Here is a 61,524-nt window from a genome sequence, read left to right as displayed (position 1 = left end):
GATCTTAGTTTCCTGACCAGGGATCAAACCTGTGTTCCCTGCATTGGAAGGCAGATTCTAAACCACTGAACCACCAGGGAAGTCCTTAAATCATCTTTTCTATTGATCACTTCTTTGTTTCCTGTCTGTCTTCCTCTTGACAGAATAAGAGTCCTCCAAGGGCAGGGACTTAGTTTATTTTGTTGAAAAATAGACAAAACCCCCTGGGAGAAAGATAATAAACCAGTACATAAGTACACTTCTAGTATGTCAGAAGGTAATACAGTTGTTCTGCAGAAAAATTAAGCAGGAAAGGAGACAAGAGCATGCATTGGGGTGTTACGCTTTAAGAAGGAGGGCAGGGAAGCACTGGGGCAGAGACCTGAAGGAGATGAGGGAGGGAGTCAGGTAGACACAGGAGGGAAGGGTAACCAGGCAGAGGGAACAGCTAGCGTAAAGGTCCAGAGGTTGGAATGGTGCCTGGTGTGTAGCTGGAGCAGGGTGAACAAGGGGGTGAGTGAGAGGAGATGAGGACAGAGGAGTGACAGAGGCTAGTTCTGTAGGGTGGCACAGGCCACAGGTGGGAGTTTAGATTTTATCTGAGTGTACTAGGGAGCCATGGGAGGGTTTGGAGCGAGGGAGGGACAGGATCTGATTTGTGATTTTAAAGGATTCAATGCATGCCGCGTGGAGAGCGGATCACGGGGTGGGGGGCAGAAGCAGGGGGGCCCCAGAGGGACTGGTATCTGGGCAGGTCTGCCTGACACAACCTGGGTGCCTGTGTTCCAGGTGAACGGGTCCCGACCCTGGCTGGGGGCACTCTCCGGGCCTTCTCCACGTCCTCGGCCATCACAGTCAGGCGGCCCCTGGCCCCTCTGTGGCCTTTCACGTGCTCTCTGGGTGACAGCGCCTGAGAACTACACTGGCAACCTCTGTGGCCTGGCTGGGGACGTTCACACGGATACTCATGTTGGCTTCCGTGGCTCCAACAGCACGTGGCTCTCTGATGCCCACGGCTCAGCCACAGGCCTGCCACCCTCTGTTCCCGCAAGACACAGACCTGACAAGGCAGCCCTATTCCAGGCCTTCTGCAGATTGCTGGGGCCCGGACAGGCCCTATGGGACCTGCAGTGAGGACATGGAACCTCGGATCCACTTGGAGAACTGCGTCCACGACCTCTATGCCACAGGAGGATCGCGGGAGACCTTGTGTGCCGTTCTGGGGAGCTATGCCCAGGAATGCCAGCGACGAGGCCTCCCCGTGCAGCCCTGGAGGCACCTGGTGGCCTGTGGTGAGTGGGTGTTGCCAGGGGAGGGTCCTTCTCAGCCTGTTCTCACCAGCTGGCCCAATACCACCTCCAGGAAATCCTCCTAAGTCTGTGCCACCCAAGTAAAGTCACTGCACACCCTGCTGGATAACTGCCCCCTTGAGGACTCTCCCTCTTTAAAATGCTTCATTAAAAATGATAGCTGGGGGACTCCCCTGGCGGTCCAGTTGTTAAGACTCCACGTTCCCAATGCAGGGGGCATGGGTTTAATCCCTGGTTGGGGAACTAAGATCCCGCAAGGGGTGCGGCACAGCCAACAATAACAACAAAAAAATGACAGCTGACATTGAGTGACATCGAATCAGCCAGGATAGTCTAGGTTCCGCTGCAGTAACCAACCAACCTGACATTTCCATTCCCAAACATGACCAAGGGTTAGTCTCTCTCCTACAAATTCCGCAGTATTGTCCGGGACACGATTCAAGTTCATTTCCAGCCCGTGATGCCACGCCGGTAACACGTGCACCCCCTGCTCTTCTATCCTCACCTTGGAAGTCATAGCACTTTGGCCAGAACTCATCGTGGTCCCACCCACCTGCAAGGGTGGTGGTGGGACGGGGAAGCACGTGGGCATTCAGTGGCCATAAGTGACTCTTACCATATGCATTAGCTCATTCAGTCCCCATCACAACCTGCCGAGGGAAGGGCTATTATTACCTCTGTTTTATGGATGAGGAAACTGAGGCACAGGGAGGTTGCATAACTTGGGCAAGGTCACTCAGAGAGTCAGCAAGATGCATGCTGCTTTGATTCCTGCTGCCCTTAGGAGGAAGTGCAAGCCTTTGGCTAAGCACCTGGGCCCTCACGTGGACTGACTTGCCCACCCTTCTGACCCCTGTCTGCTGCCCTTCACCTGTCTTTACATTTCCTGATGTGTGTCTATACCCTCCAGGTGGTTTCTTGCTGCTTCTTCAGGGCTCAGAAACCCAAATGCCAGCGGAGCCAGGCAGACAAATGGCTGATGCGGATGTAATAATGAGGGGAGACTGCTGTACAGCACAGGGAGCTCTACTCAGTGCTCTGTGGTGACCTAAATGGGAAGGAAATCCAAAAAAGAGGGGATATAGGTATACATGTCGCTGATTCGCTTCTCTATACAGCAGAAACTAACACAACACTGTAAAGCAACTATACCCCAATTAAAAAAACATAATGACGGGAGGCCAGGCAAATGTGGGAGTCTGTCCTTCCTATGGGGTTGGCGCTGCTCTCCCCAGATGATTCTTGCTAAGTGGGAGTCCAGGCTCAGTGGAACCCAATAGCCTTCAAATCCCAGCTCTGACACTCAGTAGTCGTATGACCTTGGGCAAGTCACTTAACCTCTCTTGGTCTCAGTTTCCTTATCTATGAAAGGGGGTGATGAAAGTCCCTGTCTCCTGGGGTTGCTGTGAGGTGTAAACAAGATGCTATATGAAAAGCAAGCTCCTGGTATCTGCTCAATTATGGGTAGTTCTTTTCATCAATGGGATGATAACGACCTTGCATGGTTTCTGGCTAACTCAGTTTTCTTCAGTGAATTCAGGAAGAAAATATGAATAAGTATAAAATATAATACCCTGAGGAAGCATAGAGCAGAGCCCGGTGGATAGTAAGTGTTCAGGAAATGTTATCTCACACCATCCTCATCACTATCGTCATCTCCAGCATCACCATCACCATGATCACCTCCATCATCATCATTACCACCACCATCCTCCTCTCCATCGCCACGATCAACACCATCATCAGTACCATCACCAGCGTCATCATCACTATTACATTACCTCCTGATGATACCCCCACCTTCCCCCTGCCCTTATGACCTGCCCTTGGCCCCCTCAACCCTCCCTCTGCTCCCTTGGTCCTCTTCTGGTTGGATACTTTCCAGAAGAGTAATGCTTGGCTAGTTATCAACTCTCATCTGTCTTCCTCCAGAGCTGGTCTGCCCTCCCCACAGCCACCACAAGCTCTGCGGCTCCTCGTGTCCCAGCTCCTGCGCTGAGCCCACCCTGCCCGACATCTGCCCAACAGGAGGGCTGCCAGTGTGACACAGGCTTTGTGCTCAGCGGCACTGACGGCGTGCCCCCCGTCCAGTGTGGCCTCTCCTTGGGGGCAGGTACCACCGGGGGAACACTGTGGGCATTACTGACACTGCGCGTCTTCCACCAACGCTGTGCCCTGCTCCCCCTCCTCCTGCGGGTCTGGGCAGGAGTGTGAGACCCTGAGGGGCATTTTTGGGTGCCACCCGCTCTCCGCAGGCACCTGCCAGGCCTCTGGGCACTCACACCTTCAATGGGAGGACTGCTGAGTTCCCAGGCATTTGTGCTTCTGTCTTTGCAAAGTCTTGTGGCTCCTCCAGCACATTGTTCTTTTTCAAGGTGGAGGTTGGGAGGGAGGACAGGTCCATTTCAAAGATGTCTATCCAAGTGAATGGGACCCAGGTTTGTTTACAGAGAGAGAGAGAGCATTGATCTGGCCAAGGTAAGCACTCGTTGACCCCTGGAGATGCTTGAGCTGACTGAAGCTAAAAGAAATGATTTGGCTGAAACTAAGTACTAAATCATGTGACATATACTAGGGAAAGTGTAGTAATTCTGGGTCCACAGAATTTTTCTGTATACCGGTTTGGTTGTTTTTGTTTACAAATAACAGGAAAACTTACTAAAACTAACTCAAGTCAAAATTTTAGAGTGTATAACTGAAAATTCCAGAGGGAGAGCTGGCATGACTTGATCAGGGTGCAGACTCTATTTATCAGCATTTCTCTTGGTCTGTGGTCCTCCATGGTGTTAGCTTTGTCCTCAGGCAGGCTTTTCTGGTGGTGGCAAAATGACTTCAACTTCCAGGCCTCAAATGTGCTTTCTCCACTGTCCGAAGCAAAACCCAAATCTTTTCTTCCCTCAACTACTAAACCAAAATTCCTGTGTTTCACTTTGATTGGACCCCACTGAGCCAATTGCTGTGGCCCAGGGATTGTCTTAAGCCTATCTGGTCCTAGCCTTAGGAGCTGTACGTAGGAGAGATCCCTCCAACCCTCACAGCTGCTCATTGTAGGGAGAAGGATAAAATGGGAGCCCACTCCAGTGGGCTCCTATTCCCAAACCAGTATTTCTTGTTGCAACAATCTTCAAAGAATGTAAATGCGCTGGAAAACATCCCTTCTGAGACCTGAGACTTTTGTCTGAAACCCACAGGGGTGGATGTGTTTTCCATGCCTGAGGGCTCCTCCTACAAGAGTTCCATTGTTGGCTGTTGGAAAACACACAGCTGTGCCCCTCCCACCCTACCCCCTTCCAGGAAGGGAACCAGCTTTCAGAATTAGTCATGCTGTCAGCATCCCACACAACAACCCCATTGAATCCAAAGGGCAGCCCTACCGGGTGAGTATTATTCTTATCCCCATTGTATAGATGGGGAAACTGAGGCCCGGGGAAGAAGATTTGCTAGCCCAAGGTCACTCAGTGAGAAAGAGGTGGAGCTAGGATTTGAACCTAGGTTTTCTGCCTCTGAGATCCTTCCCTCTCCACTTGTGGGTTTGGGTGCCTCTAAAGTGTGATCCACTAAAGGAAAGGGGAGGGGGGTAACTGATTCTTCTGTTATGGGTCCTGGGACATAGTAACTCTCAAGAATGGTTTTCATTCATTCACACAACACATATTTCCTGAGCACCTACTATGTGCCAGACTTTGTGCTGGGGACACAGAGGACTGTGTTCCATTGAACAGCCAAGGAAGGCCCCTCCCTCCCAGAGCTGACATTTCGGGACGTGGGAGGGAGAATAAATATAACCAATAAGCATATAATTACACAGCATGTCAGGAGGTGATATATGCTAGCGCTACAGAAAAAAATAGAGAACAGGGTGGGGCGAAGTGGTTTCCAGACTGAAGATGTGTTTTTTTTGTTTTTTTTAAATTTTATTTATTTTATTCTTAGCCGCGTTGGGTCTTTGCTGCTGCACGCAGGCTTCTCTCTAGTTGCGGCAAGCGGGGGCCACCCCCCGTTGCGGTGTGCGGGCTTCTCACTGCGGTGGCCTCTCCTGTTGCAGAGCATGGGCTCTAGGCGTGCGGGCTCAGTAGTTGTGGCTCACGGGCTTAGTTGCTCTGCAGCATGTGGGATCCTCCCAGACCAGGGCTTGAACCCGTGTCCCCTGCATTGGCAGGCGGATTCCCAACCACTGTGCCACCAGGGAAGCCCTTGAAGATGTGGTTTTAAATCAAGTAGCCAAGGAAAACCTCATCAAGAAGGTGGTATTTGAGCAAAGCCCTGAAAAAAGAAGATGAGGGAGGGACCCATGTGACATCTGTGAGAAGAGTGAGCTCGGTAGAGGGAACGGCAAGTGCAAAGGTCCTGGGGCTGGAAAGGCACCTAGTGGGTTGGAGGAACAGCGGGGAGGCCAGTGTGTCTACAGCTGAGTAAGTGAGTGAGTGATGGGGAGGAGAAGTGATGGGGGACCAGGTAGGGGAGTGACTTACAGGTTGCGGGTCATGGTGAGGACCTTGGCTTTTACCAGGAGTGAGATGCAGCCAGAGGAGGGCCCTGATCTGACTCAGGGATTCACAGGCTCCCTCTGGCTGTGTGTGGGAAGCTGACTGTAAGGGGCGGGATGGGAGCAGGGAGACCAGGGCGGAGGCTGTGTGATGGTCCAGGAGGGAGAGCATGGAGGCTGGGCCAGGGTGGGGGCAGTGGCAGGGGAGGAGTGGTTGGTTCTGGCAATATTCTCTGGTGTCTCATTCCCTCTTCTGACCTGCTGTCTGTTCTTGGGACCCACAAAATTATGCAGGGCCCTTGGTCCTACACGCTCACAGGGTGTGGAGCCAGACAACCTGCCTTGGAATCCCAACTTTGACCCTTAAATAACTGTGTGTCTTGTGGGGAGGTGACTGAGCTCCTCTGTGCCACAGTTTCCTCCACTGGGAGAACAATGCCTGCGTAGCAAGTGGTAAGTCCCACAGCCCCACACGCTGCAGGATTGTTAGTTGACAACAGAGAGAGGCAGTTAGCAATAGCAGGTAATGACTCAGGGATGTACAGGGGTGTGCAGCTGGCTCTCAGCACTGCCTTCTTGGATGCCAAGGTGCAGGGGGAAGGGAGATGGGAAGACTGAGATGTCAGGGGCCCTGGCTGCCAGAGGGCTGCCTGGTCAGTGCCTCTGCATGGCAGCGGCTGCCAGCCAAGCTCTTAGAACCGCAGACTCATCTCCCTGCCTCTCCAGCCAAGCAGGAGACTGCCAGCCCTAGCATCAGCCTCAGAGCCTCAGGGCGCCCCTACCAGGCCAGGGCCGGGCAGCCAGGAGTGGGTAAGGCACCCACGGCTAGCGGGAGGGGCAGAGTGGGCACCAAGGGGTCAGGGACTGATCCGAGAGAAGGAAAAGGAAGACACTGTGTGTGGGGGGGAAGAACACAGGCTTTTATCTAAAAGGGAAAAAATGTATATATATATTTACTGATAAATAATATTTATTTATTGTATAGTATATACATAAATACATGATATCCAAAGTTCAATTAAATTCTGTTGATTTAACATTTAGGTTACCCAATTCTGAATTTATTTTTCCTCCGTTGTTTTTTGATCTTGTGTTTTATTATTTTTGTGTAAATGTTAATTAAAAAAATTTTATTGATTCTCCCCAACTTTTATTTTGGTTTTTTTTTTAACTACAGAAAACTTACATAAACAGTACAGTGAACCCAAATACGCTTCACGGAGATTCCCCAATTCTTAATAGTTTGCCTCATTTGCTTTACCTCTCTATGTCTCTACCTATGTTCATAATTTTTTCTGAGTTCTTGCATCTCAGAAGTGTTCTCCTGCCCCTTCTGTGTGCAGGCATTTTACAAGGCTTGGTCTTTTCTGATGCTAGTTGCCAAAGACTTTTCGGGAGGGAGTCTCAAAATATCACCAGGTTTTTCTGTAATCATGCCTTTTCCCCTGACCTCAGGCAGACTCGGGATGACAGTCCTGGGGATTTTTCCTGCCTGAACCGCGCCATGATACATCCCCCAGGGATGAGTCCCCCAGGATGCGTGTGTCCACGGTCTGTGCTGTAATGGTGGCCACATAGGCAGAGGGTGGGTCTCAAATGGGAGGTGACAGGAGCAGGCCTGGGGCCAGAGCAACTGTGGGTCTCCCTCTGCTTCCCTCCCTCCCTTGAAGCTTCCTATCAGGGGAAGATGGGGCCTGGGTCACCCCGGGGAGACAGACCTGCCCCTCCAACAACTAATGCCAAAGGGGAATGTGGCCCAGTTAGGCCAGATCTTCCACGAGAAGCTGAACATGCAGCTTGTTATGTTGAAATATCCCGAGTTTAAATGTTGGCAACAGTGAATTTTTGCAACACTCTTTGAACTCAAGCAAACATGTACCATCGTTGGGTTGGCCCGGGGGCCGCCAGTTTGAGATCCTTGTCTCAGGGACTGAGACAGGCTGGGAGGAGGCTGCAGGGCTCCCCTCTCAAACCCCCAATCCCCTCTCCTGCTTCCCTATAATTCCAACTCACACTCAGGACTCCTAGCCATTAGCCCAAGCCCCCATCCCCAGTGATGAGGAAACTGGTCCAGGACTGTCAGCAAATGTGGTCCCCCTTGCCCACCTGTCCCCATTAGCACCCCCACTTCACTCCGGCAAGGCCTCTGTGATGGTGAGGGGGGGCATAAGAGCTCCTTTCTCTTATTATTTAAGAAATACTTCAGGAGCACCATTACTGCCAGGCGTTGTTCTATATATAATTCAGATGAAAATTTGGGGGAGGACCTGACATGCCAGCAGGGGAGGCAGATAATCAAAGAAGCAAAGAGGAGTTTCCTGGAATATGCTTTGAAGATAGATAAGTCAGAAGGGAATAGAAAGGGAGAGGGTGGATGTGATTTTAAATAGGGTGATCAGGGAAGGCCACGTCTTCAGCCAGGGCTTGAAGAAGGTAAGGGAATAAGACATTATGTACTGACATGTGGGAGAAGAATCCCAGACAGAGGGAACAGCTGTTGCAAAGGCCCTGAGGCAGAAACATGCCTGGAGGGCAAGAGGGGTAGCGCGGGGGCAGGGGATGGTGGTACCTGAACCTCCCCACCGCCCCACCCCGAGCTTGCCTAGTCCCTAAGATAGAGACTCACACAGGTGGCCATAGGGCCAGATCCGACCTTGGACACATTTCATTTGGTACACAAAGTGTTAGGGAAATTAAAAGTCAGTTACCAACATTTAAAAATCAGGAGATTTCATCGTAAAAATCAACCTTTCCAACTTCTCTTGGCGGGTGATGACATTGAGCAGCACAGAGTGCAGATCTCAAGGGGCCTGTTAACCTTAAGTCGCCTTGTCTGGCACCTCATGTGGCGCCTGGAAGCCAGGCAGACAGCAACATGCCCACAGCCACACCCCCAAAGTGTCAAGACAGGACCTGCCAGCTCCCTCTTTTTTCCCACAGGTGCTGAATTCTGAGGCCACAGGGAGCAGCCCCACAGAGCCGCAGGAGGCCTCATTTGTCTGCCCAGGGGTATCTCTGTCCCCGTCTTGCCCAGGAAGTAGGAGCTTGGAGCGTCACTGTGATCACGCCTTCCCAGCCTCCCAGCCCCCCAGCCCAGCCTCTCAGCCTCTACCTGGGAAGGTGAGGCCCCAGCCCCACCAGGACCCCTCTCATGGGTCGGGGTGCTTCCAGCTCCCACAGTCCAGGCTGGCCCATTTAGGGCCTATGAATTTGCCAGGATCCTGAAGAAATACAGCCTCAAGAGAAGAGCAATAAAATGACTGAGCCCTGACTAGCAAAAGCAAATGGCAAAACCCCAATTACTAAAACTTTGAATTGGTGACTACAAAACACCCCACAGCCTTGATTTTGTACTTGAATTCGGCATTCCTGAAAACTTTGTGATGTTCAGAAACTGTCTGTAGGTTTGGTTTTGCTCATTTCGCAAGAATTCCCAGGATACTGAGAAATCACAGCTAATCTCTGCTTCAGCAAATGATTTCAGGCTTCCCTGGTGGCGCAGTGATTAAGAATCTGCCTGCCAATGCAGGGGACACGGGTTCGAGCCCTGGTCCGGGAAGATCCCACATGCTGCGGAGCAGCTAAGCCCATGCGCCACAACTACTGAGGCTGTGTTCTAGAGTCCGCAAGCCACAACTACTGAGCCCGTGAGCCACAACTACTGAAGCCTGCGCGCCTAGAGCCCGTGCTCCGCAACAAGAGAAGCCACCACAATGAGAAGCCCGTGCACCGCAACGAAGAGTAGCCCCCGCTCGCTGCAACTAGAGAAAGCCTGCGTGCAGCAACAAAGACTCAACGCAGCCATAAATAAATAAATAAGTTAATTAATTAAAAAAACCCCCAAAACAAAAAACAGACAAAAAACCCCAAATGATCTCAAAAGCAAAACGAAGGAGAAATATTCCAAATGGCTTTATTATCTATATAATATGATAATATATAACACATATATTTGTATATAAACATAAACACACAACACATATACATATATAAATAACTGGACACATGTTGAATATGACTGAAGTCAAGCAGGCCTAGAAGACTCATCCCAAAAGAGATTCAACCCCCAATAGGATGCAAGCGGCTGCATGCACGCCACTCCCTGCAGACCTTCCCCGGGGTCTCAGTGTTCACACCTGTACCCATCCACACGGGAGTCTCAAGTCCTGCCCTAAGCCCCAGCCCCTGCCCAACATCCGCTTGGATGGGGCACATTCTGTTCCACCCTGGGTTAGGTATAGGCTTATAAACATCCAAATGCAAGACCATGTGATTAAAACTTCAGGGAATGAGGTTTGCAGAAGGCTCTAATTGGTGGTCCCCCCAGGCTGAAACCAGCCCTTAGATTTGTTTTGTCTGACCTGCATAATTTTTTAAAAATCTGAGCCTTTTTTTGTTTTTTGGCCGCACCACGTGGCTTATGGGATCTTAGTTCCCAACCAGGTATTGAACCTCGGCCGCAGCAGTAAAAGTGCCGAGTCCTAACCACTGGACCACCAGGGTATTCCCTGAGCCAACTTTTAATATTGGGAACTCTACATAAAGGTTCAGGTTCCTGACATCTTTTGAAAGTATAGAAGCAATTGGCTAGAACTGTGTAGAGGTTATCCTTGAAATTCTTTTAATTAAACTTTTTTTCAAAGTAGTACACTTGTAGGATTTAAAATTCAGAAGGTAGAAGAGGGTGCATGAGCTTAAGTGAGTCTCCCTTCCCAGCCATCTCCCAGCCTCTCGGTCTTCCTCTTCAGAAGCAGCCATGTGTGCCAATCTCCAAAGATACTTCATTCATTTATAAGTACATGAATATACATTATTTTTCCCCTTACAAATGGTAGCATGTGTCTCTACATCTTGCTTTTTTTCCCATAGCAAGATGTCTGGGAGGCACTTCTGTGTCTGTCCACATGAGCTTGAGCCAGTGTTTTTGGTGGCTGCCCTTTATTCATTTAAACATTTTATTTTATTTTATTTTTATTTTTGGCTGCATTGGGTCTTCATTGCTGCGCGCGGGCTTCCTCTAGTTGCGGCGAGTGGGGGTACTCCTCATTGCGGTGCGTGGGCTTCTCATTGTGGTGGCTTCTCTTGTTGCAGAGCACGGGCTCTAGGTGCATGGGCTTCAGTAGTTGTGGCATGCGGGCTCAGTAGTTGCGGCTCACGGGCTCTAGAGCTGAGGCTCGGTAGTTGTGGTACACGGGCTTAGTTGCTCGGCGACATGTGAGATCTTCCTGGACCAGGGCTCGAACCCGTGTCCCCTGCATTGGCAGGCAGATTCTTAACCACTGCGCCACCAGGGAAGTCCCGGTGGCTGCCCTTTAGACAGGACAATAGTTCTGTTTGCCCAGCTGCCACCGTACCTTATAGTCTCATGCCTGTCCTGCTTCACTCATTCATGATTCTTTCCTGGCCCCATTGGCATCTGAGTGTGCAGACTCCGGCACAGGTGAAGGATGGAAGCATCCCTCCTAGCCACCCAGCACTCTCCCCTTCTGTCTCGGATGCATGCAGTTCCTGGACTTCCCAGCAGAGGGAGACACCACCCCATCCCCAAGACCACCAGAAGGGTCTTAAAAGGAACATCGCAATCTTGAAATGTCTGGGCAAGAGATGTTATCTGACAGGACACAAAGACCCCCTCAGCTGGACTGGGATCCTCCCCCACCAGGCCTCCCCTTCTCTGTTTCTATCTCCCTCTGAACCTCCTGCTTCGACTGAGCCCCACCCTGACTGAGCCCCACTCTTGGCAGGGACTGGCCCCTCCTTGGTGGGAGTTGTAGGGAGACCCTGTGTTAGTCGAGGGCCTGGGATTGAGAAATTGCCCAAGGGACCCACATAAAGAAAGCGTGTAGCTGGGCGGGCGTTCCTTGCCCCACCCTTCCCCCTCCCTGCTGAGAAGTCGCGGGGGGGGGGTCCTTTCTCCCTGCCCCCAGCAGAGCCTTGACCTCAAAAGCCCCTCTCCCTGTCCTGCCCTCCACACTCCCCATGGTACCCTCTCCCCGGCCTGGCTCCTGCGCCCCCCTCCCACCCCCGCGATGGTGTTGGGGGTCGCCTGGAGTCCAGCTGGTGGCCAGTGCAGATCCACCCTAGGAAGGCCCTGCCCCTCCCCGTGACCCCAATCCTCCGCCAGACACTCAAAGGCGCCTTGTTCTCCATCCAGCCCCCAGACAAAAGTCCCTCTGTCTAAAAAGGCGGAATTGGGGGGAGGGGGCACCCCAACGGGGAACAAGTGGGGGCCTGCACAGACCCCAGCTGGAAGGAATGCCATGAGGAGGAGGGGCAGGAGAGGGAGGAAGGAGGGGAAGGGAGCCTTGCACAGTGCAATGGCCTTATCCGGGGTGAGAGACAGCCCCCGTCCCAACACCCACTGTGGAGACATCTGGCTCCCAGCACCCTTGGGAAGAACCCAGGCTGGGAAGGTCTGCCTGGTGCTGGGAACCAGGTCCCAGTCTCCCTAGGCCATGATGGGCACGATGGGGGAGAGGTCATGGTCTACGGCCCAACAGCTCAATCCCCACTTACCCCCCTCCCCCCCGTGCATCCCGTCCCCACCTCATGACCTTGGTCCTATCAGCATCTTCTGCTGACCCTCAAACTGTGTCAACAGCAACAAGTGGCCCGGAGGAGGACTTTAGATCTCCCGCAATGGCCACCCATCCCCCCTCCAAGGACAACACACAATCTAAGTAAAAGAGATTAGGTTATTACAACCAAAGCATGGCCTTCCCCCCACCATCCCGCCAGGCAGAAGCTCTGCCGTTAAAGACCTGAACCCCTCCTCCTTCCAGGTCCTTTTCTGAGGGGCAGGAGACTGCAGAAAGCCACCTCCCTCGATGTGCGGGGCAGAGTTCCAGCCCTCATCGCATTCTCCTTCTGCCTCGCCTAAGGCTGCTGTGACCCTAGAGACCCCAGGGAGCTCCCTGCCACTAGTGGTTGGGGGTTGGAACTGTCTCTTTAAGAGCAGGTGTGAGGTGAGAGAGCCCCTGAGCTTTAGGGAGTCAGACTAGTTCTCTACCTGCCCAGGTTTGCTTAGGGCGTGGAGGCTGCGGATAAAGGCAGGACTCAGGCTAAGCAGCCCGGCTCTCTCCCGGAACCTGAACCTCCGCGCGGCCTGTGGAGCACGCAGGTGAGGGGCTGGGGCCCCCCTCCTTCCAACCCCTTCTTGGCTCTGCCCCTCCCTCCACTGCTCTCTGCTAAAGACCCCTAGAACCTTCCCCCTTCAAGGTCCTTTGCTGGGGGAGCAGATTAGAGAAAGCCCCCCCTCCCCATCATTCTCCGCACAGGAGGCTTGGTGAGCCAGCTGGGGTGAAGGTAAGGCCCACAGATGGGATTGGGGTGTCTGTTGGACTGGGGGGTCTGGGTGGATCGGGGTTTCTGAGTAGAACAGAAGTATCTGGATCGGGTGGATGACTAGGTAGACTCAGGGCGTCCGCACATTGGGAATATGTGGGTCCTGGAGACCTCTCGGGGAGGGGGCTGGTGGCTTCCTGGGGAAGCTCTAAAATGGGGAGGTGGCGCGGAGACTTCAGGGACACGAGGGAGTCGTTTTGCTCAGGCCTGAAGGTCCTGGCCACCATCATGGAGAAATAGAGCGATAGTAGGTGGTGGATGGCGGAAAGTCCTCACACCAGCACTGGGATCTCTGGGGCCAGGACAGAGCAGAGAAGGGTGGGCGCAGCCTCCGTCTGCAGGCTTTCTCTCCAAGGCTTCACACCGAAGGCAGTCAGTTCTGGAGCTGCCCGGGGGCCTCTTCCAATAACAGCCTGAACAGGGCAGGAGGGGCAGATGCCCGGAGGCCAGCTCCCAGCAGCCCACACCATGGGACAGTAGGGTGGAAATGTCGTGCAGGGGCTGGGGTACGGCTGAGACCACCCATCAGTGCCCCTTGTGCTGGGGATGCTGGGAGATGCCTGGGGAGGGGGTGTATGGGAGTGTACGGAGCCCTCACCGGCCAGGGAGGCTTGGAGTCTCCCATGGAAAGAGGCTGAAGCGCTGAGACTCTGAGTCCCGGGTGACAGTACAGAGCATTAAGCTGAATTCGCAGGGGTGACAGGGTTGCGACAGCGACGTGGGCTAATCATAGTGCCAACTTCATCAAGCTGCGAAGATTATATGCGTGAACAAGCGCAAAGAGCTGAGAACAGAGCCTGGTGTGGGGTAAACATTCAATCAGCACCTGCTCTTATTACTAGTATTAGTGTGATCGTGGGGTGACAAACGCTCACGTGTTCGCTTTAGACTACAGGTGGTCCTTCTACAGACCTGTGCCGGGAACCACTAGGCTGTCCTGCCCACATACACACTCCAACTCTCCCCGCACCACCCCAAATTTGGGGGGCGGTCTTAAACGCCTTAGTAATGTTCCCCAAAGCTACAGGCCCTTTTCCTGCCTGAATGCTCAAAGAAATGAATGCTCAAATTAAAACTGTGAGTCTGGTATATGGGATGAACTGGGAAGCTAAGAAGGTTCCCAGGAAAGAAATTCAGGGAGGGGGTTACATGGAGGCCAGAGAGAGAGAGAGACGGGATGTGCTCTCCAGCTGTGGGCAGGAGACAGAGCAGGGAATGTCAATGGGCTTTTTACCAGGTTTAGGGAGGGTGTGTGTTTTGCTGTCTGTGAAATGGGGCCTATAACCAATGGCCTCCGGGATTCTTGGGGGATTACATGAGAGAAAACCCAGCAAGGTCATTTGGCGGTGCCCAGCACAAGGTGGATCTAAGTGTGAGCTCTTGCTATCAAGATTGGGACAATGTATGCTGTGGCAGTGGGGCAGGGGCGGGGGAGGGGACAGGGGGACACACAGGGGGACTGATACTGGGCCAGGAAGGGGGCGTCAGAGTGTTCTTCGTGCTGGGCAGGCCTACCTGGGGAAAGAGGAAGTGTTTGCTGCCAGAGGAGCTTGGTAGGGGTAGAGGCAGGACCAAGAACTGGGGTCGGGCAGAAGCAGGACGGTGGGGTGAGAGGAGTGTGGGGCGGAAGATGAGGCTGGGGCTGCCCTCTCCCTCCCCCCTCCCCCCTCCCCCCATCCTCTCTGAGTTCTCTCCTCCCCACATCCTGCCCAGAGCAACAAGAGGAGCCAGCTCAGTCCCCAGCCCTGGCCCAGCCCAAGTTCTGCGAAGTCTGGGCAGGGCGGGCAGGCTCCAAGCTGTCTATGGGAGACACTCCCAGGAACCGGGCCTCCTGCCACCTGGCTCCCAACACCCCATTTCCCACAACACCCCAAGGCCCTGAGAGAGTCCTGAGTTAGGAACAGCCTCCGCAGAGCCAGGTCTGGTTTAAATCCCACTTCCAGGCAAGGTGACCTTGAGCACCCACTTTCACCTCTGGAGCCTCAGTTTCCACATCTGTAAGATGGGAATAACAGCGGGCGGCACCTTCCTCATTTGGTTGCCAGGGCAATTCACTTAAAGCCTCAAGTCCACGTCCAGCGAGTTATTATTGCTGCTCCCCCTTCAGGTCTGCGTTCTCACCCAGCCCCCACTGCACTTTCCGGCTCCTTCTTCCTTATCTCTCAGCCCAGCGAGTTTCAAGGCCAGGCTTTCTGCCCTGGGGTGAGCTGTGTACCCTGGATAAGGAGCACAGTAGCAGGGGATTGGGAACCAGAGGCATCCCGGTGGCCCTGCTAAAGCTGGACCTTCCCCCTAGATCCCTCCAGGCCAGCTCTCCGACATGCAAGAGGTGGCCCTGAGCCTGCTCGTCCTCCTGGCAGGTGAGTGCCCGTTCCTGGACTGCCTTTCCCCTGACCCCCTCAGCTGCATGCTGACCACGCTTGCGTGTGGCTCTCTCGTGCTTTCTGCCTCCCCTGTGGGGTGGTGAGTCTCAGGACAGCATCTCCTGGAAGGTGGGAAGTGCCACACTGGTGATTTCAAGGAACATATAAAGGAGGACCTCTTACAGCAGAGGTTCACACAGCTCATCATGCATGGCCTTGATGTCTCCTTGATGATATCAAGAAGTCTCAGCCCTGGGCTACTGTGTCTTTAACACTTCTTAACACTTGATTACGAGAGGTAAAAGTTTCGAGGTTATGTGGCAAGTTACCAAGCCCCTTGTGCCTCAGTTTCCCCATCTGGACAATAGTAGCACCTACTTATAGAGTCACTGTGAGGATTAAACGAGTTACTATTTGCAAAGCACTTAGAAGAGTGCCTGGGACAGAGTAAGCACCATGTGTTTGTGCTTTAAATATAATTTAAAAATGTGAACCTCCCTTTAACAAAGAAAGAACAGAGCTTAGGCCCAGAGCTAAGGCAGCCCACTGCTTCTAGCCAGAATTCAATCCTAGTCCTTTGCTTTCATTGTATCTGTTTTTATCCATTAGATTGGGCAAGACTGCCATTCCATTCAGGGTAGTGATGTAAAGTTGCATTTTTAAATAAAGCGTACTAAGTTTATAATTAGTAAGTCACTTTAAGGGGAATGGTGAGGGATGGGTGGGATGTGCGCGTGGCAGAACCAGGAGATGAGGGCTGAGAATGCCTGGGAGCTGAAGCCACTTGTCATCTTGACAAGACCATCGTTCGTTTCTGCAAGGGGTGCGGATTAGCCAGGTGTCTGGAAACATCAGGCCAAAGGCTGGCTAGGTGGCCCAAAGCCACCCAGGTGAAAACCTATTTCAGGTGTGGGGCTGAGTCGGGGGAAACCCTCATTTCCAAGGTGGAACGTGCAGAGGAGCTAGTTTGGGGTTGGACCCCTGTGTCCGTGGGAGGTGGGGAACTGTCCATCAGGGGACCCTACGCTGAGGCCTGGAGCTCCAATGGCCCTGTCCCCAGCTTTGCCGAGGCCAGCACCCCCATCTCTCTCCTACCCTGCTTCTCCCCGCCAGGCCTGCCTGCCTTGGATGCCAACGACCCGGAAGGTGAGTCAGACCGACTCTTCCACCAGTCCCGCCCCCAAAGTCTCCCCCAGGACCCCTGCATCCCCACTCTTATCCTGGATTCATGTCCTATTTTTCTTTCCTTGCAGATAAAAACAGTCCTTTCTACTATGGTGAGAGCCTGTGCCCCTCCCTTTGCAGCCCCACTCACCCCTCAGACCGATTTCGTGCCAACGGTCCCACACAGGGTTGGGTGAGGGTCTGATGGGGGTGACCCGGGGGCGAGGATTGGGGCATTGAACAGTAAACACAGTGGATTAAGAGAACAAGACATGCCCGCCTGGTCCTTGGAACCACCCCCATGTTTTCTTCCACGTAGCCCCATGCTCCCTCCCTCCCCTCCTCAGGCCTCTGCTCAAATATGCCCCTTCAGCAGGGTCCTCCCTGGCCACTGTCCCTAAAAGAGCTGTCTTCTGACCCTCCGTCCCCCGGCCCTGCTTATTTGTCTTCAGACCGCTTCTCTCTACCTAACCCCACGTTAGATCTCTGTCGCTTGCTGTGTAGAGACTGGAAAGTGAGCGCGGGGGCTGGAGGGCCGTCTGTTCTCTCCACTGCTGCATCCCACATCAGGGGTGCCTAACGCATATCGTCAGGCGGTTGGGGGCTTGGATGAGGCGGGCACGGGCTGGCACCGAGGGCCCCCTCTGGGTTTCTCCTAGACTGGTTCAGCCTCCGTGTCGGCGGGCTCATCGTCGCAGCGGTTCTGTGCGCCATCGGCATCATCGTCCTCATGAGTGAGTGCAGGAGCTGGCGGGGGAGCGGGCAGCGCAGGGCGGTGGGTGTCCTCCCCTGACATCGCCCTCTCTCCTAACAGGTGGGAAATGCAAATGCAAGTTCAGCCGGAAGCCCCGGTAAGATGGGTTCCAGGCAGTGTGCCTGCCTCATACTGGACAGACACCTTTCAGGGGTAAAGAGCTAAATCTCGCAAAAAAAAAAAAGGCCAGGTCTCTGGGTCTTGCCCTGGAGAATTCCTGCTACTGAGATTTTCCAGGTTTATTCTTCAGAGCCATGAATCCTCAGAGGGCCTCCAATCACGAAATGCTTTGGTCCCTGGGATGGTACAACTCTGTGGGAAAACAGCTAGGAAGCTACGTCGGGGCAAGCTGAGGATCCTCTAGCCTTGAGGGCGAGGATAAACGGGGGCGAACGGAGATCTCACCACTTTTCTTTTCCTAGCCACCATCCAGGGGATGCCCCACCTCTCATCACTTCAGGTAAGACAGGGACAGAATGGGGCTGACTGGGACACAGGGTATGAGGTGTGTGTGTGTGTGTGTGTGTGTGTGTGTGTGTGTGTGTGTGTGTGTGTGTGTGTATGCCCCCTGGGGAGAAATAACCTGATCCACTCTCACAAGCTGACCCTGTCACCTCTCCCAGGCTCTGCCCATAACTGTTGAGGATGGATCAGCTGAAAGAGCACCGAGGGCCACTCTTTCCCCAAGTCCTGGCTCTGCACAGGAGCCTGAACTCCAGGATGGAATTCTCAGACCCCCTGGCCAGGGCTCCATCTCATCTCTCACTGGAGGGGGTCTTTGTTCAATTTTCACTCTAAAATGATCTTGCCTCATGCCCAAGCAGCCTCGAAACTCCCTATGTGTGCTTTGGGGTTTTGGGGGGCCAGGAGAAGGTGGATGTGCATGGGGGCCAGCATGGAAGCTGGCAGCTGAATCTCTCCACTGGGACAAGCCCACAGGCCTGCTTCTTCATGACCTGGTGGACGGCATGGGGCCTGACCTCTGCCTCCGTGGCCATGGGAGCCACATCTGCCATTTAAAATGCTGTAGTAGCCACATGGGGGACATTTTGAGAGTGAAAGGGAGCTCTAGCCAGATGGAATGCTGGGACACTCAGGTGGACAGTGGGACCATCCCAGGAAAACTAGGATGTGGGATCATCCTGTCACAACAGGAGTACCCAGATAGCTTATGATTATAATAGTGACCCTCCGACTCACCTCAGACCCCATTTTATTATAAAAGACCCTTCCTAACACTCAAATGGTCCTGTAAGACCTTTAAATCATTCCCCATGATACTCCTAATAACATATAATGGCCACATGGTGTGAGAACTTCCAACAAGCCCTAAACTCCCTTGAGACAGTCTCCAATACCCAATAAGACTTCCAAAATGTCCCCAAGAGCCATAAAAATGCCTAAAATCCTTCAAAACACCCCGAAGTATCTCCTACAATACATAAGACATGAGACCAACAATAAGCCCGTGACCTGTCCCCTAATAATGCCCTTAAATCCCTTGGACATCCCACGAGGCCCCCCATAAGCATGAGCCCACACTCCTTAGAAACCTCCTGAAAGCTCAACAAGGGCAGCCAAAATGTACCCTGGGACACCTCCCCCAGCTCCATAATACCGTTCCTGGGACACCAATCCTCCTCCCTCACCCCACCCCATGCCACAGCAGACACCCTCTCCCAGTGACCCCACAACAACCGGTAAGGCGGGTGCACAGCGCGTTTATTGAGCTCATACACTTTCTGTCCTCGTCCCTTTCACCGACCGAGGACGGGTACCTCGGACTCTGGGCAACAATTCTCAATTTCCCGCCTATTCCCTGCGCAAGCGCAACAGGGAAGACACACTGGGCTTCCGCCTCGGCAGCAGGCATGCGCACAAGCAGCAGAGGAAGTTAGCAAGCCCGGCAGGGAAAACTGCCCAGCTACTGATGACGTCATGGAGGCGGGCACTAAAAGCGATTGGCTGGATTGAGTTTAGAAGGAAAAGGAAAGCTATCCTCTCCGTAGTACTTTTACAGGGAATAGGAGGGGTGAGAGTGGGTTGAGGGGGGCGCTTCCAGACCTCATGGAGCGCTGCACATTACCCCCCCCCCATGATTTCTGTACTGGCTCTGTGCGGCGGTGCCCCAGCCTGAGCCCCCAAGTCATCCTTGGAGGGGGAGGGGTCATCTGCCCCCAGCCAAGATGTTGCTTAAGACTGGAGGAGCAGCTCTTGCCTTGAACTTGGCCTGTGGTCAGTATCTCACAGGACCAGCAGTCACCTCTGAGTAGGGCCAGGAGTCCAGGCAATGGGGCATCCAGAGGCCCAGGACTCCCCATGCCAACCCTCTGCCAGCCATGTCCAGGGTCCCTTCCAGTCTCAGGCACTGAGGTCTAACTCGTGATGCTGGTAGATCTGTGTGGGGCCCTTGAAGCAAGCAGCGAAGAGGAAGCGTCTGCCGGCCATGGTGATATGGGCAAAGGCACGGGGGGCCACCAAGGCTGGGGGCCCCAGCTCCTGCAGTGGCTCCAGGAGCCCCCTGTCAGGCTCAAGGCGGAAGACCTGGCTGAAGGCGAAGTCGCTGCCCAGGATAGCCAGCTGGTCCCTGGCGATGAGCAGTGGCTGGAAGACGTGGGCACCGCGAGAGGGAAGCTGCTGCAGCAGGCGAAACATGGAACCATCCCAGCGCATGACCTGCGGAGGGTGGCCGCTCATTAGGGCTGGGGTCCAAGAGGGCCAGGCCTGCCCGTCAGTGGTCCTCTAGGCTTTGGAGGACTTGGAATAGCTTGGGAACAGAGGCCTGTAGGTCCCCAAACTCCCACAGCTTTCTTATCTTCATAAATGTCACCACCCAGCTGTTCAGGCCACCGACTTGGAGTCATTCTGAGCCCTTCTCTCTCCCTCACACCCCACATAGAATCAGTCAGCCCTGGAATCTGTCAGTTTCACCTACGGTGGTATTTATGTCTCTCATTTATTCTGGCCGCACTCCAGCCCAGCCACAGATGGTCCCTCCTGGACCATCACACAGCCTCCTTCCTGGTCTTCCTGGTCTCCCTGCCCCTGTCCCTGTGCCCACAGTCTGCTCCCCATGCAGACACCCTGTGAACACCTGCGTCAGATCAGTGCCTTTTAGGCTCAGAGCCCTCCCCCTGGCTGTACCTCACCCCAGAGAGAGAGTGCTGGAGGGGGTGGGCCGTCAGCCCTGGGGCTTCAGGGTGTGATGGTTGTGATTAAATGTAGGTGCTGGGGTGTGTCGGAGTTTGGCGGTAGAATCTTGGGGCCATTGTCAGTGTTGGGGGATGGGGAGGGGTTTAGGGTCAGCCAGCCTCGAGGGGTCACAGTCTTGGAGTCAGTGTTGGGGTGGGGTCAGAGCTCAAAGATCGGCACATTAGGAAGGTCAGCCCGTGAGGCGGGTCAGAGTTCAGAGGTCAGTGCGCAGGGTGGGGTCAGTGCTGAAAGGCCAGCCCTGAGTGGGAGTCCGCTGCTGCAGGTCAGGCCCGGCCTGTGCTGCCCCACGGGACTGGGCTCAGCCTCACCATGGAGTCCCCGATGTAGCGTGTCAGGCACAGGAACACATCTCCGCTGGCCTGGAAGTGGCGTGTGGCATAGACGTCCTCGGCCTCGGGGATGTCCGTGCGCCTCTCGAAGCGGCCCCCAAACCAGTGGAAGAGCACGGGCCGCTGTGAGGCGGAGGCTAGCAGCAGATGGGGCCGGCCATCCAGCTCGAGGGCCTCGGCATCCGTGTCCCGGTGCCAGGCGTGCAGGCTCTGGCGCGGGTAGAAGCCGGGCCCGTCGCGGCACAGCAGCGTGGTGCTGCCCGCCTTGGAGGCGTCGGCCACCACGAAGCAGGGCTGCCCGTCCAGCCACAGGAGCTCGGCATCATTGGGCCGCAGCAGCCGCCGTGGAGCCAGGGCCTGCAGCGGGGCCAGGCGCAGGTCGGGGCCGGGCCGCGCCCACAGCTGCGAGCCTCCCCACAGGCGGGCGGCCAGCACAAAGAGGCGCGGGCCCAGCACCAGCGGCTTGCAGGACACCACCGAGGGCGCTGTGGGGAGTCGGGGAGCAGGGCGCCTGTCAGGCGAGCTGGGCAGGCTACCTGGCAGGCGGGAGGATGGGAGTGGGCTTACCAGACAGCTCTTCCTCCTGCCGGAAGCGCTGCAGGCTGTAGTCCCAGGTCAGGATCAGGCAGCGGCCGGCAAAGGGCTGTGCCAGGACGACGTGGGGCTCCCCTTGGTAGGAGAACGCCTCTACGCCCAGCGCCGACTCGCCGACCGTCTGGAACCAGGACAGCTCTGGGAGGGGGAGCAGCGGGGAGGGGAGAGTCAGGCAGGCCAGGGGCACCCCACGGGTCCTCATCACTGAGCCCCGGCTTGCACACCTCTGGGATGAGGACCACCACGGTGTTGACCTCATAGGGACATACAGTGGAATCTTTTTACCTATAGATGTATTAACTTGCAACAACATGGTGGTACTCTATTTTCTAAACTGCGTGGCATCATCAAATAGCTGCTTAGAAGTAGCATATTTATTCATTCATTTAATTTCACAAGATCCCTATGGGTTATGTTCTGTTATTACATCCACTTTATAGATGAGGAAACTGAGGCTAAGAGGCTCAGGCAGCCAGCTGTCCAGCCAAATCCATCCTTCCCATCTTCCAGGAGGTAGGATAGCAGCTGGGCACACAGCTGCCCAGCCAGAGGACACATTAGCCCAGCACTCCCCCTACGCTGCCCCCCGGCCTTGAGGTCCGGTGTGGCCATGACCAGACCAGGTTCCCAATGGAACAAGAGCAGAGTGATGGCTGTAGTGCTCGCCTTGCTTGCAGGAAGATGGCTCATCCTGGACTCGGCCCTTTCCCCTTCTCCTTGTGAACTGGCATATGGACGGGGCCACAGCTCGGTTTCAGCCGTGGAAAGCAGGATAACACCCAGGGGCTGCCCCACCCGCCTGGACTGCTCACCTCAGACCCTTCTGTTTTCTTTAATTCATGGTATTTACAGCCTCTTTGTTACAGCAACTTAGCATTTTTGGTAATGACGCACCCAGATTGCCCAGTGTGGTGGCGGTGGAGCTGGGTGGTGGACTCCAGTTTACAATACTTCACTCTACATGCCAGGCCCTACTTCTAGGGACCAGGGTTGAAGCAATGAACCAAACCCCTAAGCATACCCATCCAAAGGGGATCTTTTAAAAACGGCCATCAAATCATGTCACTCCCTGCTCAAAACCCTCCATGGCTTCCCACAGCCCTCTGATTAAAGTCCCCCCTGTTCTCTGTGGCTTTCAAAGTCCTGCAGAGTGAGGCGCCTGCACCTTCCACCTCATCTGTGTCCTTCCCTTCCTCACTCCCGCAAACCAGACGTGCCTCCCTTTGATCCTCATTCAGGACAAGCTCTGTGCTGCCTTGGGGGTCACTGTGCATGCTGGGCCCTTCCTCTGTACTCCACTTAGCTACGTCCACATCTAGTGCTACCTCTTCAGAGAAGCCTTCTCCAATGCCCCAGGTAAGGCAGGACCACCCCCTAAACTCTCTCATCACCCCCTGTGTTTATCACAATGTGTACCATACACTTATTGGTGCAATGTTTTATTTAATGTCTGTCTCCCCACCCCCAGGACTGTGACCCCATGAGGCCAAGGCCAAGGCCCTTGGTCACCACAGTGTGCCCATCGCCTCTCACAGGGATGGGCACCGAGTGGACCTCGGTGACTGTTTGTTGAATAATGGAATGAAGAGTGACTAAGTTAAATTCCCTTGTTCTGTGAATCCCAAAGACCAAAAACATGTCTTAACGCTTTGATGATGATGATGTTAGTAATGGTCTTCAGGTTTGAACTCAAATGTCCACTCCTTCCTGACTCTCCAGCTGTGCCTGGCCCCCGGTCTGGCTCTGGGCTCCCGTAGCTCCATGGTTTCCCTCCATCCCGGCCCTGACCCCTCTGTGCTGCCCCCATCCCAGCCCTGATCATTCTGGGCCATCCCTCTCTGCTTGCCTCTGGCTGTGGGCTCTGTGAGGGCAAGACCCAGGACTGGCTTCATCACTGCTGTGCTCTCTGCTTTGCCCAGTACCCATAAAGGTACCACAATATATTTGTGGAAAAGCAAAATGATCATAGGAAGTATTTTTTAAATGGTCGATTTTATATCAATAACAACAACGACAAGGATGAACATTTATGGGGGCCTCCCCTCCCAGGCCCTGCACCAAGTACATCACTGAAGTCTCACAGCAGCCCTATGTCACTGTTTATTACCCCTATTTACAGATAAGAAAACTGAGGCTCAGGGAGGTGATGCTACTTGCTCAGAAGACTCACAGCCAGGAAATGGCAGAGCAGGGAGGGAGGTGAGCCCCTCAGCCCTGGCAGCCGTTCCCCAATCTCCCACCTTCTTCCGGGAACACCTGCTGTCCCTCCCACCCCACCGGGAAAGCCCCCACCTATGGCTCTGCACTTGAACGTCTTGGGGTCGAGGTGGTGGAGCTGCATGTGGGCCAGGGCGGTGGGGCTGGCACAGGCCCCAGTCCCCACGCTGGCGTTCACGGTGGGTATCCACTGCAGCAGCCAGAGGACACGGCAGTCACACTGGAACGGGTTCCCGCGGAGGTCCCTGGGGCAAGAGGCCGGGGAGGGGCTGCGACCCGGATTCCATTCCCTGGGGGCCACGTTCCCCACCCGTCCCCAGGCAAGGTTTCAGGATAGGGCCCCCAAGTGGTGTGGAAAATATGTAGGAACCATCGCAGTCATACTCATTTGTGCCAACCAAGAGTGGGCACAGATGTCCCCTTCCCCCACCCAAACATTCCCAAATCCCCCCACCTTCCCAGCCCCCTTGAGCCTCACACGTGAGTCAGGGTCTCCAGGCCTCGGAACAGGAATCTGGGGAGGGTCTCGAGATGGTTATTGGCCAGGCTTCTGGTGGAGGGAGAGAAGGAGAAACCATCAGCAGCTCCCAGGATACGCTGCGTGCCTGGGTGATGGGTGTGGGGTGCCTGTCAGGGCGGGCTGGGGCGATGGAGGCACGCACAGGTGTGTGAGTGAGCGGAGTCCTCTGAGAGCGTTCTTAGAGATGGAGCCAATCTCATTGTCTTCGATAAAGCTGTGGAGGGAAGGTGGGGTCAGGGGGCGGCCCTTGGTTCCCTGCCGTGGCCCTGCAGTGCTTGGGGAACTCACCCCATGGAAGCCATAGGCCACTGGAATGTGCCGAATTCTCCCCCAACACCTTGCATAATCCCAGGGAAAACCTCCCAGGAACCTCTCCTCACCAAGGTCCCAGCCTACAGTTTCAGGACCCAAGAACCTGACCCTAGGGTCATTGCCAGCCTCACCGTGAACACTGCCACCACCATCACCACCACTGCTGCCATGATCACCAACACCAGCACTAGCACCAATATTACCACCCATACCTCCTCCATCATCCATTATGCCCAGTGCCTCTACCATCGTCATCAACCCCAGTACCAATAACTGCCGTCATCACCAACAATATACCATGTCACCACTGTCACCAATACCATCACCACCCATTCCCATCATCAAGACCAACACCAACACCAACACCATCATTACCACACCAGCAACACTGATAAGCATCACCAAGAACACAGCCTTTGTGATCAATACCAAAACCATTGCCACCATTATCACAAGCTTCAGCACTAGCACCAGCACTGCCAACACCAGAAACATCACCTTCATCCCCAGCACTCACATCATCACCCATCAGCACCACTACTGCCACAATTTCCATACATACGAACATCTCCGCCATCACCACCAAACCCCATACCAACAACATTGCCATTACACCAACACCAACATCCTACCCAAAACCATCACCAACACCAACACCAATACCAGTACAATAATTACCAGTGCCCAGAATACTGATAATTATCACTAACACCAACCCTTCAAACTTCATCATCCGTACCACCAATAGCACCATCACCGTTGGGTCCACCATTTTTATCAAAATCATCCCCACTCCACCACCCTCAATAATGCCACCACTTCCCTGTGAGTAGCTGCTGCAGAATCACCACCACCACCATTACCATCACCACCAGCACCAGCACTAATGCTGGCATAGTCATACTGTCATCACCACCGTTACCATCAGTACCACAATCACCACCATCACCATCTAACTCAGAATAGTTTCCTCTTAATTTGAAACACTTCCTTATCTCTGGCCTCTTGTAACCTCCCTGGGCTCCCGAAAGTCAGGTAGGACCCGAAACAGTCATGGGTCATCCAGGCCTTTTGTGAATCTTGAAACAGAGAGGGCAGTTGAGCAGGAGCCCCAACCCCATTCAAGAGGCCCGGCCTCTTGCCCCCTCCAGGATGGTCCCTTGTCCAGACACTTCCTCCCCAGGGCAACAAGCCCCTATCTCCCCCACTCTAGGAGACACAGAGGGGCTCCTCCTTCCTCTCCCGGGCTCCCATCTCCTGGCCTCACTCACAGGTACTGCAGGTGGGACAGGCCCGCAAACGCATCGTCCTCGATCACGGAGAAGGAGTTGGATGTGAAGAGGCTGGCAAGGAAGTTAGAAAGAAATTTTTCCAGGGTTGCTGCTCCCTACCTGACACGTTAACCTTGCCCCCTCCCAACCCCAGCCCACGTGGGCACGGTCACACACACACACGCATGCAACGTGAGTATGTGCGTGACACGGATGCTTTCACGGACACGCACACACACGTATGTGTGTCCAAGCCTCCACGCGCATGTGCACGGACACCCCCTCCCTCAGGTGGTCGTCGCTAAGCCGGGCCCCACTCACAGCAGGTGCAGTGACGGTACTCTCAGGAAGCTGCCGGCCTTCAGCTGGGTGACTCCAGTCCTAACGAGTGAGCTGGGGATGTGGGCAATGGTGGGCGAGGAGAAAACCGCTCCAGTGTGCCAGTCCCATCCCAGAGCTGTCTCCTGTGTCCGGGGGTGGGGCGGAGGGGACCCTGGCATGCCACCTGACCCTGGGTGTGTGTAATTCCCCTACATCCCAGGGGAGACAGGCATTTGCCCTCCTCGCTTGGCAAGGATCCTGGCAGCGCTCAGCCCACCCCACGGCTCTCCCTCCTCCCAGGCCCCAATGCTGCCCCTGCCCTTGGAATTTCCCTCGCGCTCCTTTCCAAATCCCAGCAGCCCCCTTTCAGGCCTCCCGACATCCTTTGCTGCCCCCTCCCAAGATCCTGATGGGTCCCTGTTTCCTTGGGGAGCCAGCCCCTGGGGTCCCAGGACTCCCATCCCCAGCCTCAGGCTTCCAGAGGGCCTGACACTCACAGCGACAGCAGGGTCGGGGCGAAGCTCTCGGGCAGGTCCGGGGAGCCCTCACACAGGGCACTGTCTTTGGAGCAGGAGCAACCCAGAGGACACTTTCCCTTTGGGGGTCTCCAGGCCTCCCCCATGCCCACCCCAGCCAGCAGCAGCAGCAGGATTCCTGCCCCTCCCATGCCCCCTGACCTCCGCCAAGGCACCGGCTTCTCTCTGCCCACCCAGCTTGGCCCAGGTCGCGGCCACTACATCTCCCACGCCAGGTGACCCTCCATGCCGCCAGCTGGCACGCTCTGCCCTGGCTTCTCTCTCCTCTTTCTGGGTCTCTCCTCAGTCTGTTTTTCTTCCTGTATCTCTTTGGTGTCTAATTTTCTGTTTATTTCTCTTTCCCTGTCTTTCTGTCTCTCTCTCTTTTTATACTTCTGACTCTGTGAGTTAGTCTGCTTCCCACTCTCTATCTCTGTCTCTCTATTTCTATCTGAATTGTCTCTCTGTCTCTGTTTCTCTTTTTCTCTTTCTGTCTGGCTCCTTCTGTCTGTTGGCCTCTCTTTCTGTGTGTGTCTGAGTGTGTGTGTGTGTGTGTGTCTCCCTCTGTCTGGTGTCTTTATTTCTGTCTCCCTACCCCCCCTTTCCAGCTCCCTGGAAGTTTCTTCCCCTCCTCCCACGTCCCTTCTCCCAGGAGGTTTGGGAAAGGGACTCGCTGGGTGCTCCAGGCAAAGCAGGGCAAGGAGGAGGGGGTCAGAGGCCATAGGAAGAGCAGCCCTGGGGAAGGGGCCAGAGGGCCCCATGGGAGGGGAGGGGCCGCGGAGGGTTGGAGCTGCCCTGGCTCCTCCTGGCCAGCCCCCTCCCCAGATTCCCCACTCCACCCCACTCACGGAGTGTGAGGAGGGTGTCACCAGCGTGGGGGCCGGATGGCTCTGCAGGCAGGAGGGGGGTGGGAGGAGAGACCACTAAGGGCTGGAGCCGCGGTGGCCACTCCCAGCCAGCCCCCTCCCCTGGCCCCAGTAGGGTTGGGTGGGCGCTGGCACCCAGGCTTGAAGGGACCAGCTCAAGTCCAGCTGCTCCCTCTGGTGGCGACACTCAGCAGGGCAGCCGCCCTGCCCCAAACCCACAACCTCTCTTGCCCGAAATTAACTCCTTGAGTACCCACCACTCACTTAGGGGTAGGGAGCCAACCCAAGGAAAAAAGGATGATAATGATGCCACCCCTTTCTTCAGCACTGACTCTGTACCACGCCATGTCCTACAAGTTCATCTATTAGCTCGTGCTGACCTCACTACAGCCCTCCGAGGCTGATGCTATCATATGGCTCTTTTGCAGATGGAAATACTGAAGAGAGGGGTCAAGTCATTTGAGATCTAGGTTATCTAGCTGGGGCAGAGCCAGGACTCAAGCCCAGGCAGCTGGCTGCACAGCCTCCCAGTATGATTTTGCATTCCTCCTTTGGAGATCAGAACCCATGGATATTGGCTGTTTTCATTTGGACTAAGCTTTTAGCAGTTTGGATAGATTCTGTTCATTAAATAAGAAAAATAAATAAATGATATTGCCCAATCTGAAGTAGTAGTAATAATACTCACTGAGCCCTTACTATGCATCAGTCTTGACATGAATTTACTCAGTCCTCACAACAACCCCTTGAGGTGGGTAGTATTATTAACCCCCACTTTACAGATGGGAAAACTAAGGCATGGGGAGAACACACAGCCTCTCTTGGCACTGCTGCACACACCCAGAACACTTGGAGGACAAGGGGCCTAACAGCACCAGCTAGGGGTCATCGGTCACGAAGCAGGGCACGGGGTGGGCCTGGCACACGGGCTAGTCGGGGCTTTGGAGGGCACCGGGCAAAGCTGCGGGCAGGTGAGGCCCAGGCAGCGTTGGGTCAGCTTCAGGTCAGCATGCTCAGGACTGTTCCACTAATGCCTTTTACAGAAAAGTAGAAATGTGTGTCTTACTGGTAAATTATTAAACTTGAATATTTTTTAAAAGTATTAAAAGTGACCCCCCCCGACACCAGGTGAGGTCACTCAGATCTGGGTCCCTGATTCTCAGTTTGCCCATCTGTCAAATGGGGCAATCGTGTCACCCACTTCTCAGATGTGTAGAGAATTCCTCCTCTATCTGAGAGGATAGAGAGTGTTCAGAGCAGGGTGGGCACCTCACAGCTTGGGGTGGATTCTGGACCCAAGTGCTTGTCCTGCACCTGAACATCTCTGTGATTTGAGCAAGGCCCTTCAGGTCTCTGTTACCTCAGCCTTAAAGCAGGGATGATAAACTTCTTTACAGGGTCTTTGAAAAAGATAGATAAAGAGCTTAGGACCAGGGACACCGAGGGGAGACAGATGGGCCTAAATCCATACTCACAGAGTGTTCAGCCCAGCAGGGTTCTCCCTCCTGTTTATGATGAGGAGAATGACAAGGATGATGATGGTGACAGCTTACTTTTCTTTTTTTTTTTTTTGATCACTTACTGTGTGCCAGGCTTTGTTCTCAATATTTTCCATGGATCATTTCAGATAATCATCCCGACCTCCCTCTGAGTTGAATAGTATTATCATCTCCATTTTACAGAAGGAGAAACTGAGCCACAGAGAGGTTAAGTCATTGACCCATCACCCAGCCCGAAAGTGGCTGGGCCTCTCCACTCTGGAGCAGCTGGCCCTGTGAGGGGAGGGAGGCCAGCACTGGCCAGAGCTAGCCAGGTGCCCCCCTCCCTGCTCGCCCCCCTTGCCCCTCTGTCACCCCTCCCCAGGGCTACATAGATATTAGGGTTATCATTAACCAGGGACTGCTGGTGACTCTGGGGTATAGGGCCACAAGGGGCAGAGGCTCATGAGGGAGACTTTTGAAGCTGCCGGGGTCCTCTGAGACCATGTGCACATGCGCGCTCGCGTGCGTGTGTGTGCGTGTGTGTGTCAGGGCCACCTGTGCCTGGGTGTGAGCTCTTCTACCTGCTCCTGATCTGTGTCCTGCAGAGTGTGGTATCTGGGCCCAGGTCTCTTTCAGGTGGGGGCAGTTTCTGTCCTTAACCACCAGAGGGACCTTGGGAGAATTATCTCCACTTTGCTAAACCTTGGTTTGCAGATATCTAAAATGGAGTTAATGATAAGACAACGTCAGGGGAACTTCCCTGGTGGTACAGTGCTTAAGACTCTGAGCTCCCAATGCAGGCGGCCCAGATTCAACCCTTGGTCAGGGAACTAGATCCCACATGCATGCCGCAACTAAGAGTTCATACGCCACAACTAAGGAGCCCACGTGCCACAACTAAGGAGCTCTTGAGCTGCAACTAAGACCCAGCGCAACCAAATAAATAAGTAAATAAATATTAAAAAAAAAAGACAATGTCAGATTCAGAGACCTCTGAGCCTGGCCCAGGGTAATACGTATTACCTTAGTGATTTCTTCATTTTGTAGGATGGGAAACCAAGGCACAGAGAGGTCTCTTGGGCTGCTCGAGCTCTCACAACTAGGAATGGCAGAGCCCAGAGCTGATCCCCCTTTTCTCTGTCACCAGTGCCTGGTAACCTGGCCCGCCCATGAGGACGCCAGGTGTGTTGTCCTGCAGGGGGTTTTAGGGGTCACATGAGCTCAGGGACGGGGAGGTTCTGGGCTAAACACATCAGCGCACATTTGGTGGTGTCTCCAAGTGTGTGAACACAGAGCGTAGGCCTGTATGTCTGTGACTGTATGACCAGCTGTGTGCCTGTTTGCTGGTGCATGAGGATGCATGTGTGTGTGTGTGTGTGTGTTTTTATGGTTATGAAACCACAGCATGGTTGGTTGTATGCCTGTGTCCTTGACAGTGTTTCTGCTTCTCCATGAGCCCACATAAATGTGTGTGTGTGTCTGTGTACAAATGTACACAGTTTGTGTGCCTTCACATGACTGAGATTGTGTAGGAGTGCTGGCTGTGGCGGTGCCTTTGAATGTATTTATGTTTAGTGTGCATGTGTTGGTGTGTTTCTGTACAGACATTTGTCAGTATTGTCCTCGCAAGAGTGTGTATCTTTGTGACCATTTGTAAGAGTGCACAGTTGTGTGGTTGTGTCTTTGTGCCTCTATACGGGCATCCATCTCAATGAACACGTGTGTGTTTTGTGTGTATACAAATGTGTTTGTCTTAGTGTTTTGTGACTGGTGTAAGGAGTGCTGGTGAGTGTCTTTGGGTTTCTCTATGGATGTGTTATTCTGAATTTGTATGTATGTACATGCATGTATTTGTCTTGTTTTGTGCCTGTTTATCCAGGTCTTTGGGTTTCTGTGTGTGTGTGTGGGTGTGGTGTGGTGTGGTGTGTACCCCTGGGGGACCTCACAGTCAGTAGAAGACAACCTACATACACGCTGAAATGCCCTCCAAACAACCCTGTGGTGCTGACGAGGGCCCCGCAGGACCCTGGGGTCAGGGGTCAGTGGACTCCTAGGCGCTCAGGCCAGGTGACCTTAAGCCCAGGCTGGGCCCAATTCCCAGGGAGCAGCGTGGAAAATCATTGACACCCACCCTGCCCCCCAGCTCAGAAGCCCTCTGAAGTGTGCCCGAGGCTCACGTGTGAGCGTATGTGTGTGTGTGTTTGTGCGCCTGTAATACAGTCCTCCCTGCCGGCACCTCCTCTCCCCAGCTTTCCCCACGGCTGGCTGCCTACGATTCCTCCCTCTGAGCTGAGAGAGTTAACCTAGCGGGCCAGGGCGGTCTGGGCTGGGGGCCGCCCCCTGGCCCCCCTCCAGCCCGGCTCCAGTTACAGCTGCCGGCTGCGGAGGGTAGGGGTGGGGTTGGGCGGGGAGGGGAGACCGCTGAGGGCAGCGCGGCCAGCTCTGGGCCAGGGGGTCCAAAGTGCTCGGCCCCAGGGCACAGCCGGACGCTTGGGGCCTTCTTTCGGCAGGGGACAGCCTGACTGGGGTGAGCGTCCCCTGCCCCTCCCCTCCAGGCCTCACCCCTGGCCTGGCTGGGCCGCCTATTTTGGGAACAGGAGTGGCTTCCCAGGCAGGCCAGACCCAAGAGGAAGAGAGTGTGGTTGGGACGTTGGGGTTCTCCCAGGGGTGGGAGTGTGGGTGCAACTCCTCCCTGCTCCTGCCGTGGCACGTGCACCCTGGCTGGGTGTGGGTTTTGGACACTCACGTGTGTAGGGTGTAGGTTGGGTTGCGTCATTGTTTGGGGGTGCAGGAGGCCCAGATGAGGAGTAACGTGTGCCTGGGTCTCCACCCCATGTCCTGCTCCAACCAGAAGTTTGGGGAGTGGGCGTTGTCTCCATTCCAGCCCCACTGTGTGTGTGTGCGCGTGTGTGCATGTGTGCGTGCATTCCTACCCCTGGCATCTGTCTTCTATCTCTCAGCCCCGCTGGCCTGGGCCTCATGTCACTCGCCTGGCGTTGTCCGTTCATGAAAGATGTCACCCAGAGGCAGGCAAAGGGGACGTTTTCCCTATTCTCATCTCTTTCAGGAGAGGAGAAGGTGTGGCCTTTCCCACGGGGGCAGCCCATGGCAATGTGGCAGCCCAGCCTCACCCGGGCAGGGTTGTGCATGACCCCCAAAGGGGGGGAGGAAGGCTGTTGCCATGGTGGCCTGTGCGAGGCAAATTCCTCCAGGGTGAAGTGGGAGATATTTATACCCAGGGTCAGGCAGAGAGCGGGCCAGCGGCTGAGGGCAGGAGAGCTGGAATATTACGGACACGGCGAGGCCGTGGTGTGCGGGCAGGTGGGCCCTTGGGCAGGTCCGGGCTGTCTCATCCCTGGCAGTGTGTCTGTCTCTCCACCTGGGTGGGGCGAGGCGTCCTGCTCTCCCCCGCCAGGGTAGGCGTGGGGAATCTGGGGCCTGCTGTGGGGACGGCCCTGGCCTGCGGGAGGTCCCTGTGGACTGTGTGTGTCTCACCCCTGTCCTTGCTGCTCTGTGACCCCCACCGTGTGGGTTGTTTTGGTGATGCTGTGTCCCGGTGAAGCAGGAGGGTGCCTCTGTTTCTCAGGGTGACCAAGCTGGATGATGGACGCTTTTGAAATTAACTCCCTGGACTGTCTCTGACTTAACAGAGACAGTCCCCTGAAGAGAGTTCAGGCCCCAAAGGTGGGGGAACGAGGGTACAGATGTCCTGACCCTTGGTGTCCCCCAGGACAATGGCATCTCTCAGCCACATCTTGGTTCTTTGTGTGGGTCTCCTCGCCATGGTCAACGCAGGTGAGTCCGGGGAAGGCAGCCCCACTACCCACTTCAGCCCCAAGGGTGGCAAGGGTAGGGAAACCCTGCAAGAGAACCAAGTTGGAGACTCCAACCTGAACTGAGTCAGTTGAGGCACCAGGAAATTGGGGTCTCACGTGGGGTCCAGTCACAGGCTGGTATCTGGGGGAGGGGAGAGGATGCCCCAGGTCAGGCAAAGGTGGAGGGCGGGATGGAGGCCTGTGAATGACGGAATCAGAGACAACCTGTAATGAGACGGAGAGCTGAGGCAGTTAGGTGCTGCCCCACCCAGGACAGTGCAGCGGGGCAGCTAAGACCCGGAGAGGATAGGCAGCCTGCTCAGGGTCCAACAGTCCCCAGACTCTCGGCCCAGGAATGTAAAACCCCCAAAGGGTCTCGTTATGCCCCTCCTTGTCCAGGATCCCAGGAAGCATCCGACCCTGATTTCTTTCTCTCTTTCCAGAAGCGCCACAGGAACACGACCCATTCACCTATGGTGAGGGAGGGAGGGGCACCTTTCTTTGGGAGTTAGGGGGGTGCTGGGCTGGGTTAGTCTGTCCTCTCCTCATTCCTCCCCTCCCCCCACCTCTCTCTGTTTCTGTCTCCATCTATCTCTAGACTCTCAGTGTTTTATGTCTCTGTCATTCTCATTCTCTCTCTTTCTCTTGATCTGGCTCTCCAGCTCTTTCTGTCTTGATCTCCCTCTGTCTCTGTCTCTCTGTTGGTCTCTGTCTATTTCATCCCTCTCTGTATCTCTGATTCTTTCTCCTTTTACCTCTTAGTATCTTATAGCTCATCCTCTGCTGCCACCTGCCTTTCTCCTCTCCCTGATCCTCTCCATCATCCTTCACTGCTCCCTTGTTTCCTCCCTCCTCCTTGCCTTGCCCACCTCCTCCCCTCCCTTTCCTTTACATCCTCTCTTCTCCCTGATCCCCCTTCTCCCACATCTCTCCGTCCTCCTCTCATTGATCTCCTTTCCTCTTCCCCATCCTTCCTCCTTGCCCCTTCCTTCCCATTCTGCCCCTCTACTATCCTTCCTCCTCCCCTCCCTGCATTCACGCTCCTCCTTGCTGCCCACAGACTACCAATCCCTGCGGATCGGAGGCCTCATCATCGCCGGGATCCTTTTCATCCTGGGCATACTCATCATCTTGAGTGAGTACCCCTACCCTGACTCCAGCCGCGAATCTGCGGGTGTCTGCCCCAACCCCGTCCAGTCCCCGCTCCGCTTCCAACCCCGCCCCTATCCGAGCCCTTGGCCCCGCCCTTATTTCTGTCCCCGGCCCCGCCCTCGGCTCCGCCCCTGTTTATGCCCCTCCCCTATCGCAGCCCTAGGCCACGCCCCTTCTACTCCGCCCTCGGACCCGCCCCCGTTTCTATCACCGCCCCCGGGCCCACCCCGTTTACGTTCCCGCCCTCGGCCCCGCCCCTGTTTCTGCCCCTCCCCTTTCCCAGCCCTAGGCTCCGCCCTGCCCCTTCTACTCCCCCCTCGGGCCCGCCGCGTCTCTACTGCAGGCCCAGCACCCCCCTGTTCCTGCCCCACCCTTATCCCCCCGCCGCTCCAGCCCTGGCGAGCGCGAGCTCTGGCTCGCTGTGCCGCATAGAGCGGAATCTCAGCGCACTCCTCCCCACGCCCCCACCCACAGGCAGAAGATGCCGGTGCAAATTCAACCAGCAGCAGAGGTAAGAAGCCTCTCTGGGCCCTCACTCATCTACTCCCGCTCTGAAGGAGCATTGGGGGTGAGGCCGGAAGTCCACTCAATCCAGAGCCAGAGAGACGCCTCGGCAAATATGTATCAAGCACCTACTACGTGCCCAGCCCCAAGCCAGGCCTTGGGACCAAGCCAGGAATTAACTGCCCTCCCTGCCTGGCTGAGCTTCCAGCCCAGTGGGGGCGGTGGCGATGGGCTCCAACAGACCCACAAATATAAAATCACGAAGCACGATAAGTGCTGTGAAAGAAAGAGCCGCGGCGAAATGAGATCACCTCACTTGGCGGCCCAGTTTAGCTCAGAGTCCTGTTTCTAGCTCTTTGATTCATCCTTAAATAAAAATGTAAAGCCCAGGCGATGTATGAACACCTTGTCGGTATTAAGATACTTGTAGATGTTATTATAAATAAAGGTAGTATTTATTGGGTGTGTCCCACGTGCAGGATGCTGTTTCATTATGTGTTATTTACCCCTCACACCATATCTATAAGGTAGGTGCTGTTATTAACCTCATTTTACAGATGAGGAAACCGAGGCACAGGAAGGTGGTCACACGCCCCAGATCGCTCAACTGCAAGATGAAAGCTCCGGGTTTCTAACCTAGGCCGTCTCCAGGCAATCTGCCCTCAAGTCGCTTTGGCTATACCTCCTCTTCCAAATTCTAGTTCCTTCTCCAGCACTCGGGGAGGTACTCGCTGTTACCGGCTTGGAGCGCCTCCCGCCAAACACTTCAACTGCTCCTGGGTGCACTGGATTCTCTGGCGGCCCGGAACCTGCTCCTCGCCCATCTCTGGGTCTCAGAACACAAGTCTGTGAAATGGGGGCTGCACTGGGGTTTCCCGGGTGTAGCTGCCTCTCTCCTTTTCCATCCCCAATTCCTTCTGCATCTCCTTTCTCAGGACTGGGGAACCTGATGAAGAGGAGGGAACTTTCCGCAGCTCAATCCGCCGTGAGTTTGGGGAGACTTCGGGTGTTTGGGGATGCGGGCTGGTTCCAAGAACCCCTTTCCTGGTCCTCCGTGGGCGCGTGGAGCTGGGGGCTTGATCTGAAGCCCGAGGTCGGGGAGTTGCCCTGCTGTGCTCCCACCTTCCAGAGGAGCTGGGGTGCCCCTCCTGCTACCCGAACTCTATGTGTTCCCCCTTAGGTCTGTCCACCCGCAGGCGGTAGAGACACCTGGTGCGATGGAACCCAGCCAGGTCCTGCAGCTCTGACTAGGCTGGAGGAGGGAGGGGGGAGGAGGAGGGGGCGAAGGGCTGGGATAGGGGGCTTGGAGGGCTCTCCTGCCTCTTACCCTTTTCACCCACACAGAATTCCCCTGGCACCTGACGCCTCCCACCCACCTTCCGCGCGCCCACCTCCATCTGGACTGTCCTCTTCCCCAGCCCTGCCCCCACAGACTCCTCTCTGCCGCTCAGATTTCCAATAAAACGTGCTTTTCTGTCTTGACAGAGCGGTGTGGATCTGTCAGTCCCTTCGCGCGGAAAGCCTGGGCGCCCCCTTGGCCCCAGCAGAGGGCGCCCCCACCCTTGGGGAAAGGGCGGGGACGTCGGCAGTGGGCGGGGGCGGGGGCGGGGGTGGCCGGGACGGGGGCGGGCTCTCCGGGCCCCCATTGGCTACGGCCCCCTCCACACCAGGGCTCCCCCCATCTCCCCCCGACAACAGTCCGTCCCGGTTCCAGCTGCTGCAGCCGCTCCTTCACCACCTCGGCATCCAGCCGCCCCCTGCTCCGGCTTGGCATGGCGACCCCGACCCAGGTCCCCACAAAGGGTGAGCGTCGCCTGGGGAGAGGGCGCAGGGGGGCTCCGGGATCTTAGAGCTTAGGAGAGAGGATCTGGGGAGATTCCAGTACTGGAAGGGGAGGGGAACGGGGAAGGAGATGTCCCTTCCTACCATGGGCGGAGGCCCCTGCAGTGCACCCCTTGGCACCCCTCCAGGCCTCTTGGACACCCTCTCCCGGTGGTGTCGTTCCTGTGCGGGACCCGTGGTTGGAGAGCGGCAGTCCCGGGAGAAAGGATGCTCGGACCGGTAGCTATAGCAACCGGGTGGCTGGTCCAGCACAGCGGTGGTAGTGGCCTCGAAGAGATGGGCTCCGAAGGTGGGAGCGGGTAGATCTGCAGCCACGGAGGTTCTCGCAGATTTCAGGGTCTCTGCGGAGGGTAAGGGGAAGGGGTCCATATGCCTGTTTTTTTCTAGTGCTGGCACCTACGGTGGGTGTTTCCTGAAATCTCTGACAGGCAGGTTCAGTGGGAAGCAGGGAGAAAGAGGGAAAGATAGGAGCTGGAGGAAGTGAGAGAGAGACGGAGAGAGACAGAGAGAGCAAGAGAGAGGGAGACCGAAAGGAATATAGAAAGAGACTGACAGAGAGCCTGAAAGAGATAGAGACTGAGAGATAGAGGGACTGAGGCAACTATGGAGAGGGAGGCGTAAAGACACAGAGGGGGAGAGAGAGAGAGAGAGAGATGGACCCACAGCATGAGAGGGAAATGGAAAAGAGAAGGGGGGGTTGGCACAGGGTGGGGCCCGTACCACTGCAGTGAGCCCCCATGGGCAGGGATGGGTGTCAGGACCCTCCTTCCCAGCCCACATTCGGGGTGTTGTCTGGTCCGAAAGGTGCACTTGGGTGTGCACACAGATGCCCCTCCCCACCTCCATCGCCCACACAGAGATTTACATTTCACACCATTAGCCCAATTATGCACCCCCGAAATACTCACCCCCCCAACAGCCCCCTTTCTTGCGCCTACTTCTGCAGAGGAGCAAGGGGAGGGACGCTTCCATGGTGGGGGAGAGGTGGGTGAGGGAGGGTCCCCAGCGCTGAGAGCAGGGCCAGGGGAGAGGCCAGCGGTGCTGAGGAACCTCTGGCAAGTGAAGGGAACCCCAATTGCACTCTGATCTCTCCTTCCCTGCCCGCTTTCCCGGCAGGTGGGGGCTGCTGCACTGAGCCATATCTGCAGAATTTGAAGCAGGGCGGGGGGTGGGGGTGGGGGGGCGGCTGCAGAGGCTGGAAGCCACCCTAGGGAGAGGGGGCAGGGCTGAGGCAGCAAGCCTGGAGGGAGCCTAGTGCCTCCTTTCGCGGAGATGGTGGTTAGCAGGATCGATGGCAGCAGACGGGCAGAGGTGGGAGGACAGATGCCCCCGCCTCCCCACACCCTTTCTCCAGTCACAGCAGGAGAGGGGACCACAGATCTTGGGAAACCCCGGGGGAGGAAGTGCATGTTGCCTGTTGCAAACCACTTAATGAAATTAATTAATTAATGAATAGATTGTTTGGGGGCGGGGGATGGCTCCCGCATCCCCCCATCCCCCACCCCATCAGAGAGCAGGAGGGTGTGTTGGGGACAAACAGAAAGAAGATGCAGGAGCACAGCTGGGCCTGGGTCCCTATCCCTAAGAAGGACCCTCCGCTTGGCCAGAAGCCAGTCCTGCAGAGGCAACAATAGGAGGTACAAAGGGAGCAGAGGCAGTCAAGGTTGGCCCCAGAGTTAGAAACCCAACCCCCAAGTCCCACACAGGACCCTATCCAGCCTGGGGTACCCAGACCCATCACCTCTCTTCACCTCTCAAGATGCCCCAGTTGCCATAGTAACCACCTCCTTCCTGATGTCTCCTTGGCAACTGGCCAGGAGTGGTGCACATTCCTTCTCCTGCCTCCTGACTCCACCCTTAGCTCAGCCTCGTCCTGAGGACCCAGATTGCTGGGGCAGCAGAGACCAGAAGAGGAACTTCTGCATGGAGCAAGGAGCACCCAGGGAGGAACCAAAGAGGATTCTGGGGCAGGCGCTCACCCACTGGGCTTCTCTGATGGTTTGGGGAGGCAGGATGTGTGGAAACACAGGAGACAAAAGCAGGATAATTCAACTGCTCCACTTCTGATGCAGTCTCCCTGCAGCCTAGCAGGAGCTCATTCATTCATTCATCCATTCATTCATTCATTCTAGAAAACTTCTTTGAAAAACTTTATAAATGCCAGGATTAACAGTAGAGATGAATCAAATAAATTTACTCTCCATCTGGTGGGGGAGCTAAGACAGAGCACAGATGACTCTAAAATAATGTTTCCCCATCTTGATGCTTATGAATACCACCTTCATGATTTTTGCCCTGTCCAAATGTTCCCCACAATGATATTTATTTAACATTTTCCCTCCACAGAATTAACTTTTTTTTTTTTTTTTTTTTTAAATTTATTTATTTATTTATTTTAGCTGTGTTGGGTCTTCATTTCTGTGCGAGGGCTTTCTCCAGTTGTGGCAAGTGGGGGCCACTCTTCATCACGGTGCGCGGGCCTCTCACTATCGCGGCCTCTCTTGTTGCGGAGCACAGGCTCCAGACGCGCAGGCTCAGTAGCTGTGGCTCACGGGCCCAGTTGCTCCGCGGCATGTGGGATCTTCCCAGACCAGGGCTCGAACCCGTGTCCCCTGCATTGGCAGGCAGATTCTCAACCACTGCGCCACCAGGGAAGCCCCAGAATTAACTTTTAAAAAACTTTGTTAGCTTTATTTTATACTGCCACCACAATGGAAAATCAGGATTTTTTTTTTTTGGTCTTACATTGAAGGCAAGTATTAAAATGATCTTAAACAAGTGACTTCACTTTTCTGAGCCTCAGTGTTCCTCTTTTGTGGAATGAGAATGAAGATAGCGCCTATATCAGAGAGCTGCTGTGAAGATTAAGTGTGTTAATATCTGTAAAGTGCTTAGAAGAGAGCCTGGCATGGACTCAGTGCCATCAAATGCCGCTTAGATAAATAAAGGAGAAAAGCCAATAACGTCATAACAATCTATTTAGGTATTGTTGCCTGCTGAAGGCCCTGAACCCAAGGCCTGTTTTATCTTGGGAGATTAACAAGGGTTGGAAGGTGTAGAGTCACATCAGCTCCTATTTAAGACTTGCTCTTTGAAGATTGGACAGGGAACTGAGAAGGGTGAACTTACACACTGTGAATCAGTGCTAATCAGGGTCTTGCCTGGGCGCCACCTGCATGAGTCAGTTTAAACTAGAGTATGCTGTGGTGACAGATAGTACCAAAAATCTCAGTGGCTTCTCACAATGAAGGTAGATTTCTCATTTAGACTATACGGCCACCACAGGTCAACTGGGGGGTCTCTACTCACCAAAGAAAACTGGAGAAGCCACGATCTTGAACATTCATATAACCAGGCCAAAGGCAAAAGAGAGCTCTTGCGTGGGCACTTAAATGCTGCAGACTGGACTTACAGTTCATTGGCCTGAATTAGTCATCTGTCCCCCTTCCCAACCTCAAGGTAGCCATCCTTCCTGAGCCTGGATAGGGGAAGAACATTAATGACAACATCTGGCATCGCCCTGGCACTCCTGATAGCCCACCCCCACCCCCGCTCCCCTAGTGGTGCATGTTTTGCAGAATTGTGCTCTAATCAAGGCAGAGTGTACTAAAAGCTGTCAGAGGAATTAGGGAAGCATCAGGATGGGTTTCTTGAATGAGAAGGATGTTCTGAGCTCTCCTGAAGGGGAATAGAGTTTGAGACAGGGAGGTGGGAGTTGGGGAAAAGTAAATCCACAGACACACAGACACACACAAGTTTTATCCACCTGTTAACATTTATGAAATCAGAGTGAGTCTTCCAATGGTTGAGTATGTTTTATGTGGTACAGCTACATACATATGCGTGCATATACACACACACTGGGAAAGTTATTACAGAGTCAATTTTGAATCTTTAAATTGATGTCTGAGAAATAAGTAATATAGGATATATATAATATAGTATGATATAATATAATATAAAATTTTGGACAGCTGTGCTCTGCTGGATTTGGTGGCAGGAGCAAGTGGATGAGAGCAGTAGCCACAGTGTCTGCCTTTTGGAGCTCTCAGATGGCTGAGAAGTTTCAGGGAGTGTTCAGGGGAAGCCGATACACTCAGCAGTCCACTCAGCAGTGGGATTGGAGTCTCAGCATCGTATGCAAATGGGAGTATATATGTGTATTTCAGGAAATGAGTCCATGCTTGCATTAGACTTCTACAGGGGGCTAGGACCAGGACCGCCATGTATGGTTAGGTAGGTTGTGCACTGTACAAGGGAAGGTATCAACCAGTGGAATGAGTGGGGGCTGGAATCCAGCCTATGCTCCTCTCTTTAAGCTTTGTGTCTGGCCATGAGGCGACATCATCCAGAGCAAGAGGTCTCATTATCTGATTCCTACACAGAAACCACTGGACCAGTGGCCCCATCAGGATCCTCAAAAATGTTAAGAAGCTCATTGCTGAAATTTTTTCCCCCTCTCTCTCTCTTTCTCTGCCTTCTTGCCACAGTTCCTCAGGAACCTGACCCATTTTACTACGGTGAGTGGCAGATTCTGTGATGAGGGTACCCTGGGGTTGGATGGAGGGGTGGCTGTAGATCTCCATGGGTCACTGCTGAAGTGGCTTCAGCTATGGGTACATGCTACGTGCTGGCCCACTGACCATGTGACCATGTGGATATAATTCACATCAGCTGGGCTCATGGAGGGTCGAGTCAGACTTGGGGAGGGGGTACCCTCTATGGACCCTCTTCAGGCTTCACCAGCACTCTGGGCTGGTGCACTGGCATCGTCAGAGAAGCAAACAACTCTGACACCAGGCTGTCGGGATTTGAATCCTGGCTTATCCACTCACTAGCTGTGTGGCCTTGAGCAAGGAACTTTACCTCTCTGGGCCCTTCTGTAAATAAAGAATAGTAATGGTTCCCACCTATAAGGACTGTGGAAAAGAGTTACTCGGATGATATCATTAAATCTTCCCCACAGCACTGAAGCTCAAAAAATTACTCCAGGTCTAGCAGAACTGACCCCAGTTCCCCCTCTAAATACCCTCCTACCCTCTCCCATTGCTCACTCATACTGCTTCTCCATACGCCAAGTTCTTTCCTGCCTCAGGGTCTTTGCACCTACTGTTCCCTCTGCCAGAATACTCTTCCTCTAGCTCTCCACACAGCTCCTTTTTTTTCTTCAGGCCTCAGATCAAATAATGACTGTCTACTAGGAGAGGCCCTCCTGACTCCCCAGCAAGAGGGGCTACACCCACATCTAGCCATGGTCACATGACTGAGTTTTTTGGTTTTCTTTTGTCTATCACAATATGAATGACAACTCCCCGAGGGCAGGGGCCTGGGCTGCTGCTGGTACGGAGTGGATGCTTTATAAATTAATATTTCGATAAATGTTTACTACGGCATACTAGACAAGAATAATTCTTATGAAGGAAAATAAAAGAAAGAATGAGATTAGGAAATGTTGAGGAGAGCATGGAAAATTCTAAATGAGACAGCCAGAGAATGTGTCACTAACATTTGAATAAACCCAGAAGTTGGTAAGGGAGGGATATTTGGGGGAGGAGCTTTCAGGCAGAGGGCCCAGCAAGTGCAAAAGCCCTGAGGTAGGACCATGCCTGATAGGCTCCAGGAACTGCAGGGAGGCTGGTGTGCTTGGAGTAGGGGATTGAGGAGGAGAGTGGAGTGGGATGAGGTCTGAGAAGGGATAGGAATGAGATGGTACAGGGCCTCATGGGCTGTGGGGAGGACTTTGGCTTTTCCTTGCAATGCAGTGGAAGTGGAAGTTGGAGGGGGTGGAGTGGTGTGCTCTGAACTCAGGAAGACCCTGATCAGACTCAGGTGTTAACAGGATCCCTATGGCTGGAGGGTTGAGTAGGGGAATGGGTGACAGAGAGACCACAGAGAAGGTTGTTTGCTGAAAAATATACATATATATATATGCAGTAGAGGAAGGTCATATCTATATCTATATCTATGGCCAAAGAATCCAGAGAAGGGTAAAGAGGAGAGGTTAAGGGGAGCGCCCAATGCCCAAGGCCATGCACTTGATCCTCACGTTGACCCACTGGAGGAGCCTGCAGCCTTGAATCCAGGCCAAGGCTCCAGGGGAGCTGAGGTGCTGCCCCCACTTTGATGTCCTCCAATATCTTCCCCAGACTATGATACTGTCCAGACCGTGGGCATGACTCTGGCTACCATATTGTTCCTGCTGGGCATCCTCATCATCATCAGTAAGTGTGACCCCTTCCTGGGCTCCAAAGCCCCGAGCACCTACAGTTCCCCTGCTGGCTTTTGTCCAGACCCTTATGTCCTCTCTCCTTGTTCTGTTCTGTCTCTATCCTAACAGGCAAGAAGGTGAAGTGCAGGAAGGCGGACTCCAGGTCTGAGAGGTCCGGCAGCAGTGGGGAGAGACGGGGAGGGGTGGGAGCAGCCTGGGGTGCAGGGGTGCTGCCAAACAAAAGGGCCCCCAGGGCCTGCCAGGTGTTTCCCAGAAAGCCTGCGCAATTGAGCCTCTTTATACTTTTCTCTCTCATCTTTGCTTCCACAGCCCAACATGCAAATCCTGTAAGTCGGAGCTTCCCTCCTCAGGTGAGGGTGTGAAAGGGTGTAGTTCTGGGAAGATGGGTGGGGGCAGGCAGGGGAGTCAGAGGGGAAACTGCACTGGATATCCCTAAGAATGGGGCCACCAACGATGGAGCTGAGACCCTGCAGATCAAACATGGTAAAACATGAAGTTAGCGGGATGTGAAATGTCCTAAAGAGTCCTTGAAACTGCCCGGAAACAAGTACCTAATCTCATAAAAGCAAGGATGAACTAATTCCCCAGATGAGAAAGCCACAGCCTGTGGAGAGAGGGGTCCACATGGGAGAAGGATGTTGGCAGTCAGAATGAAGGCAGAGTTGAGCACTAGAGAAGGCAGGAAGATAGAATGTTTTCCAGACTTTACTGTTCAGTTGGGAAGATCTAGGATGAAATGACTGAGAAAAAGGGAAGAAGGAAGGAAGGAAGGAAGGCTTGTGAATAATTGTATCAAAAAACAAAAGGAGAGACATATAGAATACAGGTTTTAAAAATTGATATTGGAAAAGAGAGAATATAGGAGAGAATATGAGGAGTATGAAGATGGAAAGATGGAAAGTATAGGATAAAGAGTGAAGAGGATGGGGGTGTAAGAGGAGGTGAAGGGTGCAGGAGGGGAGAGAGGAAGAGGGGGAAGGAGTCGTTAGAAAGGGTGGAGAATGGAGGAGGAGGGTGGAATGTGGGAGGGGGTGGGGTGAAGGGGGGTGGAGGGGGGAGGGGGGAGGGGGAGGAGGGGGAGAGTGAGTGCAGGTGGATAGATGTAGGATGTAGGAGGGGGGATAAGCATGTAGATGAAAGATTGTGACTCCTTGGGGGTGTTAATTTTAATTATGTAAAAATATCTCGACCTGTTTTTAGTGGAACTGTGTCCTTTCCAGGGACTTTTAAAAAATCAGAGATGGGAATCTCTCTGCCTCTTATAAAGTTTTTAGAACGAAAAAAATGGGCCTTGGGGTACTCCATATTTGGAGGATTTGATGTGGAATTTCATGTGTTTAGTTTCATATTTATTTAATGAGATTTAAGAACATTAATGGGTCACTTTGTGGATGATGGGGGTGGGGGGTACGGTTGGCCTGGGTACCTGGCCACAGTCTAAGAGTATGTACAGAATTCTGACCCATTCCAGCTGAATGATGGGCCCAAGTGGGTGGGAGACATGGGAATTCCTTTTGTATCCAAATGTTCCAGAGATGGTGTGTTGGAAAGGAGTGGGGGTATAGGAGGACGTTGGGAGCATGGGAGAGGGATGGAGACTCCTTTTCTGGCAGGGGGACACCCCAGAAAAGCCCAGGCTGGGCCAGGGGTCTTCGGCCTCATCACAGATATGTTCCTCTCAAGACAGTGCCCTGTGGGACAGGACAAAAGCCCCAAAGGTGTCCCTCTATGGACCAGATATTAGGGTGCAGGGAGGCAAGACAACTCCCAGGGCTAGCTCTAGGGTGACAGTCTGGAGATCTGACTTCCATGAAGGGCCCCTGGCAGTGTGTGGCGGGGAGCTGCTTCCACCCCTCTTGCTACCCACTGAAGCTCCCTGGCTCTCTCTCTCTCTCTCTCTCACTCCCTCTCACCCCAGCCCCTGGAGGTGGCGGCGTGTAGACCAGCCCTGGGCACCTCCACTACTGTCCCTGCCTGAGTGCGGGAGCCTGAGGACCGGGTGGAGGCGGTGGGGACCCCAGCCTTGCCCAGGGAGCGCTCCCCTGAATGAGCCGTCCCACCCACTCCAAGGCTGGAGCCGCTGCACCTCCCCAGGCCTTGGCAATTACGACCCCCCAAAGAGCCCGTCTGCATCCCAGACCCAGGGACTCAGGCCTCCAGCTCCTGGGGTCCCGGAGTCCACCCTCAGCCCCCCGCAATCCCTGTGTGCTACTCCCCGGCACCTCCCTGTTCCCCGCACCCTCAGAGTCTATGTCTTGAGCTTAATAAATGTGCATTTGGTTTTTCCCCCTGTTCTGTCTGTGTCTTCTCATCTGTGGGGACAAAACGGGGGAGGGGACAAAGCTGAAACTGGGGAGCTCTCTCCCCCATCCCCAGATTTTCCCCCTTCCTCTCCTTCCCCACCCCCAGTGCCCCACTGGCCGCCTTCTCTCTCAGAGCCCCTCAAGCTTCCCTTCCCTCCCTCAGCGCCACCGCCCCCAGCTGCCCCTTCCCTTCTCATCCCCGAGACCCCAGAGTAGACCCCTCCCCCGCTCTCCCTCCCTCCCCACAGGAGCCCCACCCCGCCCAGACCTGCCCGCCCTGCTGTTCCCCACCCCCACCCTCCCCTAGGCCGGGTGGGTGGAGGCCTCCGCCCAGCCTCTCACCCCAGCCCCCCCATAGCCCTCAACGTCTCCCCCTCCTGCTCCCACCCCGGGCTCTGAAGCCAGGAAACCCAAGAGGAAATGACTGAGCCCGTCTCGGTCCCCGCCCGCCAGCGCTCCCCTGGCCACACCCTCCGCCCGGACTCAGCCACTGCAGCTGCCCTCTCCGCACGAGGCTGCCGGCTCGGGACCCCCAGCTCTGACGTGAGTCTCTCCTCCATCCTCCTCCATCCGCTCCCCTCTGCCCAGGGGCCGGGCTCAGGTGGGTAGAGACCGATCTTCTGGGCGCCTCTCCGCCCCCCCATTCATGCTCACCGTCCCTCCTGCTCTCCTGTACCACCGGGTTCGGCACTGCTTCTCTCCTCCTGCCTCAGTCTCCCCAGCTCGCCTCCATCCCTCTCACCCTCCCAGATCTGCCCAGCATCCTGCTCTATTGTCCCTGCAGGGAGGCCCCTAACACCAGCTCACTTTTTCCTCTGAGATCAGGAGCGCATTACTCACTCTTCCTCTTTCCCCCTCCTAGCTGACTCCTCTGCTCTGAGGACTGCCCCGGAGGGAGGGACCGAGGTCCTCAGATCTACTCCGGCGCCCCAGATCCCTCCCCTTGCCCTCCAGGGTCGGTCCTGGCTAGCGCTTGAGTGCTCCTCTGCCTCAGCCCCGTGCAGTGGCTGCTGCTTGAAGCCTGGTTTAGTCTGATGCTTCTTGTTTTCTTTGGGGACCTGCAGAGGGAAAGAGGGAGTGACTGCTGGCGATCCCCACTTCTGAGACCCTCCCCCTGGCCCTCCTTCCTGCAGCCAAAGACCCTGGCAGGGGTCTTTGAAGCCAGAGGTGCCTGCTCAGGGTAAGGAAGGGGGCTGCAGGGTCCCCAGGGGTTGCCCTGGGCTGCCTCACTGACATCATGGCTGACCCCAGCTCTGGCTTGCTCTATAGATGTCGCCCTGTGGTCGCCTGTGTCTCCTGGTCTTCGTTGGCCTGATTCTCCCCACCAGAGGTAAGGCCCAGCCCTTGACTCCACCCTGCTGCAGAGCCCCCAGCCCCACTTCGGGTGCATGTGTTGCTGGGTGGGCGGCTGGTGAATTTGGATGCTCTGTCCTGTGTCCTCAGTCCCCTCTTGAGCTGGCACCAGGAAGTGGGGGCCCCAATAAGGGGGCCAAGGTTACACCCTGTTTAGATACCTCAGACCTGGGTGGCTGCTTCCAACGCGTCTGGCCAGGGCCTGTCCTGCTGGGCATCCTCTGTTTCACCTCCAAGAAGGACTCACGGAGTTTGATTTGGCGGGGAGATGGGTGTCGGTTTCCTACTTGGCAGCCAGGAACACCGGACTCACAGCAGAGCAGCTCCCTTGGATCCCCGGGTGATATATGATTAGGGAAAAGGGTGAGCTGGGGCCAGTCCAGGAGTTGGAGATGTCTCACCCTTGCCTGAGAAGTGTTTTCTGAAGGCAGTACCTGTGGTGGGCCTTGCAGGTGCTTTCTACATGACAGGTGCTTGTTTCAGCTTCAGCTCTACTCTATGATGCTGTTGTCGTGACCATTTTACAGATGAGGAAACTGAGGCTCAGTGAAGGAAAGTGCCCTGTGCCAGAGGCTAGTGAGTGGAGGGGCTGGGCTACAACCCTGGAACCCAGAGCAAACTCTGCACTGAAGCTGCCCCATTTCTCTTTGATAAAATGGTTTTCCTGTGTTCATTCAGTCATTCAACAAGTGTTCACTGAGCAGATCCTATTCTAGGCACTGGGGAAACAGCAATTGCATAAAACAGGAGCTCACATTCTAGTTGGAAAGACACACAGTAACTGACACATCAGTAAATTATATAGTATGCTAGAAGGTGAAAAGTGCTATAGAGAAAAACAGAGGAGAGAAATGAGGATTGTTTAAATAGGGTGATCAGGTAAGACCTCACCAGAAGGTGACATTTGGGCAGACACTTGAAGGAGAGGAGGGGACAAACCAAGTAGGTATGCAAGGAACGAGCGCTGTCTGGAGAGTGTGAGTGACAGCAGGCAGGCCAGGGTTCGGGTTAGGGTTCGGGTTAGGGTTAGGGTGGGAAGGGGCAGGGTGGTAAGAGGAGAGGTCAGGGAGGTGACAGGGGACCGGGTGGAGGGGGGACTTATGGGCCAGGTGAGGACTTTGGCTCTTACTAGGAGTGAGATGCAGCCAGAGGAGGGCTCTGAGCCAGGAGGGCCCCGATCTGACTCAGGGGTTCACAGGCTCCCTCTGGCTGTGTGTGGGGAGCAGACTGTAGGGGGCGGGATGGGAGCAGGGAGACCAGGGAGGAGGCTGTGTGATGGTCCAGGAAGGAGAGCATGGAGGCTGGGCCAGGGTGGGGGGCAGCAGCTCTATCCAGCACTGACTGCATGTTGAGCAGTGGGGGAGAACACTCCCACCTCCATCTCATTTCACCCTCTCTACAGTCCTGAGAAGTAGATTCAAGTTTTATCCCCACTTTGCAGATGAGGCAGCCGAGACTCAGAGAGGGGTTTCACTTGCTCCAGGACACACAGCAAGGAAGTTATTGGGAACAGATTTTGAGATCAGGGCCCTGGCTGAGTCTAGCACCTGGGCTCCTAGGCTAAACTGCCTCTCTCATCCCACAAGGATGGGCAGGGAGAGGCAGCTGCAGGTAGGGTGCTGGGGCATTAGCATTTCTTAAAACACTTCCACCAAAGCTGATCAATCACACGTCTGTCTGCTGCTCCACCAGCAGACAGGACTTCCTGGTTATCCCTCAAGGTTTCAGGAGGGAGGGCAGGGTGGGGGTATCGGTGAGAGAAGGGGGACCGGAGGCTCCTCCTTGACTTCTCATCCTTCATTTCCCAGGACAGACATTGGAGGAGGCCACATCCATTACTCTAGCAGACCCAGTCACTGAGAACGTTCATGCCCTGACTCCAGCCCCAGGTGAGGAAAGAGGGACAGGTCTGTCAAGATCCTGTCATTGCAAATAACAATGGCAACAAAAATCTCAAACTTGGACCAAACGGGATTTTTTGGATTTGTGTAACTGAAAAGTCCAGGGATAGACTTTCTGGCACGGCTCCACCTAGGCTCAAATTATGCTATGAGGAACCTGTCTCCATTTCCTGGTTCTGTTTTCTCTGTGACGGCTTCATTTTCAGGCAGATTCTCCTTTTATGGAGCCAAGATGGCCCATAGAGACCCGGAGCTTCTATCCTACCTGCTAAGAATCCAGAGGAAAGAGAATTTCCCCTTCCCCAATCCAGCAAATGTCCCAGAACTGAGTGTCATTGACCAGGCTCAGGTCACACCCCCACCTGTGAGCTGATCATCGTGGCCACAGGCATAGAAAACTGATTGGCCAGACCTGGGTCTCGTGTTTAACTTCCAGTGGGGCTGGTGCCAGGCCCATTGAACCAAGTGGACTGAGAGTCAGGGAAGGATGTTTCCCCAAAGGAAGTTCCGGGGGCTCTTACCAGAGGTGGGTGGGTGCTGAGTAGGGGAAAAGGCATCTGTGGGAGGGGAGGGCCTGAGGCCAGGGAGATACTGGCATCCCATTTGGGCAGTTAGCAAATGGCTGGATTAATTCGTTTCCATGACATCAAATTTGAGTTGCTATGGAAATCCCCCTGTACCTCCATCCATGCACCTTCTCTGCATCTTCTCTCTTTTCTCTTCCTGTTTCCGGACTCCAGACACCGTCCACCCAGAACTCCAGCCCCCTCCTCAGACTTCAACCCTGCAGGCTGGTAATGAGTTGGGCAGGGGCAGAGGGTGGGGAGGTGGGCCTGGGACTGACATTGTTGCCCCTCTTCCTCTGACACTCTGAGTCCTTGATTACCCATTTCAGTCCCCCAATGCTGAATCCCCTGGTTTACTTTGTCGTGGGGCAGCCAGCTAACTCCATTCACTTCTTGTAAAAATTGTTTGAAATCATGAAAAATAACATGCCTATAGAAAAATATAAAAACCGTAAGTGTACAACTTAAATGACTCTAAGTTGAACCCATGTAACCATCACCCAGGTCAAGGAATAGAGCTTTGCAGACACCCCAGAAACTCCCTGTATGCCAACCCCTTCATTTTCTTCCTTTTATCTCTTTATCTTTTTCCCTTTTTGAATTTTCAGATCATTTCTTAACTCTTCCTTGGAGTATAACATCATTCAAAAAGTGTTCACCAATTTTGTCCATTAATGTTTAGTGGTACGTAGACACGTTCTCCTTGGAAATAAAAAGAATATTGCAGGCAAGATGAAATCCCTTCATCCACTCCCCATTCTCATTCTCTCCTCCCTCTCTGAGAGGTCCCCACCGTTAGTGTTATATTGGGAGTAGTTCCCCAGTGATACTGTATCACATGTGTATTACCTGGGGAAAATATACTAATTGGGAGGTGTCGTTGTGGGAGCTTAAGGATATTGTATGACTGTTGTTCAGCAACTTGCTTTTTTCCCCCATGCAATAATGTGTTTGGAAGCTCTTCCCACAGTCCTATAGAAGCATCCGTGTTGGTCTTTTTCACTGCGTGGCATTCTGCAGGGTGCCGGTGCACAGCTGATGAAGCCATGCCCATCTTGATGAGCATCTTGGTTGCTTCCAGTTCTTCCCATTGCTCGCAGTGCCGCAATGAGCAAGGCTGTCCCCTCCTCCTTGAGCGCTTATGGCAGAAATTAAGTGCCGGTCATGGTTCTAAATATTTCACCCACATTCACTCATTCAATCCTCACACAAACCCTCTGAGGTAGAAATGAGCATTATCTTCACTTTACAGGAGGCTCAGAGTAACTCACCCAAGGTGTCACCGAAAGCCAGTGACACGGCTAGGATGAGGGTCCAGGAACCTGGCTCTAAAGTTTACCCACGACATGGTGGGGCAAAGGCACACTGATTTGCCCCGCCACCAGCGGCGTGTGAGAGAGTCCCCCTGTCTCACGCCCACAGCAGCGCTTGTACATGGATGTCTTTGATTTTTGCCAACTTGAGGAGGGGAGAGGGCCCCTTGCTGTTTTCTGTGGGTCCCTGATTCGCTTCTTTCTCACCCGCCCCTCCTTTCTCTTCCGACCTGAGTAGAAGCAACCCCAAACCAGATGGAGATCCACACCCAGCAACCGACGGAAATGGATGTGCTTCTAACAACAGGTCCGGGGACAGACAAGAGCTGGATGCAAGGTAGAGCCTGGGACTAGAACAGCAACGTATGAGTTGTGTTTAATTCTCCATCTAGGTCGGCATTTCCCTGAGTACGTTTCTCAGAGCACCCGCTTGGGGAATTAATACATTTTTCAAAAAAATTTTTCTCTGTTTGTGGTCAAAGGTATTTGGGAAACTCTGAGTTGAAGTTAAACACGTTTCTATCTGGCGGGACTTCTCGGAGTCGTAATAAAGCTTGTCTGTAGCAGGCATCCCAAGAGGGAGCATCTAGTTTGCAGCGTTTTCCAAACTTGGTAGACTCAGGAACCCTCTTTATTCAGATCCCTTCGAAGGGCTGGTGCGGGAAATGTACCTGTAGGTGTTTCCCTTGGTGTAGATCTTCTTAATGTTAGAGCAGGAGCTGTTCAGTTGCAAAACTCAGAAAACCCAACTGGAAAAAACAAGAAAAAAGATGTATTAGCGATATACGCTCTGTAAAGTACAGAGGCACCAATTCCAGGCACAGCTGGGTCAAAGAGCTCAAGCTCTGTCATCACGACTGACTTGCTTCCTCTCTCAGCTCTGTCGTCTTCATTCTCAAGCGGCTTTTTCCCTCTTAGTGACAAAGGTGTTCCCGTAGCTCTGAGTTTAGGCTACAAACTCAGCAGCTAGAGTGCATCTCTGGCTCAAAGGCCTAGAGTTGACTCTCATTGGCCCAGCTGGGGTTATGTGCCCATGTCTGACCAATGGGAGCCTGGGAGATGAACAGCTCTGACTGGTCAGGCCTGAGTCTGTGCCCCATGTCTGATCTGCATAGACCAAGAGTCAGGGGAGAGGTGGCTCCTCTCAGGACAGGTGAGTTAATGTTACCAGAGGCGTGGGAAAGGGGGATGAGCGGAAATAAAGGTAGCAGGGCGTCTCTAATGCCTGTGTGAGGATCCATATGTGAGAGGCAGCCCCCACTGGAAAGTACTATAGATTAGGCCACTCCCAGGCTGAGTTGCATGCACGGTTGCTCAGACTGGGCACTGCACAAGAGCACTACCTAGAAGGCCACACCATTCTCCTTGTAGATTTTTTATCATTGTTACAACTTCCCAGTGATGGCAGTAAAGCATCTCATTCTGAAAGAATCTGTCTATTAAAACAATTTTACAACAGATGGAAATACGGTGTCTTGGGGAAGGGAGCTTTTTTTATTTTGTACAACAGTGGGGTTTGGGGGTGTAGCAGCAGTTTCCACATTTTCCAAATGAGAAAACATCTTCACATCTCCGGATTCACTTACTCTGAGTCCTTGCTGACCTGGGTTACCCTATGTGGTATTCCACGTTCCTGGTTATACGTGATGGAAATTCAACTGGGCCGAGGGGGGTCAAGGAGTCAGGTGGTAAAAGGCACTGCTGAGCCCAGCGCCCCCAGAGCCTCTGTCCCTTCTTCATCTTTGTCTCTCTTGCACTGGAGCTTGTTTTCCACCTGGCAAGGAAATGGCCAGCTCAGAACTTCCGTCACCTAGTGTCCACTCAAAAGCCCTACTTGGAATTTGAAAGGTAGGGAAAGGTGAGACTGGGTCACATGCTCCCCTTTGTGGCTGGGTTACAATAGGAGACCCAGATGGTCTGGGGAAGCAGGAACATTTCCCCCAAAGAAAGGGGACTGTTGCCAGAAGAAGGGAGGAGTGAGAGCCAAGTAGACAATATCAACAACGTGCTGAGGGTTTGCTCCATGCGGGACACTGTGCTAAGCTTTCACGTGGTCACTCGTTCACTGCTGACAACTACCCTATGTGGTAGGAGCTGTCGGTACCCCATTTTACAGGGAAGGGAACTGAGGCCCAGAGAGGTTACTTGCCTGGCCCTAGGCCACACAGTGCAAAGTGGCAGAACCAGAATTTGAGCCCAGGTTCCCTCACACCGGGGTGGCCAGGGTGAGGGCGGGAGGGGGGCATGAGCACCACGTACCACTGAGGCTGTCCTTTTATTACATTTCCTGTGGTCCCTCCATCTTTACCCTTGACCTGGCTTATCCCTTTTCCTGGAAAAAGGTTTCCTGAACATCTCGTAATCCTTGGCTGTCGGTTCGTATTTAGGAAGCGAGGCGCTGAGGCTGGCCTGGGGAGCCGGTTCATGAGGCAGCTTCTCTGCTTGCCGGCTTCACACTGGGGCATCAGTCAGGGATGACTGAGGACATTTCTCAGTGCCAGAGGGGCAGGTCTTTCCTTGGGTATTGATTTTTTTTTTTTTTAAAGAGAGGAACCCTCTGGTGTTTTTGGTCTGGGAGGAGAGGTGAAATTCAACATATTTTCTAACAAGTATCTCCAGGCTCTGTAACTGGGTCAGGGTTCTGGAGGCCCCTGTGTGGCTCTGACAGATGTGACCCTTTATTCATGATCACGGGGTGGTCCGGGAGGTCCTAGGAGAGGAGCCAGGGGCTCCTCGGGAGTCGGAGCCGTTGGTCCTAATCAGGGGGTGCAGGCTTATCACAGTATTTCCATACCTGCCACTCCTGGCTGCCTGTGTGGGTGGGAGGCGGGGATACCGCCTGTGTGGGTGGTAGGCGTGGCAGAGGGGCTTCTCCCGGACGCAGATGTTCAGTTGTCTCTTGTTTCCCTCCACGGCTCACTCCTGCCCTCCACCATCTTCTGGCCGCTCTCTCTGCTGATCCCACTCAAGGCCCCACGCCCCCCAAGACCCGACTCCCACGTAAAAACGTCAGGACGGACCCCGCCCTCAAGCAGACTGGTCAGTAACTCCCTTCCCAGACTGGACACAGGCTATTTCCCACTCACTGTGTGTTTCTAGCGCCTCAATACTGCCCAGCCCAGAATAGTGCTCAGTCAACAGGTGTCGGGCGAATACCTGACTTCAGGGCTGGTGTTCTTGTGGGTGGGTACAGGGTAGGCACACAATAAATGTCTGAATAGATGAATGAATGCATAAGTGAGTGCTGCATCATGCCGACGACCCAAAAACCCAATGGCTGATGATGACAATCATTTAGGGACTTGCCTGGTGGGCCGGGGTTAAGACTTCGCGCTCCCAACGCAGGGGGCCCGGTTCAATCCCTGAGAGAACTAGTTTCCGCATGCCACAACTAAAAGAGCCTGCATGCCACAATGAAGATCCCACGTGCCGCAACTAAGACCCGACACAACCAAAACAACAAAAAAAAATGACAACCATTTATGTAGCTCTCAAGTCTGCAGTTTAGAAGTTTAGTCTGGGCGTGGCTGGGTGCTTCTCTGGTCTCAGCTGGACTTACTTGTGCATTGGAGATCAGGTTGGGGTCAGCAGGGAGCTCGGTTTGTAGGGGCACCTTGATTCTTCCCCTCTTGGTCTTATCTTCCACTTCCTGTCCAGCCAACCCCAGTGAACAGATGGAAATGATACACCCACGGGTCATATAGAGAGTTCATTCATTCATTCAAGCAATATTCATTGAGCATTTACTGTGTGCTGGGCACTGCTCTAGGTGCCAGGGCTACAGCAGTGAATGAGACAGACGAAAATCTCTTCCCTAATGAAGGAAACGTTTTCATGGGGAGAGAGACAATAAATAAGAATCATAATAACTATATATCAGGTGGTTTTAAGCTGCTATCAAGAAAAACGAAGAAAAAAAGGAAACAAAAGAAAAACGAAGCAGGGTTAGGGTGAGAGAATGACTGGAGAGTATTTTCTGTAAAGGGCCAGGGAGACCTCACTGAGAAGGAGCTGAGGAGGAGCCATGTGGACATCTGGGGAAGGGAGCTTCAGGCAGCAGGAGCAGCCAGTGCAAAGGCCCTGGGGTGAGAAAGGGTCTGCATGGTCACCAATGGGGGGGGGGAGGGGGGGAGCACAGTGAGTGAGGGGGGCAAGTGAGGAGAAAAGGTTAGAGGTGATGGGAACCAGACTGTGTGCTGAGTAAGGACTTCAGTTTTGCTCTAAGTGCACCAAGGCTGAGACCCAGGTGTCTCCTCTCTGACTCTGACTCTCACTCACCGATTCACTCCACAAACCTTTGCTCCCTTCTGTCCCCTCCAGGTTCAAGCGAGGACGACCCCTTCTCCTATGGTAAGTTACCCATGGGAGGCTGTGGGGAGAGGAGGGTGCAGGCCCCTCTCGCCACATGCCTCCATTTCTCTCTCTGCAGACGAGGACACCCTCCGGAAACGGGGGCTGTTGGTGGCAGCCGTGCTGTTCATCACCGGCATCGTCATCCTCACCAGTGAGAACGGGGGTTGGGCGGGAGGGGCATCAGGACTGGGAGGGAGGAGGCCTTGGCTTGGACTCTGATGGAGGGTAGGTTCTTGAAGGCCCCTGAGCAAGGTTGTTTTAAAGGAGGCATATCCATATAAACCTCCCCAGAGTTCAGTGGCTTAAGATGATAACCATTTACTGAGTTCTCAATTCTGCAATTTGGAAACTTAGGCTGGGCTCAGCTGGACGGTTCTTCTGGTTGCAGCTGGATTTATTCGTGCGTCTGAGGTCAGCCGCGGGTCAGCAGGGAGCTCTGCTTCTATGGGCACCTCAGTTCTTCACCTGGTGGTCTTCTCCTCCAGCAGGCTAGCCTGCGCTTGTTCACATGGCGGTGGCAGGGCAATGCGATGGTGCAGCTCCCCAGGATTAGCAATAGCGGGAAGCTTTGATGGCCCCGGGCTGCATGAGTGAGCAGAGGTAATGGCTGTGCCAGGGCCTGATGAGAGATGGAAGTGGAGGAGGGGGCCCCAGGCAGGAACTGTGGCTTCAGAGAGAGGTTTTCAGCCACGCCTCCTGGTAAGCCCACCGGGAGGGAGCAGGGCAGGGGTCGAGGGGATCAGATACCTCAGCCTCTCTCTCCTCCTGCCCTCCTCTCTCCCTCCAGGGCCTGGGGGCTGCGGCCTCTCAAGTCAGCCTCCCAGGGCCCAGTGTTGAGCCGGGAAGGGGGGCAAAGGGAGATTAACAAGTGGAGAAACTAATTTTTTAAAAAGTTTAAAAAATGTTACAGATTAAGTAAAACACGCGGGCAACCGGTTTGCAAGCTCTCAGTTAAGCTGTACAACCCACGCCAAGTTTTATGAGTGACCTCTCTTGTCCAACTTCCTCATCAGGAAAATGGGCACAGCCTCAGCTTTTTGCCTTAAGGTGGGAGACGGAACACTGATAGAATTAAAAAGAGATCGCTGATGCGTGTCTGATCCTGTTGAATCAGGGAGTCAAGCACTGTTGCCTCAGTTGTTCAACTTGTGCTTATAGATCCTGACTTAGTGCCAGAGCCTGTTCTCTCCCCTGCGGGAAAAGTGAGGCTCAGAGAGCTGAGAAGTCTGTCCAACGTCACACAGCACATAAGCATCAGGGAGTGACTAGGCCCTGGTCTGTGTGAGGGAAGTTTGTCCAACGTCACACAGTGCATAAGCATCAGGGAGTGACTGGGCCCAGGTCTGTGTGAGGGAAGTTTGTCCAACGTCACACAGCGCATAAGCATCAGGGAGTGACTGGGCCCAGGTCTGTGTGAGGGAAGTTTGTCCAACGTCACACAGCGCATAAGCATCAGGGAGTGACTGGGCCCAGGTCTGTGTGAGGGCAGAGTCTAAATGTCAGCTCTGGGGCCATAAACTGTTCCAGTGACGTTTGTGAGCACCTACTCTGTGCCCAGCCTGTGCTGTGATGCTGGGGGCCCTGGTCCCCACCCTCGGGGAGAACTCACAGCTGGTGGGGAGATGACAATAAACAGCTCAACACATTAATGAGCAGAGTGGAGCAGAGATACAGAAAAAGAGAATTACCAGGAGGAAAATAAAGATGGATTGGGAAGGATGGGGAGAGGCACTCCCTCTAAAGAGGTAAAATCAGAATGGATTCTGATAAGAAAGATGATTTTAAAAAACAGGTAGAGGGAGCAGCAAGTGCAAAGTCCCAGACGCAGGAATGAGCTTAGCGTGTTGCAGTAACCACGGGAAGAGGCCAGGGTGGCTGGGGCAGTGTGAGCGGGAGAAGGGTAGGAGGTGAGTCCAGAGGGACAAGGAGGTGTAAGCAAGGGTGGCAGCCAGGAGATGGGAGAGGGCTGTTTTCTGAAGTCCCCTTTGTTTTCTAAGATCCCCCTCATTTGCTTTGGCCCAGCCCCCTGGTCTTCCTTCTCTCCCTTAATCCCACCTGTCTACTTCTGCCTCAGGGCCTTTGCACTGACTGTTCCTTATGCCTGGAACACCCTTCCTCCAGATGTCCATGTGGCTCCCCCCTCACTTCCTCATTGAGGCCCCTCCAGTCACTGCCATGAGGATGCCCTCAGCTCCTGGGTCTCCCTGCATCCTTCCTTGTTTTATTTTTCTTCATAGCATGCATCACTGTCTGACACATCACTGTATGTGCACTTGACTTAGTTCTTTTTCTCATTGTCGGTCTCCCCCACTAGAAAGCTCTACTAGGGCAAGGATTTTATCCATTCTTTCTCCCAACTGTGTGCCCAGTGCCTAGATCACTGCCTGGCACAGAGTAGGTGCACAATAAATGTTTGCTGAACACACGAATGACACACAAGCTAGGGCTCCTCTGTGTAGGGGTGGGGGGAGGTCCCCCCTGCGGACCCTTGCACCAGCTCTTCCCCCGTCAGTTTCTTGTCACTTGCTCAGAGTTGCCTTGGAGCCTCCCAAGGGGAGGCTTGTCCTCCAGCACCCAGATCACAATAATCAATATCGTTCCAACTCGTGACTGAACCATTTCCTTCACCTACAGGTGGCAAGTGTAGGCGGTTGCCCCGGTTATGCCGGAGTCATGACAGATGAGTCCGTCGGAAGTGGGGGCTGATGACCCGATGGGCACCCCGAGACTGACCCCCCGCTGGCTCACCGTGCCTGGCCTCCTCCCTCCCCTCGAAGGACCTACAGACTAGTCAGCAAAGCCCAGCCTGAGAGGTAGGACGTGGATGGAGCCAGAGCCGGGACTGGTGGCCTGAGCCCCCTACTCTCCCAGCCCTGCCCTCCCTGAAGGCTGACTGGCTCCCCATTTATCCATTCTGTTCCGACAAGAAGTAAAGCACTGTGGTCTTTGCCCCATGGTCTCTGATCATTCCTGACCGAGGAGTGGAAGAAAGCAGCAGGGGCTGGGGCAGGGCCCCCAGGAGTAAAGTGAGGGAGTCACAGACTCCAAAGCCAAGCTGGGGGCCACAGTGAACGAAGCCAGCCTGGGTGAGGTGGGGAGGATGGGGGCAGGGGCGGGCCACAGGGGGATCTGGCCAATGAGAGGGTCAATGTTGGATTCCACCCATGGCAGATTGAGACCCCTGGCCTGGTCCTTGTGCAGAGCCTGGTGTCCAGGGCCAGCTCACCCCTGACATTGAGAGGCAGCGCTGGTAACTGGGCAAACACAAATGGAGGGCCCAGGCCCACGGTGACCCGCTTTTTTCCCACTCTGGGTCCCTTCAGCACGTGAGTGTGGACACCCCGCCCTGCACATCCAAGGTCCATCCACACCCCTGGTTGCCTCTTGGTTTTAGGGCTGTGCCCACAAAGAAAGCCTCGCAGGCCCTGGAGTGGGCTCAGAGTAGTTTGGGTGGGGAATTCCAGGGTCCTGGGGACCCAGAGCATGGTTGAGAAGGGGCACAGGCTCCTGTGGGCACTTCCTGAAAGCCCTTAGGTTCTGCAGCCCCTGGGGAGGGACTCAACCAGATGAGGTGGGAGCAGGCCCTCTGAAGTGCAGGGCCTGGGGTGGGGACCTCTGCTCAGGGTCAAGGGTCATCATGCCAAAGCCAAGAGACAAGGTCCTGTTCAAGGCGGTTGCATAACAATGTTTCACAAACTTCAGGTCATAGCCTGTTCCCGGGGTTACAAAATCAGTTTAGTGGGCTGTGAGTAGCATTAAAAAAAAAAAAGAAAAAGAAGTAATAAAATAGAAAAGAAAATATCAGAATATATCACAAATAATATGACATTGTAGATAGATTCTTTTCTCAATTTTTGCCACATTTTTATCCCACCTGTATTATTATTCATTTTTTAAGAGAAGAACTCCCTTTTTAACTTAAATAAATATATTTTAAAAGGCACAGTGAGGGGGCCTTCCCTGGCTGCCCAGTGGTTAAGACTCCACACTTCCACTGCAGGGGGCACAGGTTAGATCCCTGGCCTAGGGAACTAAGATGCTGCATGGCGTGGCCAAAAAAAAAAAACCCCAAAAAAGGCACAATGATATATGGAAAACCAGTACTGCTTCATATAAGTAGAAGATAGCCAAAAAGATAAATTCAATGAAACAAACACATATATTTTATGCAATATATTGTGTATGTCTGTATGTGACATATATTATGTGTAATATATGTATACTATCTATGTGATATATATCATACATGATATATATATATATAATATACATATGGGGGGGATACTAAAAATATTTTTTGATTAGCACCCCCTACCTACTAATCAGAACAGATACCTAACCAATCAGGAGGGAATATCATTCATATATATATATCATATATTACACATGTATGTATATATTCATGTGTAATGTGTTATATCTATTAAATTGAAATATAAATTAAATATGAAATTGTCACTATTCAAATTTTTTTGACCTATAAAAACAATTTCATGTGGCTCAACCTAATGATGGTGGCATAAAACAGATTTCATGCTGCAGGTCACTTTTTAAAAATATTGAAAAGCCCTGGGGAGAGGGAGCATATAGGTTGTCACAGCGAAGGAACTAAGGTTCTTTCTCAGAACAGGAAGTGCTGGCAGCCACATTTGCCCCCTGGCTGGATGGCCACAGGAGTATGTGGATGATGTCTCTAGCATTTCCCAAACTTCAATCATCACGCATGCTCTTCACAATTTTTGCTGTATTTTCATCCTGTCTGTACTATTATTATTCACTTTTTAAAACATCAGCTCCCTTTTTAACCTAAATACATTTTTTTAAAAGGCACACTCATATGTGGAGACCTAGTACTGCTTGATATGGATAGAAGATAGCCATAAAGATAAATCCAATGAAGACAAACAAGGAGAAAGATATACTGCATTCGAGCTGGATACTGAGTTGCTGGCTGAGGGCTCTGAGCTGGAGGCCAGAGTCTGCTCTGCTGGAGGAGAGCATCAGGTGTCAGGGCTGTGATTGTTTCCTTACTGCCCAAAGACACTGCAGAGTCTGGGAGGCCCAAGACCACCCTCGCTTCTGACGCCAACTATAAGCCTGAGTGTGCCCAAGACCACCCTTGGGTCCGATAATTCACTAAAAGGACTCACAGAACTCACTGAAAGTCATTATTCTCACAGTTATGGTTTATTACAGTGAAATACAGTGTTTTACAGTTCCCTACAGTGAAGGGAACCAGATTAGAATTAGCCAAGGAAAGAGACACATAGGGCAGAGTCCAGGAGTGTTCCAGACATGAAACCCCCAGTTGTCCTCTCCTAGTGGAGCTGTGGACAGTGCTGACTTCTGGCAACAATGTGTGACAGTACACATGGAGTACTGCCAACCAGGGCAGCTCCCACAAGCTTTGGTGTCCAAAGTTTTTATTGGAGCTCAGTCACAAAGACACGACTGACCACCCACGTGGTCACCTTAATTTCCAGCCCCTCTGGGGCTGATACCTGAGACCCAAAGGCCCTACCATCAATCCCATTGTTGAAAACTATCTAGGCTGGCCCAAGTCCCCCAGGTAAAGAAAGATACTCTTTTCAAGCAGGACATTCCAGGGGCTTAGAGATTACCTTCCAGGAGCTGAGCACGAAAGCCAGCCATCTCCTGACTAAACAGAGTCTTTCTCCCTCATATCATTTGATGGATTAAAAGATATTCAAAAAGCAATTTACTCTCGTGATGCAATTCAATGTGAGTTAATATTGTTTGGGGCCTAAAACCATTTCCCATGCCACCACTGGAGCACAGCCTGAACTTGAGGAATCACCAGCCCACGAGCATGCCTGACAGCCTCCAGGGCAGAACTAGGGCAGTACTGACCCACTTCATCATAACTGGGGAACTGGTGCTGGGTGTCCACTCCCCCCTCGTTCCATCTTCCCATGAGGCAGAGATGAAAAAGCTGATACTGTTTTTCAAAGATGCCCTTGATGTGGAGTTCTGGATGCGGATTCAGCTCTGCTAATTAGAGGCCCTCGTAGGAAACTGGAAAGCCAGAGAGATCATCTTTCTGCTCAACTGGCTGTTTTCTGCTGACAAGTAGGGTTGCCAAGGTGATGCGTTTGGGACCGCGCCTTTCCAGTGTCCAGTCGCTAGCTTCGTGGGCATTGAGAGGCAGTTACGCACACACACACAAAGGATATCTAAATGGCCAATAAACACATGAAAAGATGCTCAACATCACTCCTTACGAGCAAAAAGTAAACGAAAACGAGAATGAGACACCACCACACACAGAATGGCTAAAATTAGAAAGACTAACAATACCAAATGCTGCAGAGGATGTGGAGCAAGTGGAACCTTCATACGTTGCTGTAAATTGGAGTGTAAATCAGTGCAGTCACTTTAGAAAGCTATCAATTCTTTTAAAAAGTAAATGTACACTTAGCATATGATCCAGCAGTTCAATTCTTAAATATCTATCCAAGAGAAAGGAAACCAGATGTCCAGAAAAGACTTGTACTACACCAGTGTTTATAGCAGCAGTATTTGTAATAGCGAAGAACAGGAAACGATCTAAATATCCATCAGCATAGGTGAGTGGATACAAACTGTGGCATACTTGTGCGATGGAATACTACTCAGCAATAAAAAGAAGAATTGCTGGTACACACGACAACATGAATGAATCTCAAAAGCATTATCCCGAGTGAAAGGAGCCAGGTACAAGAGAGCACACACTGTATAATTCCACTTATATGAAATTCTGGAATAAGCAAAACTAATTGATGGTGATAGAAGTCAGGATAATAGTTGCCTCTACTACTATTATGTTGCCTTCACTATGAGAGCAAGAGGTTGATGGAGAAGGGACATGAGGGAACTTTCTTGAAGGATTGAAATGTTCTGTACCCTGACAGTGATGCAGATTAATTGAATGTATATATTGGTCAGAACTGGCTAAACTGTACACTTAAGATTTGTGTACTTTACTACATGTGAATTATACCTCAACACAAAACACAACAAAATGGAAAACAAAAGGGCAGTTATGTCCTGGGCTGCGATGACTTCCAGGTCCTGGATCAGAGATAGAGCTACAAGATTCTGAAGATGCCATGTACAATGGATCCTCTTGATTGGGGTGGAGGGAGAAGCTCCCC

At 53.5% G+C, this 61,524-nt stretch overlaps 5 protein-coding genes across 27 annotated transcripts; 4 read left to right on the top strand and 1 right to left on the bottom strand.

Annotated features, from left to right (window-relative positions):
• The first annotated feature begins 12,714 nt into the window (after nt 1–12,714).
• On the top strand, nt 12,715–18,220 carry FXYD3 (FXYD domain containing ion transport regulator 3). Of its 13 annotated transcripts, none has more exons than XR_005017399.1 (8): nt 12,750–12,895; nt 15,416–15,479; nt 16,596–16,628; nt 16,736–16,759; nt 17,306–17,380; nt 17,461–17,553; nt 17,823–17,860; nt 18,024–18,124. XR_005017399.1 is itself a non-coding variant. In XM_036833046.1 (8 exons), the coding sequence occupies exons 2-8, from the start codon at nt 15,440–15,442 to the stop codon at nt 18,041–18,043; spliced, it is 267 nt and encodes an 88-aa protein (XP_036688941.1). In that variant the 5' UTR covers nt 12,754–12,895; nt 15,416–15,439; the 3' UTR covers nt 18,044–18,187. The 13 variants fall into 13 exon arrangements, 12 of the variants coding, with proteins under 12 accessions (XP_036688946.1, XP_036688945.1, XP_036688939.1 ...); XM_036833046.1 differs by having other exon boundaries at nt 12,754–12,895; nt 17,461–17,497; nt 18,024–18,187; XM_036833047.1 differs by lacking the exon at nt 12,750–12,895 and adding an exon at nt 12,914–13,080 and having other exon boundaries at nt 17,461–17,497; nt 18,024–18,187.
• An 885-nt stretch (nt 18,221–19,105) lies between these two features.
• On the bottom strand, nt 19,106–27,213 carry LGI4 (leucine rich repeat LGI family member 4). Of its 2 annotated transcripts, XM_036832878.1 has the most exons (9): nt 26,675–27,213; nt 26,178–26,249; nt 25,857–25,928; nt 24,416–24,487; nt 24,232–24,303; nt 23,829–23,998; nt 21,510–21,674; nt 20,922–21,427; nt 19,106–20,076 (listed from the first exon to the last, which is right to left on the bottom strand). In XM_036832878.1, the coding sequence occupies exons 1-9, from the start codon at nt 26,842–26,844 to the stop codon at nt 19,762–19,764; spliced, it is 1,614 nt and encodes a 537-aa protein (XP_036688773.1). In that variant the 5' UTR covers nt 26,845–27,213; the 3' UTR covers nt 19,106–19,761. The 2 variants fall into 2 exon arrangements, with proteins under 2 accessions (XP_036688773.1, XP_036688774.1); XM_036832879.1 differs by lacking the exons at nt 24,416–24,487; nt 25,857–25,928 and having other exon boundaries at nt 19,122–20,076; nt 26,675–27,192.
• Nucleotides 27,214–31,431: 4,218 nt separating this feature from the next.
• On the top strand, nt 31,432–35,994 carry FXYD1 (FXYD domain containing ion transport regulator 1). Of its 2 annotated transcripts, none has more exons than XM_036833054.1 (7): nt 31,432–31,566; nt 32,770–32,834; nt 33,298–33,330; nt 33,915–33,989; nt 34,481–34,517; nt 35,446–35,495; nt 35,691–35,994. In XM_036833054.1, the coding sequence occupies exons 2-7, from the start codon at nt 32,774–32,776 to the stop codon at nt 35,711–35,713; spliced, it is 279 nt and encodes a 92-aa protein (XP_036688949.1). In that variant the 5' UTR covers nt 31,432–31,566; nt 32,770–32,773; the 3' UTR covers nt 35,714–35,994. The 2 variants fall into 2 exon arrangements, with proteins under 2 accessions (XP_036688949.1, XP_036688950.1); XM_036833055.1 differs by lacking the exon at nt 31,432–31,566 and adding an exon at nt 32,270–32,360.
• Nucleotides 35,995–36,137: 143 nt separating this feature from the next.
• On the top strand, nt 36,138–44,867 carry FXYD7 (FXYD domain containing ion transport regulator 7). 2 transcript variants are annotated; one of them, XM_036833062.1, is made up of 6 exons: nt 36,138–36,313; nt 40,843–40,872; nt 42,499–42,573; nt 42,690–42,723; nt 42,891–42,931; nt 44,500–44,867. In XM_036833062.1, exons 1-6 carry the CDS (start codon nt 36,283–36,285, stop codon nt 44,520–44,522), a joined length of 234 nt encoding a protein of 77 aa, XP_036688957.1. In that variant the 5' UTR covers nt 36,138–36,282; the 3' UTR covers nt 44,523–44,867. The 2 variants fall into 2 exon arrangements, with proteins under 2 accessions (XP_036688957.1, XP_036688956.1); XM_036833061.1 differs by having other exon boundaries at nt 42,690–42,732.
• A 421-nt stretch (nt 44,868–45,288) lies between these two features.
• On the top strand, nt 45,289–57,320 carry FXYD5 (FXYD domain containing ion transport regulator 5). 8 transcript variants are annotated; one of them, XM_036833013.1, is made up of 10 exons: nt 45,321–45,427; nt 45,949–46,064; nt 46,154–46,214; nt 48,046–48,126; nt 48,879–48,932; nt 50,256–50,354; nt 52,988–53,056; nt 54,338–54,367; nt 54,447–54,521; nt 57,005–57,320. In XM_036833013.1, the coding sequence occupies exons 3-10, from the start codon at nt 46,154–46,156 to the stop codon at nt 57,052–57,054; spliced, it is 519 nt and encodes a 172-aa protein (XP_036688908.1). In that variant the 5' UTR covers nt 45,321–45,427; nt 45,949–46,064; the 3' UTR covers nt 57,055–57,320. The 8 variants fall into 8 exon arrangements, with proteins under 8 accessions (XP_036688907.1, XP_036688912.1, XP_036688905.1 ...); XM_036833015.1 differs by having other exon boundaries at nt 45,354–45,485; XM_036833010.1 differs by lacking the exon at nt 45,949–46,064 and having other exon boundaries at nt 45,290–45,427.
• Nucleotides 57,321–61,524: the final 4,204 nt, after the last annotated feature.

This window comes from Balaenoptera musculus, chromosome 19, assembly GCF_009873245.2.
Source record: "Balaenoptera musculus isolate JJ_BM4_2016_0621 chromosome 19, mBalMus1.pri.v3, whole genome shotgun sequence".
Taxonomy (NCBI): Eukaryota; Metazoa; Chordata; class Mammalia; order Artiodactyla; family Balaenopteridae; genus Balaenoptera; species Balaenoptera musculus.
This window is presented reverse-complemented; position numbering and strand designations above follow the sequence as displayed.

Coding starts and splice junctions, on each gene's coding strand:
- FXYD3 (XM_036833044.1), top strand. CDS start 15,440: ATGCAAGAGGTGGCCCTGAGCCTGCTCGTCCTCCTGGCAG. Junction 16,629..16,735: donor GGATGCCAACGACCCGGAAG/GTGAGTCAGACC, acceptor CTTTCCTTGCAG/ATAAAAACAGTCCTTTCTAC. Junction 17,861..18,023: donor CCCACCTCTCATCACTTCAG/GTAAGACAGGGA, acceptor CACCTCTCCCAG/GCTCTGCCCATAACTGTTGA.
- LGI4 (XM_036832878.1), bottom strand. CDS start 26,844: ATGGGAGGGGCAGGAATCCTGCTGCTGCTGCTGGCTGGGGTGGGCATG. Junction 25,929..26,177: donor GTACCGTCACTGCACCTGCT/GTGAGTGGGGCC, acceptor CTTCCTTGCCAG/CCTCTTCACATCCAACTCCT. Junction 21,675..23,828: donor GTTCAAGTGCAGAGCCATAG/GTGGGGGCTTTC, acceptor TCCCCCTCCCAG/AGCTGTCCTGGTTCCAGACG.
- FXYD1 (XM_036833054.1), top strand. CDS start 32,774: ATGGCATCTCTCAGCCACATCTTGGTTCTTTGTGTGGGTCTCCTCGCC. Junction 32,835..33,297: donor CCTCGCCATGGTCAACGCAG/GTGAGTCCGGGG, acceptor CTCTCTTTCCAG/AAGCGCCACAGGAACACGAC. Junction 33,990..34,480: donor GGGCATACTCATCATCTTGA/GTGAGTACCCCT, acceptor CCCCACCCACAG/GCAGAAGATGCCGGTGCAAA.
- FXYD7 (XM_036833061.1), top strand. CDS start 36,283: ATGGCGACCCCGACCCAGGTCCCCACAAAGG. Junction 36,314..40,842: donor GACCCAGGTCCCCACAAAGG/GTGAGCGTCGCC, acceptor TTCTTGCCACAG/TTCCTCAGGAACCTGACCCA. Junction 42,574..42,689: donor GGGCATCCTCATCATCATCA/GTAAGTGTGACC, acceptor CTATCCTAACAG/GCAAGAAGGTGAAGTGCAGG.
- FXYD5 (XM_036833010.1), top strand. CDS start 45,305: ATGACTGAGCCCGTCTCGGTCCCCGCCCGCCAGCGCTCCCCTGGCCAC. Junction 45,428..46,153: donor TCGGGACCCCCAGCTCTGAC/GTGAGTCTCTCC, acceptor CTTGCTCTATAG/ATGTCGCCCTGTGGTCGCCT. Junction 48,127..48,878: donor TGCCCTGACTCCAGCCCCAG/GTGAGGAAAGAG, acceptor TCCGGACTCCAG/ACACCGTCCACCCAGAACTC.